The 72,089-nt window shown below is 36.1% G+C and overlaps 4 protein-coding genes across 5 annotated transcripts; 2 read left to right on the top strand and 2 right to left on the bottom strand.

Moving 5' to 3' along the window:
• Positions 1 to 47,488: 47,488 nt before the first annotated feature.
• Positions 47,489 to 48,925, bottom strand: LOC118276322 (protein D2-like). Its single transcript, XM_035594584.2, has 4 exons — positions 48,663 to 48,925; positions 48,422 to 48,514; positions 48,281 to 48,335; positions 47,489 to 48,136 (listed from the first exon to the last, which is right to left on the bottom strand). The coding sequence occupies exons 1-4, from the start codon at positions 48,888 to 48,890 to the stop codon at positions 47,943 to 47,945; spliced, it is 570 nt and encodes a 189-aa protein (XP_035450477.2). The 5' UTR covers positions 48,891 to 48,925; the 3' UTR covers positions 47,489 to 47,942.
• Positions 48,926 to 51,739: 2,814 nt separating this feature from the next.
• On the top strand, positions 51,740 to 53,793 carry LOC118276135 (nuclear receptor-binding factor 2). Of its 2 annotated transcripts, XM_050707209.1 has the most exons (3): positions 51,740 to 51,905; positions 51,987 to 52,224; positions 52,474 to 53,793. In XM_050707209.1, exons 1-3 carry the CDS (start codon positions 51,882 to 51,884, stop codon positions 52,731 to 52,733), a joined length of 522 nt encoding a protein of 173 aa, XP_050563166.1. In that variant the 5' UTR covers positions 51,740 to 51,881; the 3' UTR covers positions 52,734 to 53,793. The 2 variants fall into 2 exon arrangements, with proteins under 2 accessions (XP_050563166.1, XP_035450217.2); XM_035594324.2 differs by having other exon boundaries at positions 51,987 to 53,793.
• Positions 53,794 to 55,083: 1,290 nt separating this feature from the next.
• On the bottom strand, positions 55,084 to 58,652 carry LOC118276136 (transmembrane protein 127). The gene is made up of 4 exons (XM_035594325.2): positions 58,400 to 58,652; positions 57,610 to 57,861; positions 56,805 to 57,104; positions 55,084 to 55,609 (listed from the first exon to the last, which is right to left on the bottom strand). Exons 1-4 carry the CDS (start codon positions 58,422 to 58,424, stop codon positions 55,329 to 55,331), a joined length of 858 nt encoding a protein of 285 aa, XP_035450218.1. The 5' UTR covers positions 58,425 to 58,652; the 3' UTR covers positions 55,084 to 55,328.
• A 1,245-nt stretch (positions 58,653 to 59,897) lies between these two features.
• Positions 59,898 to 62,322, top strand: LOC118276319 (tyramine/octopamine receptor). The gene has a single exon (XM_035594581.2). It carries the CDS (start codon positions 60,375 to 60,377, stop codon positions 61,767 to 61,769), a length of 1,395 nt encoding a protein of 464 aa, XP_035450474.2. The 5' UTR covers positions 59,898 to 60,374; the 3' UTR covers positions 61,770 to 62,322.
• Positions 62,323 to 72,089: the final 9,767 nt, after the last annotated feature.

Here is a 72,089-nt window from a genome sequence, read left to right as displayed (position 1 = left end):
AGTTCTATCTAAATCTAGTTTTAATAATAATTATAATGTTTACCAGGTGTTCAAATTCTTTAAACTAGTCGAGCTAAATATGTAGAAACGCACAAATAATAAATCTTTTAAATGTCCAGTTTGTCATGTGTGACAATAAAATTGATTTTATCGCATAATTTTTTTTTTAAATCGCTGAAAGCTGCTACAAAATCTTTCTGATGCGATATAATAGAAATGTGCAGAGTCATTCACGTTTTTCTTTTTTCAGTCGATTATTTAAAACAATCAGAGTTTTCAAATTTTGACAAAAATCAAACAAATACATTGTTAAATTATCAAAGTGGCAATATATGGCTGCTACATTTTAATAATAAATCCAAAAGACTGATATTACGTAGCCAACTCAACACATACTTTCTTACTTTTCACTGACCACGAACTGTGCCATATTTTAAAACAATAACGTTTTCTATCGAATAGATTTATTCATTCTGAAGCTATTAATTGTAGCCAATAATTTACCACCATGTGTCAATATGAAGATATTTTATCTAAACAAATACTAGCATCGCTTTGTCTAATATCTCATTCACATCATATTCTATGCATGATAGATAAAAATCGTAAATGAATGTTAATTTCAATATTTAAGCTAGCGTAGGATCAACAAATCATCGCGATGGTATCTCGTGCGATCCGAAAAGAACCGTCCATTATCGACGTACGCCGGGCCCGACTGACCTCTAACACTGACTCGATATTTAGTGGTACGCATTGTTCAGTACAATGATAATTGTAGGTGGTGGCTAGAGTTTGTTTAAAATTGATTTCGGCTGTGATCGTCGGTTTGATACCGTCGTCGTACTTACATATTATTATAGGTTCGGCTCGCTCCGGGCGCCGCGCACCGACTGCACACCATCGCACACTATCTGATATCGGCACTGATACACTAAATGTGTCTCGTAGCAATTGCTACGTATATGTTTACATATACCGATTAAAATCTCATCAGGTGACCTAATCACAATACCAGCTGCACGGGACGGAGAAGAAAGTTTCGTTGAATCACAAACAGTAGTCTGAAATGAAATAATCTATAAAATACTTAATATTCATAGCCACGTTTCCTAGAGGTAGAGCTATAAAACGAATGTAGGTTATCAGGATTAACGGTACAAGGGCTGGTAAAATTAAATTTCAATTATACCTGTAAGCTTTAAGAGAAATTCTATTAAAACGCTTTGTTCAGTTCCGTTGTCATAATAAACCTTTAAAGCTCATTGTTTCTGTGAGAAATACTAGCAGCAGGTAGGCGACGGCGACGATCTGGAGAGGGATGTCAAGAGGCGCGGAGTGCCTCCTGCGATGTCGGATAAGAGCCGTCATAAGTCCGGCGCGTCGCAGCCGCCGCGTGCGCAAATAACGACAAATCGCGACTCGATCGCGAGCCCGCGCGACCGCCGCCGCGCCGCGCGCCGTGCCGCCGAACCCGCGCTCCTGTCACAATGCTGATGTTCCGCTCGATCGACGCTACCCGATGCGCGTGCGCCGTGTTTTATGCTTACTTTTCTACAATCCTTTACCGTATTGTCCCTCGACTACTGACAAGGGAAATATATGGGAAGCCAATGTGATTTTTGTCTAGTGGCGCTGCGTGGGGTACACATTCAATAAAATACTTTAGCGTTGTTACAGAGACATGGTATAAAATTGTCCAAGTAAAAAAGAGGTTAGAGTTAATTGATTGTTTATAGTTGAAGTCCAGAATTATTAATAGAAAATTCTAAGTTTCTTATAACTCCATAGTATTAAATAGAATTACCTTTTTAAATTAAATTAACCTGTCTCGATCAATGTTTATGCACAGGTTAAGCGGAAGAGCCCATATTCTTGCTCGGGGTCCATAACTCTTGCAACAATATGGCGCACAATTACAAGTCGCGGGTCTCTAGGTGACGATGATAAATGTGTTTCCTTGGGCAAGGGACACACGCGGCGCATTGTGCTCTCGCGCACATTTCCACGCTTCCACAGCACCAACGTAACTGGACCTTTAACTTTGCACATGCTTCACTAAATGGGTAATAACTATCGGAATTATACCCAAGTGTTACGGGTCCTCTTCAATGGTCGAGCTGCTCAGTATTGTCTCAGCCGCGCTCAGTTTATCATTGCCAATTATCTCCGAAAGCGATACAATGATGAATGAATCGTAATTGTATTAAGCATAATTTGCACCAGCTATAGGTGGTTAGGGCGAGCGTCGTTGTTAATGTCCACTAAGTCATTGGGGCTATTTCATATGTTGAATAGTAAGTAAATGTTTGGGTACATTGTTCTAGGACCGGTTGAGACGGAAACGCCGCGGTGGGCTGTAACATTACTTATACATGCGTCGACGCACTTTAGCAATCAGCATTAATCAACACGATATGCTCTCTTGTCTCCGCAGTCTCTCTATTGATTTGTATGTTTTCAAACTGGCAACACGGTTTGTCATCAAGCCAGAGACTAACATCCAGTTTCTGAGATCTATTGGCTGAACCAGTTAAGTAGTTAGAGCTTGTAAAGTATAGCACTAAACGAGGAGTTACGATTATTATGTTATGCTTATGCTATGTTTCATTATTTACTATCTGTGAGTTCGCAGTGGTAACACTGGAAACAGTCAAACAGTTCCCAATGGAAAGAAAATTGTTTTAAGGTCACGAAGGGTGAAAATGATGTTGGATTATGAAATGATATGACAGTTCAGTTTTCAATTTCATTCGTAGTATCATTTGTGTTCTAAGGAAATTGTGAGTGTCGGAGAATGTGTCTGTCACTGCATTGTCTGCATGTCGACATGCACACGTCGTGATGGCTTATCTCCAAAAACTCGAGGGCCATGTAAAGCACATTCGTTTATCTGGCGGTTACAAGGCGTACGGGAACATCTTGTCTCTCGCGTAAACCCGCCATGTTTTATTCTCTCGCATTCAGCGCCGATACCTTAATAAAACCCAACAAGATTGAGCAATAAAAAGTAATTTATTTGATTGTAATTTCAAAACACAAAGTGGGCCTCATTTTGTAATATATTTTTATCTTTGTGGTTTTGTGTTTCTCGCTCGCGGGCCACGTCCTGCCCCGACCTGGCCGCAGATGATTCGTTGCGAGCATTCAATAAATTTAAAGTGTATCTTAAACCCAATTGAATTTGGACGGTGATACCTAACGGTTGGAGCCATGAAAAAGACATTACGTACACCACAACACGTTACTTTACTTCGTATTACGAGTGAGTACATTGTGGTTCGCGGCTTATTTATTGTGATCGACTCTATTTGAGAGACAGGGCTTACAACCTTTCACCAGCACATTAAAATGTGCATATCTATTACAAGCAATAATCTCTCAGCATCTTTAAATTACATCTCTTAAAAGGTGTGAGAAGTGTAGCTGCATACGTAATCGATGGTAACGGAAGCTGATGCGCGATGTGTTAAAGGCTGTGCGGCGGCAGCTCATCGGCGCAGCGCGTCGGGCGTCGGGCACAATGCGCGCAACTCTGATATTATCACCAAACCAATCAATTTGATCCCTCATAAAAAGTTCTCGGTAGGCAGCTAGCGAGTATAATGCAGTCGCTGTATCGGACGCTCGATCCGTGGCTTGCTGGTAGCCGGAGTTTTCATATATTTTATGTGAAAAGGATATGGGCATTGTTGTGAGACGCCCTGCTGTGCGCGCGCTGGGTAAACACTTGAAATTACAAGTCAGCTTGGACGGACCCTCGGCTCGCGTCGCGCGGTACCCGGAAAAATGCGCTTCCAATGTTACGCTCGACGAAAATAAAAATATCGTGGACGCGATGTGTGGCACCTGGAGCTCGCCAGTTCACTGTCACATGCACACACCACATCTGGCAATTTAAAACAATCATTTATATTTTATTCCCACTTGATGCACGTACGTATGAGTATTAAATGACTCGGAATGGTCATTGTGTGGGATTAAATGTACTTACCTTATCTAGATAGTGATTAGTGCAATAACGTCATCTTCACAATTCACAATGCTCCATCATAATTTAGTAAAATGGTGTAAAGTCACATCAAAAATCCTCCACGGGAGATTTAAAAATTTAATATTTTCATTCAAATAAACAAGCCTCAGGGAAAATAAAAGTTAACAATTCAAATAAAGTAAAGATTTGCGAGACGGCAATAGCTGGTGTTGTTCAAATATTTTGCCAGTGATCGTAAAACGAAGTGAGATAAAGTAAATATTGTTGTGACTTTTGTGGTCTGATTATGTTTCGTATGGATGTCATAATAATATGAATAAAACTTCAAGCTTTTTATTAACATTTTCAATATCCGCTTGTAAGATTCTGAACCTTCTTATCTCCAAAAAGCTTTAAACAGATGGGACGCCTTTGCCCTGGAGTGGTACGATCATGGCTGAAGTCCAAGTCTCTTCTTATCTCCTTGAGGGCCCTGGATTGGCGTTGAAAAAGTTACTATAGGTATATTTTTATTGATTTTTAGGTCCACTTAATAATGTATGTCCCATTGCCCATAGTTTAATAGTGGACTGTCACAAGTAGGTATGTTAATTATGTTAATATGGATCCATTACATGTTAACTAAATCTCCAGTATAAGGTTGGAATAATATTTGTGATAATATTCAGATTTAGATTACGATTATGTTTAATCGGATGTTAAATGACCATGTTTGGGATAAGAGATATGTCTTGATGTCGATTAAACAGGATTTGGTAAGATTCGTAGGAGTTGGCGTTTGATTGTCCCTGCCTAACCCCATGGGAGACAGGCGTGAGGTTATGTATATGTGTATGTATGTAAAAAGGATTTTGTCTTTGCCCTTCTGTCATCTTAGCAATTGTCACTCAGTTATGCTTATTGGTTTTAATATATGTACTTATGAAAAAGAAGATATTTTCGTGTATCATTCCGAATCTACACTAGACCGAGAGGAGCCTCTCGAACTGCAACAAGTCTTATGAAAGATAATCTAATTATACTTTTGTTCTGGTTTAAGTTGCATAATATCTGCCATGATTTATTTATTTTAGTCGCATAGACCTAAAAGAATTATAATAACATTTAATAGATGATCGATTTAATCGACGGAGAAGGTATTTTTCTGACATTCTCCTGTCCACTCCATAAAATTACAAGTTTGAAGATACTTTGTTGAGCTGGCAAGGAGTGTAGTGAGTCGCGAGTGGCTGAGAGAGGTGCGAGATGTTACACGGCGGATATAAATAAAAGAAGATTGTCCCTGAGGAGCGCGGCCCATAATGTGCAGTGGACTCCACTATGCTCCTACTAAATACACCCTATTTTATTTTTGGTGTGACTTGTTGAATTTAAATAATATGTATTTTGGTTTAGTTTAGTTTATGTATGTTATATTTATTATGATTAAAATAAATAAAAACAATAATTGATATTTTTCTTTTCTTTTTACCACAGATAATTATAATAAAAAATAATGTGTTTTCAATTTATGAGGATAATATTATAAAAACAAACAACTTAATTCCCTATTTAGGTTATTAAATAGTTAATTAGGAATACATATATTTATAAAACGACTTTCAGAGATTATAGAACAAAATATTGCTTGATTTACATTGTAATCTTAAAAAATACAGGGAATAAATAAAGAACAAACTTCTATAAAAAAAAATCATTTTGCTGTGAAAACATGTCTACATCTTAGTGCATACAACTAAGAGGTATATTATTATCTTTATTAACATTTATTACGCTCTTTTATACCCCGAAGAGTAGTAGTTATACCTTAAACTTTACTTTAAAATATGTTCACCATTAATGCAGGTGCTATACTCGGGAGCGTAGCGGAACGCGCTAAAGCTCGCACGATTAGGCGCGCGCCCCGCTCCCCGCGCCCGCCACACGCGCGCCTCCAAATAAAAGTGCTGCGTTGTCGCGAGCCAGAATTACGACGCGATCGCCTTTTATTATCTCTCTTTTTTAATTCAATTTTACGATAAACTCGCGTACACTTCGACCATTGAATCTTGGTCAATTTCGAGGTGACAGGTAATGGAGTCAGGTATATTTAATGAATGATGTACTTAAGTAACAATAGGATTTTTAAGTAATAAATGAAAAAGTTTTACTGATTAACAATTTAAAAGAAAGTATGTAAGACACATTTTCATTTAATATCAAATAGATAAGCGTTGCCTAGTTAATACAGGTAAATGTAAACGAACGGTTTAACGTCACATGATTTTCCTTATAAACCTTATTCAAGGATGCAATTTCAAATTTTAATCTCAATTCCATTTGCATTTACAAGCAGTAACAAGACTTAAGTTTCAAGACTGTTTGAACTTTAAAACGAATACATTCATATGACAGTTAAATTGACCTGATCCCAATAAAAATAGGCCTTTCTTTGTTATTGCGGATGAAACTCCAGCGTATGAGTGTGTGCTAGTCGCCGGCCCGCGGCCCGCTCACTCTACCCTCATTTGCATACAAGCTACGATTTGTGTATTGTTAATTAGAGCAACACAAACAGGTTCCGAATAATGCAGCCTCACCAGGACCGGTCCACTATGCTTTCTTGTTGCGCTATTATTGTTGCATCTGTTATTTAAATGGCAATAGATTACACCCAGCCATCCAAACGTTAATAAACAATTGAACATAATTAACACTGTATGTTAATTTTGTCAATATTGATTTATTAGTACCAGCTCTTATTCACCACACGCAGCTCAGTCTTGATTATAATCTTTTGTATTCGAATATCGTTCGCCCTAAGAAAAGACTTCAACGCTTTTGTTTTGATACTTCAAATGGAACGGTCGTAATAAAACATTGGATATAAGTGGAGGGTTTAAGTTTATCAAACCTGTAATTTAGACTTTAAGGATGACTTTTTATTTTAAATATATTAAAATAAGTTATTGTTTGTTTGAATGAAAGTGCTGAAGAATTATGTAGTTGTATATGGTTCTAAGCTGAGATAAGGTAGTGGAGCAGCACTTAGACAGAGTATCAGTGGTGTTAGCGTGATGCAGCATGTTGAGGCGCTCGTAAATTCATCGGAACAGCGAAGGAGGCGGGCGCGGGCGCGCGGCGGGTCGCGCTCTCCACGACGCTTTTTATTGTCAAAACCCATAGCGTCGCTGCCTTCCCTGATAACTTTATTGTTATTTACATCACTGAATTATCATTCCGATAGCCGTTGTTTTACATTTGTGTAACGTCGTGTGATCGTGTCAGAACCGGGCCTCGTATCTAAATTGCTTAATTGGAAAGTCTCGGAGAGAGGACGCTCGGATAACAGATATGAATATGTGTATTAGCTGAGTCTGACCTTTCAATTGAGTCAACACAAATTATAGTCGCCGACGGCTATTACACGATTTTATCTGTAATATAGAAAAGTCAAATAAACTAATGTTGTTTATATCTTGTTCTCAACATGGCGAAGTAATTTAACCTGTTGTAATTGATATCGTTCGATGTTAAAGTTTCTTCTAATATCTTCCGACCGATGACAACGAAATATTCCGAATTGATTAAATTATTATTTTGAATTTTAATTTATCGCCTTGTAATATAAATATCTTTTCTTTTTATTCACTGTAGGTAAATGGTTTTGGTGTGCATTCATAAATATACAAGGAAATGTGGTTTCGATTTCAATTCATTGACCGGATGCGTGTCGAATATGACTACCATCAAATGGCAATAAAAGATGAATCGATTACCAGCTTCGGCAGAAAGAGCAAACGAGTGAAGCATGCAAACCGCGCGCGGTGGGTGCCCTCGCCGCGCCTTCTAGGGTATGCACCCCTTAATCCGACACTTTATGCAACAATGATCGGATTCTGTCGTGAAAGAAGATATGTCGCCCTGTATCCGCTTTTGCGGACAATTCCCATTTACGTCTCATTTCTGGGCTCGAGTCGACAGTAATTTTATAATTTTAAAACTTCGGAACTCGACCGAGTGGGCCATGCCGAGCTGAATAAGACTTTACGAATTTTTAAACGCGAATAAAGTCTTAATAAACACTTTTTATGGTCGCCTTGTAATTTTATTTGCATTCGAAATAGGGCTCGTGGCGCGTGTTAGGCTAATAAGGAACGGATGGCCGCTCTTTAACGATACCTTACGTCGATAATATTCGCCGTCGTGTGGCAAATGAAATCACGTTTTATTGCCCCGAGCGTCATAAGTTGTTACCAAAAAAGTCAGGGCATGAGTGTGGTCACTGGTTACCTACCTACCTCATTCAATTACTCGCAGCCTGCTCGGTAGATACGTGACATTATTACTCAGCAGAAACACGAAATAAAAGAAAAGTTAGGGTTCATTTTCGTAATATTGCTTCAATAAAATGGATACGAATAGAACAAGTATCGATGTTTTTTCGAATCGAAAATGGCTCTATAAATACTGAAACGACTGTTCGAATTGTTCCCGACGCATAAAAAATAATATCTGCGCGTCGCATCTGTGGTGCTAATAAAATCCACACAACATGTGGCTTTGCAAATGCGATCTATTTAGACTTGGATATCGTCGCAAAGAGAATAATGTTATCCCGGCACACCTCAGCCGTGTCACTCGCAAGGGCGTGTCGGAGATAAGTTTACATATTCTGTATGCATTATGCAAATTGAAGTTTTATGTTAAGCCTGCGAGGGGAGACTAGGGGCGGTGGGGCGACAAAGTGCTCCGCGCATGCGTTTGCGACATTTCTCGCCACTGACACGCGTCAATCTTGACTTTGACACTCGTGCGCACCACACATTTAGATACGCCGTAATTAATGCGCAAAGACACACTGACGTATCGGACACAGTACTGCACTCAGATAATTATGTTAAAACCAACACAATTAAGGCGACATCTTACTTTCTCTATTTGATTTATATTAATAATCAATTTGGCTAGATACTACTTTTGGCTAATTTGTAATAACTATTAATTTAACCACCCACGACACACAATACGGGCGAATAATTCGTATTCGACATATCTACGCGATATATTATGCTGAAACGCCTTTTGTAATCAAATCTATTAATAACTTTGATATCATTATATTTATTACGTTTCATAAAATATGTATAATGAGGTGTATTGCATTTAATTTGCGAGAAATATTTCCATTCCACCAACTTACAAGTAATGCATTGTAAACTTTTCGTTGTGTTTCAAAATTCAGGGGTTGCTAAGCACTTTGTATTCATTACTAATATATTTTTATTTAAATTTTCCAGGCCATTAACATACATGTCAAACATCTAGAATTGTGGGTGTCAATGATCCATCTGCTATTTGGCCTCTATCCCATAAAAAACAATCAAGTATTTATTGCATCCATAATGTACACAGGTAGTGAAAATACAATTCACAATTACGGGCACAGCCAATTTTAAAATTAATAAGATCATACATAGGGTTTAAACAGAGAGGAGTGGAAGAAGGGTAGAAAGGCCTTTGCCCTGCAGTGGGACGATCATGGCTGAAATTTAAATCTAAATTTAATATATCTAACCAACAAGTCATTGATTCATATTTCTACCTTTACTTAAATGGATGACGAAATCAATCTACCAACAGCTAATTGATATTATTATGGCGAATATTAAACAAATTAATCGGTTTAAACGTAATTTAAATGCCGTGCAATTATACTCGATGTTCTTATCTTAGTTAACTTGTTGCTGATACGAGTATAAGTCATAAACTGTTGTTGGTTGAATGGTTGCGTTGATTTTATTAATGTTCTTGATGCTTGAAGTTATACTGATTGCATGTAATAAGTATCAAGTTAATAAAACTTTCTTGCAAAAAGAATGTTGAATAGTTGCAAAAATCTTGCAAGGAGAATTTTATCCAGCTTTACATACATTTTCATTTCAAAGAAAATTGTTAACCCAACCCATGCTGTCTCAATTTTAACGTAATAATATCAAAAAAGTCATATTAATTTCATTCTATCCATTAAATACCCAAACCATCATCGTTTAGTCACAGAAATGTGAACTTTAAAATGAAGTGCAATGTACCATTATCATTTGATCTCAATATCAACATAAGTACAGTTGCGGGAGTGAGGTAAGGCGAGCGGGGAGCGGCGGTTCATTCATCAAGCCTTCATAAGGCTCTAAACCTAATTCGACACAAGCAGCCTCGCAACATCCGCTCTTGCAAAACGTTATTTCATTCATAACTTTAGCACGTGCCGCGTTTACACCGAGCACAAAACAATACTTATAATTAATTACCGCTTGTAAAATGCAACATAAAAGTTAACGAGTACCTGTAGTTACGCTTTGTAAGTTGTAACACAATGGAACTTTGTAATATTAATTTTCAAGAGGATTTTTTTGAAATGCTACATAAGAATGCTGAGATTTTCCCAAAGATATTTTTGGTAAAAACAGATTTTGCGGACAAACCTAGACACTCAAACATGTGCTACCTAGACACAAAAACGAATGCCCAGTGAATGGCAGTGATGAGAAATAAAATTCGTATTACAAAAGCGTAATAAAAAGATAATGTGCAAAATAAGGTTTTGTGGGTTTGGTATGACCACAGCCGATAGTGTTTGCCGCACCCACGCGACGCCAAGCGACGGAAAATAACATTTAAGTTGAGCCGATGACATCAGCGCTTGCGCCGCGCCGCGCCCGCTACCGCGCAGCTGCACTCGGCGCACGCGCACGCAATCACCATCTTATAAAAATGTAAGTATATTCTCAATAAAGATGACAATAATGATTTTATTGAGGAAATTATATTGGGCTTAATGAGTTTCATACATGTTATGTGCAGTATGATGTGTTTTTGCCATGTAGTAGGTGTAATGTAGGTGCCTATATTAGCACTTCCTTTGTTATACGTATGTAAGTAACTGTTTTACTTAAACTTTATCACATTCTAATCAAATGTAATTCCTGAAATAGAACTCCGTCGAAGTAAATAGAAACTAATCAGTATCTTCCCTAAAATTTATGTACGGCAGTAATAATAAATTAAAACATAATAAAGGGACTGAGTGTAAACGTACGTCTCGGCTGCCATAGACAAAACGGCTCGCTCGATCTGGGGTAAGACAATCTGTGCGATGAAAGCAGCCTCGCTCTTCCTAAATCAACGTCAAATTACCACCTTTTAATCTTTTGTAAGCGATTCGGTTACACACACGTGTTCTAAGCGCAACTAAATAGTCGCAGCGACTGAAATACTGACGGAGATTGTCGTATAAATCTGACGTTTGAGAAATTTTACACGTCTTTGTTACAAATACATGTCTGCCGGCGAGCAGCTATATTATTTTACTATTAGCTCGTGAATGGAGCGCGATGTCGTAAATGACCCATTCTTTTGTGGTAAGTTTCGGGTTAAAATTTATTGTAGCACTATGTTTGAAATAGCCATTTAAGATAGAATCGGTATAAAATTGGGTAATGTTACTCTTTGTACACTAAAGTATTATGTAATAAGAATCGGGCGATGTCACTCAGAGATCATCGACACTTAAGGCTTTATAGACAATAAAGCAGACAAGTGTAATGGGATCTCACGTGCCAGCCGGCCTATAAGACGGGTCGGAGGGCATTCCGTTAGGACTCATTGTGAAAGAGGCTCTGGACTCAACGACCCGACTGTTGTAAAAGAACAGCGAGCACATAAGGAAATGAAATCGCGAGATGTCGCGGAAAACGAATTCCACGGCTCTTAACGATTCAAATTGAATAGATATAAATACTACGCGACAGATTCAAGTCTTTGCAGTTTCTGTGAATACATTGTACCTGTAGCGCTGTTGACGACGTTTGAATGCTTGGGGTCTGGTTTCATTCATTCATTTTATTCTATTTTCATTGAGCAGATTAGTTTCCGACTTTTGATTCTGTGTAAATGGAGATTAAGTGCGTATTCGATGTCGATTGGATCATTGGTTGTATTTATTTACGAATCAGTTTAAGTTAAATATTCGAATTATCGCATTTTCGGTTTTCTTTAAGAAACGTCTGTGGTGTTGAATGACCACACTATACCATAAATGACATTGTGGGGTGTCATAAATGACAAAGATAAAATCGTTCGATAAAAGTCCTAAAACTGTTTCACTGTCTAATTTTCCTTATTGCCAAGCGATGCAAGTTGAACATAACTCAATAGAACTTAAGAATGCTTATTCAATTTAAGTTAAAGGATTCTATATTCATGTTCTGGAAATTGAATTATAATTCGGTTAAGTCGACTGATAGTAATTTCGAATGATAGGCCTTGTAATTTCACAGACGTAGATTACTAGTGAAGATAATTGTCTTGAGTTAATGTTGGCTAAACAAAGTGCGTATGTTGTATGAATGACGGGCGCGCGGTTTGTGCCTCGGGCAAGTGGCACTAGCAAATCGTATGGGAAACCTTCGGACATGTGCTTTAAATGCTTTTACCATGGTCTGCACTCATCTTTGAAAGATATTGAACGACAATGTACCTAGATAACATTTTATATACAACAAAACAATTTTGTCTTAAAATTGTACTAGTAGTGGTTCTCTCTGTTTGTCTCTCGTTTACCAAATTACGTAGTTACTTACAATAAGACAATTTGTCAAAATTTTTTGAGATATAATTATTTAGCTATCGAATGAGAAATAAGGTCAATCATTATTATTCACATCTGCAAATATGTACCTATTATTATAAATTCTTCAACAATGTAAATATTCAGTTTTTAACACCGAAATAATCTACCAAAACACACACCAATTAAATCCCTTAGCTGAATGGTCCATAAAAATGCACGATTAGTTGTCCAGAGCCAGCCCTCAGTGATATGGGCCAACACAATGGCCTGCACACACGTGCATCGATCCATTACACGGGATAAGTGCGGCTAATTCCCACTCTTGAAGGCTACGTTCACGCGTTAGAATATCCAACGCAGCGCAGGCTGTACAAATAGGCATAAACTTGTATAGTTCTCATTTAAAATTCTTTTAGCGACAATTGTTGCTATGTATTAAAAGTTATTGTCTTGATGAATTGCGTAAAGTATCATAGGTATTTTGAGATGAATATACCAAATCGATGTTTGATGTGCTTAAGAGAAGTAAAAGTAGACGTTTCTTGATGTTTGCCATCTACAAAAAGATTATATTATATTTCTTTTTTCTATTCAGCTGTTAATCTGACCGGCTCACTCGTCTATGGCAGTTGTTTGAATGTAAATCTCTCAAGTTGCCAGTAATGTTCGCGTACAATCACTTGCTCTATGTATGAGGTGCTTACTCATTTGTGCGTCGCAGTCGGCTCGTTAGCAATTGGACATGCCCGTTGCACGAAATATTTCAGCGATTGAAGCGGCGGTAAATTGCGCTCAACAATAGCACGCGTCCGCGGCATGCGCCTGCGCCGCTACGAGACCCTATTTACTACAAGAGTTTTACGATTCACTCGTTATCTTTAAATTATGTTTACTGGTTTAGAACAAAATTATATACCTCGGTCCCCATGATACAGTTGGCACTCGCATTCATTACACATAAGTTACTCGTCTGATAATTGTTTCTATTCCTTATTCGAAAGCAATAAATAACCGGCTTTTGACATTGTACAGTATTACCTTACAGAGTGGAAAACGACATAAAGTAACAGCGATTCCCATAGGCCGTACCGCTCGTATTAATTACAGCGCACTGATCCGAGCGGAGCGACGTCGCACGCGCATCCATCACACGCGTCAGATAGCGTGTTATGAACGACGCACAGATTTGTATTCGTAATTTGTACCACTGTCATCACATTTCAAAGACAAATATAAAGGATTGAGGACCGGAATGACAAGTGTCAACGGGCTCATTCGGTTGGTATTTTAAGAGAGGTTTTATTTAACACGAGCAACAAGAGGTGGATTGATCGAGACAGGTTTCAAGTGCCGTTCGATGGCCAGGTAACGTCGCGTCGCCGAGTCCTTTAGTGTCTCGCCCAGCGTTCTGAGAAATGTCCTTACCTAACCCTTCACATTTAACCAACAACAATCATACGACTTTGCTTATGTTTCTGTCTTTCACATTTTATTCACACACTTACATTGCTGGATTTTGTTCAATTTTTTTTCAGAGTGTATATCCAGCTGCAGGTCAAGTGTTAAAGACCAACAGATTGAGTTGATCTGAGGAATGAATTTCATAAATAAAATTGACCTGGTAAAATAAATTTAGGCTAACAGTAATTTCTAGGCTTTAGACCATAATATTTCTTACACATATACGCGAAAAAGAGCCAAAAAGACCATTAAAGAAGGCAAACTTAAAATGCTGCGTAATTGCCGGTAAAGGCTATAATTTTGCACCTAAAACGTGCGCAGTGTGTCGAATATTAATTGAACGAGTATGGAACCTGTCGTCGGTTTACAATTACACGCACCGATGGTATCGGATGCTCCTGCGCCGGCGGCAGCGCGCATGCGTCAAAATTTAATTACCCGCGAATTCGCCACTCACTCACGCGGGATCACCGAGATCGGTATCTTTCGAGCTCGCATTCACAACATCCGCTCGCATTAACACGCCGCTGATGGACCGTTCCCCAAATACCAACCATTATTGATTGGCATTCGTTTGTACAAGCTTATCTAATTATAATTCATTATTATGATTAATTATTGAACATTTTTTTCTATAGCATGAGTAACAGTTTTCAGTAATGTGACTAACGTGTAGAATAATAGCTTATGTTATTTTGCAATTATTTTTAGTCACGTCTAGCGAAACTAATTTGTTTAATGACTATTTCAAAACCTTCAATCTATATGAATAAGTTAACAGGAAAAGGGTTAAACAACATAACAGTTCAATTCCTGGTATTTCTTTCAATGATTCGACCATCGTGAGTAAGGGAGTAATTATCAACAATCGAAGAAAATTAGTGGTCATCCGTGGAACATTCATAGTTCATTTGTTACCAATCATCTTGGTATTGCCAAGTCATCGAATATTAATTAACATCTGTGAGCACTCGCGATATCATCTCGATCTCGCTTGGTGTGTCGCCTCGTACATATTTATCACAAACATTGTTCAGTATTATGCTGGCTTCACTTGCATTATGTTGTTTATGAGTTTCGATAGTCATAGGTACTTGCTTTGCCACCTTCGAGCTTCGAGCGTAGATTTAAAGATACAAGTAAGTCGTCACGGGTGTGGTTCTGATTCACTAGTGATTCTAATTTCGTAGAAGATAGTATTGTGATTTTTTAATATGTATTCTTAAATAATAGCTTAATTGATGGTCGATGATTCATGGTGAACGTGGCCCGCCATGATTTGTTAGTTGTCGATGTTTGAGTTTTTAATTACACCAAGTTAAAGATGTGTTATTAGAGAGGCGGGGTGCAATGTTTTCGTCACGGCTATCTCTCAACGACTGTGATGATCAGTTAGACAGGCGTATTAACGATGGGGTTTACACTTTTGAAATGCACTCTTCATATGAATCTAATGATGCAACTACCATAATGAGTGTTTTTGTTTTCGTGTTACTAACGAGTAAGCTTTCTTCCTGCCATTCGTTGTCAGCCTCGACATATTTTACCAATGGATTGATAGTACTCAACAAGAAAAACATTTGCTCTAACAAATTATGTATAGGAGATCCATGCTTCGTACGAATGGGCTGGCTTAACCGGAGTGATACCACGGCCTCACAGAAAATCGATGTGAAACAACGCTTGCGTTGTGTGATTAAGGTTACCGGAGGCCCAATTACCAATCTTCCCAATCCATAATTCCCCAATAACGTTAATTCCTAACTCCCAAAAGGTCGGCAACGCACTTGTAACGCCTTTGGTATTTCGGGTGTCCATGGGCAGCGGTGATTGCTTACCATCAGGTGATCGGTACTTAGTTACTGGAACCAAAATAAATATTATTTTCCTTAATTTATTCTAAAATCTTTTCCGGTCATCCATCCATAATGGTGTCCTTAAATATGGACAAGAATCACAAGACATTACTCACAATTACACTTGTATACAGGTACGAAGCTTAATAAACAATGAAATCAGAAAGATGAATAAATATTAAATGAACTGTTGACAATGCGAAGGCTCATCAATCTTACATTATATTCTGATACGAGTACACGTAATATATTCACGACTTACTTGATTTGTTAGGTACCTTTGCGGACAAAATAAAACTTATTTTCCACGTTTATATTTTTCTTTAACACTTACAAATGAACAGTTGAAAAATGTCAAATTAGAATCATCGTAGAAACTTTCAAAATTTAGTCACTCAGTAAAAGAGATGTCAAATCCCAGCTTGCAAGCAAAATTTTAGCTTTCCGACTTCAAAATTCTCCGTATTGAAATGGGTTGTATAAGATTGGCCGTTATTTGGTTTCATCTAGATTAATAAATAAAATACTGTTTTACAGTTTTTGTCTATCTTTATGTCTGTCTGTTTGTTCTCTCTAATCTATGAAATGGATGGACAAATATTGACGGGATTTTTATTGGCAGGTAGCTGATGTACTAAGGAGTAACTTAAGGCTACTTTTATTTGGCACAAAGTCGGTAAACACGCGAGCGAAGGCACAAGCATCAGCTAGTGATAAATATCAATGTGTTTGGAGGTTACAACTTTACCTACCCTTTCAGAGAACAACAGGCGTGATTTTATGTTAAAATTGTCTGATTCAGACGTGGTCTATAAAACAATGAAGTTCAAATGTCATAGTGATCTACATGTATAGCCAGGTATGGACAGCATTATGTAGTCGAGGCGCAGGCGCGCCCTGCTGCGCAGTGACATGTCAGCGGTCGTCCAGCCCTCAGCTAAGACAAAAGACAAATTAATTTTGTACACAAGGCATTTAATTTGAATGTGAATAGCATGAAGTGCGACGAATGGCCGCGAAGAACAATGGCCGGCGCCGACGGTCCCGCCTTTTTGTTTTACACTCAATGAAAGTAAAAAGTATAAAATCTAAACGTTCAACAGACAATTCCGTATTATGATATGGACACAGTAATGGAGGGCTGGCGAGGCGCCTAATAGCTTATAATATTAAATGTACGTGATGGACCAGAGCGGAGTGCGGCTATGGGCTCACGGGTCAATGCGGCCGGAAATAATCGTTAAGTGTAAAATTTTTGATCATAATGCGATGTATTATCCCGGAATGGTGGCGGCTCAAATTGCTTAAACACAATTCGAAGTTCTTCACCATGAATGGGGCGCTATAGTATTGTTTTTGTTAGTTCTTTTGGAATTTGATTTTAACATTTTATTAAACGTTTAAGATAATAATAATGTGTTGTCAGCTACAGTGTAGACTGTAATAAAGCTTTAAATGTATTGATGTTTCGATAGATTGAAAGCAAGTTTTGATTAAAACCGTTCGGTCCGCAACAAATGTTGAGTGATGGGAGTAAGTCAGCTCGGGGCGACGGATGCTACACACCTAACGACGCGACCGCGTGTTTACTTTATATCATTAGTCCATCAATCAAGATCTGTTGAATCGTAACTGTTAGTTAAACACTAACAATCATTGGATCCGTGGCTCGGCCGCCCATCAATCAGCGGCTGTTGACGCGGCCGCGGTGCCTTCGGGTGTCGCGTCATGTGCGCCCGCGCCGCGCCGCCGCTGACCGCTGCCCGCTCCGCAACGCCCTCTAATGACAGCCCTCGCGCCGACCCGACATATCCAATTCACATGTTAAATGGAATTCCCTTTGCGCTTCGAAATTATGAACGTCCGTGTTATTAAAGTGTTTGTTTCTTAGACGTTTTTTGTTTAGATGTTTTATCCAATTAGTGCTACCGTGTCGAAAGGATAATGTTGTGATGAACGAATAAAACGTTTAGCGCGTTAAAAGCGGAGCCTTGTCGGTGCGATAACAAAGCACCAACGAGGACATGCGCCTGTTCTATAAGAATAAACATTAATGTTCCCTTTTTACCTATTTGAAATGTGTTAGATAGTATCAAGTTTATTGATTTATATATTTTATTTGCTGACGTTATGTTCCGAAGAAACATTTGTACTATTATTGAGATGCGCCGTGACTCGCATAATGAGAGGATCGATCGGTTGGAGGAACCGTCACAATGACAATTGATCGATGTTTACAATCACAGATTGAAGGCTGTGATGTAAAACTACTTACTCGTACTGTATTCATTTTATTATTAACATACTCTATGACCAGTGTATGCAATGCAGGTATGGTAGGTAAATACAAACTTACACACCTAATATTGGCTTTCGTTTTATGGATAGTAGACGTCAAACACTTATTTTTTTATCATTTACATGAGTAAATCATAAAAAGGCAGCAATGATGCTGCTTGCCTACTAAAGCGTATTATAGGTAATGCATAGTGGTAAACTACTGTTAGATACTTTGTATTAAACAAATCTAAAGTACGTGTACAGTTTTGTGAATTATTTTGTCGTTTTGTCAATTTGAAAGTGGAAGAAAAATATGCTGTCAAGTGGCCACTTTACTTATAAGTACTCTAAACCGTTCAAGGAAAGAATAGTTAGAAATGGATTGTCCATTTCCCATATGTATTTTTGAGTATTTGAAATAATATCTTCGTTTACAAAACTGCTTATTGAAATGAGAAGAAAATTATTCGTGACACTTATAACAGGTTTTTGTGGTATTTATAAAAATATAAATTGACAGATCGAGTACAAGGTATATAGATTTTAAGATGTACTTGTTTGACTTGACATTAAGTATTGAAAAAAATAACACAGAATCTTCATAAATTAGATAAGATATCTACACGAACCGCTAGTTTTGTTAAAGAAGTCCCTTACTTTCTAATGAGAGTAAAAATTTAAATATTTAATTTAATTACTATTTCGCCCGCAGCATGCCATAACTATAAATGCTCTTACACTTACAACGATTGAACTTCGAAATGTTGTAAGTACATAACGTAATATAACAGGTATCCACTTACCGGGGCAAGTATGTAATTAATTCAGATACAATAATAAATAACACATATGCATCAAAATCGGGCGTATCTAGTGCGGCGGCTGTCATCGACGGTTCGGTTTAATTTAATTGACTGAGCTACGTGCCGATGATAAATGTAAGCGGGGTTAAGCATATGCGCGGGGCTCATGAATAAATCGCCCCTCGGTGAGACGAGCTGATTTGCGATAAGCGTGTATTTATTGCGTTATTTGTGCGCGCCACCTGATGGAGACGGCGAGTAGCCGCCGCCGCGGGAGGCGCTCTATTGCCTTCCAAGGATCCGCCTGATCGTTCCTGACCGGCGAGTTGGTAACAGCGGAAAATGCTCTGCTTTAGCTGAATAGTCTCTAATAGCCCGCTTGTGATGATACTAGACTTTTTGAATACTTAATGCTCTGCTTTATCTGAATAGTCTCTAATAGCCCGCTTGTGATGTAAGCACTAGTTGTATTAAGTAGAATACTTAAGTCAATGTATGCATGAAGTTGCTATATACCTACATACTTACAACAGTTCACCTTAATGTCAATCCGATCTTGGTTAGTATTGAACCTTTGCAATTCCGCCTCGTGCGCAAAAAAAAGTTCTATATGAGTCAATAGCGTGATGACGATGACAATAGCTGATGGTGTCAACAGTTTATCTAAGACAAGCAATCACAATGGTAGGTCAGTTCTCGTAGACTCGCTACCGCGCCCGCTACTCCAGCAGAGTGACCAAAGCCTAGCGCCGCGGCATCCCTCGCGGGAACAAGCGTGCGGAACGCGCCCCTCACCACATAAATCACTGCGGACATAACAGCATTAACTGTTGATGGATTTCGCCCATTCAATGCTCAGCGTTGATATCTCGACAAATTGCCTCCTTGCCTCTCATTGTTTTCGATTTATACGAATTGAAAAATGTTTGGATTGTTCTATGGACTTCCTTGCTGAAAGTATGAAGGTATGTTTATGAATATAATTATTGTCTCTTTTAATTGTTCCAAATATGATTGTTGCAGTGTCTTGGTCGGCTATAGTCATTGGGCTTTCAACTATCGAACATTCTCAATGATGTACGAAATCTTTTCGAAATTATGATCAGTGTATGACAAAATACTCATATTTGGCATTCAGCATAAATGGAAAAATGTAAGTAATAATTCTGTCTAGGAGAAGAGATGTTGGTCCGGATTGCTGAAAAATGAAGGTACGTTTTAAAAAGAGATCGTTAAAAGAGATCGAAAGTTTGCAATGCTCGATCAATGAAGCGTACAGAAGCAATTCTTGACTCAGTGACATTTAGAGCTGGCAACCTAATTATATTAAACGATATTCAGTTGCGCAACGATGAGTGCCGCGATATATTCTCGTGTAGGCAGATATTAGAGGACAAGACGAGTAATTGGACTGCGCCGGAGCACGGCAGCGATCAATTATGTTTATGTGAATAGTAATTATTTTATTATGCAAGTTGATTGAATGGATCTTATTTGTGTTCGCTTTATATAACGGTCGACCGTTTCTCATAATTAGAATATATTTTATGATTATTTTGTTGTTCTTAATTGTTTGTAACAAGACAGAGGTCATACATTAATCAATTACTAGTAAAATAAACTCCAAATAAAGATAGAAACATTAATAGATAATTAAGCGTAATACATGAACAGGGAAACGGTTAATGGTTAACGTTTCGAAAACGATTCCAATCGTAATCAACGTAAGTTAGTCAATACTGAGCGCAAACAAGCATAAGTTAGTGTGGACGTCGAAAATAAATTTATGTTCGTGTAATGATATTCCGAAAGCGATACACTCGGTACAAGTTGGTACGAACACTACGAGCTGAGCGCGTACAAAGTGAGCAACAGGCGCACGTCCCGCGGCCGCAGGCGCCGATACACGTCGCAAACTAAAAATGTGTATAAATTATGAAGATTACATGAAAAAGAGAAATGTGTTACATTTAATTTTATTACATACGATAACTTATGGGCTAGGCACGGCACTCGCTTGAAAAACACGTTGCTCCCATTACATATACTAACAAAAGCGTAGAACACTATTTAATCACAAGTAAAAATGATTTCTAAGACATTTAAAACAAGTTTCAATTTAGTACTAAAATTAAATCTACTATAAGACGTTTTTCTCTTTAAAACATTTCATAGTTACATACAGATCATTTGTGACATTAAAATATCAATTATTTATGGTGTTGAGATAGAAACAGCTTTTCGAGAAGAAGTTATCCTTTAGTTTATCTATGCAAAATTGTTAATATTATAAACGAGGTACGAGCCTGCAAACTAGATATTATTAGACGTTATGCAATCAGAATGTCTTCAGTTTGTTTAATAAAGTTTTATTATATTCGCATTTTAAATAACTTAGCTAGATTGTTGTACAGCCATTCCTATTGTACCTGTTATGGTACAATATTATTATCTTAGGAATTTTCTTCCCTAATCCGAAAGCAAGCAAGTTGCGTGACTTTTATCTTGATGGCCTTGTAAAACACAAAACATGATAATAACTTGGTCGAAACATAATTTCATGTTTATTTATTGGCTGTTTACGCTCAAGTTTCTTTATAGCGGCGGTGTGTATTATCAACGGTATAACTTACCTATAGATACTGCGTTATCTGGGGGACATAAAATTGGTACAAACCTAAGACCCCGCAATCTAGTATTAATGCGATATGGTGACATTTGAGGACGTTTTCCGCATGATCGTCGATATCGTCTTAGGACATAAAAGGTTCTATTAATTTAAGTGCAGATATTGCAGGGATTGGAGGCTCGGGAGATGATATCTCACGTAATTTGTATCGAGGGGGCTAATCAAAATATTTGTACATGAAGGAGTGTGAGCGATCGCGATGCGTATCGTTGGCCATAATGTCCGCGTGGCGGTCGATAGCTTATCTGTAAAGCCGCGGCTTGTCACTTAAACATAGCTCGGATACTCTTCGCAACTTTATAGCCTTTTGTGAATGTTAAGTTCCGGTGAGCAACAGGTAGCGGCTTCTCTTGATGTTTATGTAAATCAATTTTATTTGCTTGTAGCTGCATCACTGAGTTAGATAGAGAATGTGTGTAGGTATTGGGAACGTAAAACTAAATTATGCCGACAACAAAGAAAACATTTTAGATCAATATGCATCAGAATCTGAAATATTTTAACGAGCTACTAAATATCGTGTCAATCTAAGGACCAGTTCAAGAAAGTCGAGCAGCATTGGAATGCTAGAACAACAAACAAGGAAGTCGAAACTAACAATAAAAGGTGATCATTGGAGAACAAAAAATATTTGTCCGAGTCTGCTAATGTGTAACTAAGACCAGCGGAGAGTGACACGGAAACTCTCTTCACACACGTCTGACCTCCAACAAAGGAGTTATGTTTGACTTGTGTCGCTACTAAAATATTGAAACGAGTGCCGAGTGCGTGCGCGCCTCTGTCACAGCGCTTGTTCATAATAGGCCGGTTTAACAGCTAAAGATTATTACGTTATGCGTATGATATAATTATACACTTGCTATGACTTTTTACGTCAAAATTAGATGAAGTTACGATATGATCCGTTCTTCTTATATGTAGAAAGGTAAATTGGGAAGTGAAAACTGGTGTCATTGCACTGGTAACAGGATTATCTAACTCTTAAATTGTTGTTAGGATAAATAACATAACATATAACCATGAGAATCTTACAATTACAAAAAATATTAATATTTGTGTTACTATTGCCGCTTGCGAGAAGTTGTAGCAGCTTATCAAATAAAATTATGGGAAAGTATTTTTGGCGATGTTGTTGTAGCCGTAGACCGAAGCGCTACGGTGATTTGCTACGTTGCTATCTGCTACGTAATTACGTAGACGATAGTATTTAAACTTTTCGTGGTTATGCTGTCTTGGTACTCGCTACGCCACGCGTAGTAGTGTGCACAGTCCTACGGTGGACAGTCTCACGCGCATGTTTGTTCTCGCGACAACGGATGGTACGGTTCACTGGTGCGCAGTGTCCGGTAAAGTTCACTACATGCTCACCGCGAAATCATCAGCTCTCCGACGGGTTTTTGTTTACTCAGTATAATATTCCAGCTCACCACTTCTAAGATTATCGATTTGACACACTATTGCGTATAGGCAAACAATCTAAATCTATTTTAAGTCTTCCTCAATATGTGCTGATATGGTATTACATCAGGATTACTTCAGAAACATTTGTAAACAATGTTACAAGACCAGTGTGTTGTCTAATTCGTACCACAATTACGTATGTTTAGGATTATTGGTTTATGCAGAACCACCGTCTTAAACAAACTACCAACTTCCTGGTACTTAAACACGAGGCAAGGTATGGGAACTTCCAATATCTTTGTTTGCGCTGTAAGGAGGTGTGTGTGTGTAGAGATTCGTATGCAGTCTCCGCTAGAATAAACCTCAAGCGTCCAATCATGGGGACACAAAGAATAAATATAATTCGAAAGCATAATTTATTCTGGACTCTCAATAGATAAAGGTAACGAAGTCATGCACGGTCGTGTTTTGTTCAATATTGGACGATTTTGTCTCAATAATTCCAGCGCAGGCCGGTGTCACGCGAACATTCGCCAGCACCAATTAGTTGGCGCCTTGCTTCGAACACTGCACAATAAATCAATAATTAAACAGTTCATCTACTGGCAAATGCTGATTTATTCGCCCCTTCTGGCCACGCTCGCGACTGTCGCCCGACTTATTACTGCCTACCTATTGCTGATTGCGGTGTTAAATAAACTATACACATTACTGTTACATGTACCGAGCTATTTTCGTACTACACGGTGTGATCGCCGGATGGGGACATGTAATAAATAAGTAATATTATCATCGCAACTTTGCAACACTATTACAGGAAAATTCTAATACAGAGTAAATTACTTGTTGATGTCGAATGGTGCAATACAAATGTTTCCACTTAAACTTGTAAACTGATACGTGCAACTATGAGAACGTAAGCCTCTGACATTCAAATATATTGTAAATATTTATTTTATTAGTGTCCACTAGTGATGTTTGCCCAACCCCAAGTTGTGATAGTGTCAGGGTCAAGAGCGAGTGACTACCGCAGCACGGTGTGCCGGTCAACAAAGTTCAAGCGCTAAAGATGATTTCTGTGTGAACACTAGTCACACGGCACACTGACACCAATTATTAGCCGTCTCTATCTTATTATTAGATTCTCGCAATCAGCAAAGGAACTCGCTAATACGTTGAGCATAGCCTGTGTTTGAGTAACATTTCTTTGTTAATTTCTCTCTAAGCGGCACAAAGTGAAAGATTAAGTGTAGTTTACTTTGTGCATTAACAAGTGTGTCCGATCTGAACAGGGCTGAGTTTTCACACACGCACTGCTCATGTTTGTACAGGGCATTAGTGGCCGAGCGTAACTGTCGCGGATGACGACAACACGCCAACTCGGTAATGAAGTCCACCTCACGGACTCCACTATACGTACAACTAAGTACCACGCTTGCATATACCATGCCTGTGTAAAGCATTCGTTGAAGTACACGCTTTTTGTTGTAAACGTTGAAGATTAACAAGCATAAACAACACCTGGCGTGCGTCACTGACTAACCATCACTGTGCTGAGAACCCTTGAAAGTGCGCTTGTAATCTTAAACATTTCAAATTAAAGTAAATTAAAGGCTTGGGACAGGTACGTTACGCGACGTCGTGTAGTGGCGTCGGGCGTCAGGCGTCAGGCCCGGCTCGGCGTCGCCGACAGCTCTCCGTCACCACGAGGGCTCTTCGCGAGGCCACCGAGTGTTTTCATACACACACAACGCGCGGACGTGTTAATTCGTAGACACTTGGCTTTTTTACCGCGGTGATCGACGACTGTGGGAACGTTTTTGGGTGCCTTCGTTAGAAGTACCTACTCCACGGTAACGAGCAAACAGCCGGAATAACTCCGAGTATCGCTCCTGCGTTAAGTGGCCCTGCGCTGTCGGAATTTACGACATTTCACGTGTAGGTAATAGGTGATCGAGTTCAAGCTAACGTCTTTGGTTGCGTAGACAAAGTTATAAAAATCATTTTGGTTTCCAATTTGAACGTTATTGTCTGAGACGAGAAAGTTGTCGATGGCGCCGACACCAATAAAACTTGCGGCAATAGTGCGCACGCGTGGCCTACCGAGCGACGAGCGAAGTTCTGTGTGCGATAACTCACACAAATTCTCAGGCCACTCAGATGGGACTATCGTTTTTAATGCTGATATGAATGCGAGAAATGCATCGAGATGATATCGGGCTGCAAGGATCATACATTACAGTGACAGGACAACAATAAAGCTGGTTACCTGTTAGCGCCGATGTTCGGAAAGAGCGTGCTGACAAATGAATGCAACGCGATCTCTGACCTAAACTCGTCATTTCACCTGCGTCTTTGGATTGCGCCTATATATTATTTTCTGTATATTTATTAGCAAGATTTGGATATCTTTTCGTTCCATTTAAAATTTTAAACCAATTCTTTGTCTGAAACATTTATAGCTGTATAGAGTGCACCTTCTATATTCAAATGTAGAAGACCCTATTGGCATTGAAGTGCCTATTTTAAATTTGAAGATAAAAAGAAAAATAAAGTTGTTTTTAATGGGTTATTTTTTATATGCGTTTTCTAATAGCAATTTTGCAAAAAAATGTTTTTAGCTACAGAACCGTTGATATGATAATAAAGTTTAGTTTCTACTACAGTCTAGTCCAGTAATGGTAGCTCACCTTCAGCTCCAAACAAATCATATCGAGCGAGCAAACCCTTGCTAGTTGACAGGTTGTTGACGAGAATCACTTTGTCTCACAGTTACTAATATCCGTTCATGAATACATTACAATAGACAAATTGAATTCTCAAAGAGATTTACATAAATAGTGTGCAATAGCAGTGCTATTATAACGCGTTGTAAGACAATGGGTGCACAGGCCCGTCCCACCTCCCACGTGAGACGCTGCGCGCTGCTAGACGCGGAGCGAGCGCGGTGCGCGCGGGCGCATGCTAATCGCCTCTAATCACGGCTCGATCGAGAGCTGATTCATCTCAGCCTTACGATCCTTTATTCTGTTTATTTACCAATCAGTGTAGTTAATACCAGCCGCGACCATAAAAGGCGATATATTTGTCTAGTGTCGCTCTCAATTAGTAGGTGGCGGCGAATCGACGCCATATGTGGTCGTAGTTAGCGTCGACTTTTAAAGAATATTTTTTGTTAATGTAAAATGTAAATGAAGGAAAATCATTAATGTTTGCCCCTTCAATTTCGTATGATTACCTTTTATGGTAGCAAGTTCGGTTTAGTGGTTCGGCCCGATAAGCTGAGCTGCCGATTCGGAGCGGTTGTTAAATTAACAAAGGTGTGTAAGCTTCTGGCTTTCTTCACAAGAAAGTTTACATATGTTAGGTAGATATTCTTTTGATATTTTATTCATTAGTTTAATTACATGCTATCGTGGTTATTCGATTTATGGCATGGTGTCTTTTTGTTACAACATTATTTACCTTAATATTGGAGTGTGAGGTTCGTATCATTTGTTCTTCTTTATTGTCTTCGAACATAGTTTTTTTACCTTCAGATGTCACTCTCATTCTCTGATTTATCTTTCATTTAATGATTTTGTCATGTAATATTTTGTGATTTTAGCGAGAGTACTTTATCTTGATTACAAAATACATTATCTACATGCACCACAAAAGACCTTCTTATTCCTATTTCAACTGGGAATTTCTGCTATCTTGTGCATTAACTAGCTGTGGCTTTTGTTCCTTTTAATTTATGTGTTAGGACATTTCCTATTTCGCACAAGAGCTGAAGGTAAGGCATTGTAAACAATAATTCGATTCCAAGTACATTTAATATTTATTTTTATCATGTTCTGTAAATATGCAGTTTCTTTATGTTTACATTAACCGTTAACTCGCAGCTTGCAGATTATTCCGTCACGTAGCCAATGTCGAAAGTTTACATATTTAATCGGACGCATCACCAATTCTTTATATCGTATGGCGCCAGGCGTTTGGTCGTCACGCCACGTTACCTCTCGCTATTCAATTTGGTGTTGATTGCGAAAATGTGCCCATGCGCAGGTGCGGGCGAGGGTGGGGGAGGGGCGGGGAGGTGGCGCCCGGTGGCAGGTCCGCCCAACTCTTTGTTTACGTAACGCCCCCGCTTATTACATGAACAGTTCTTCGATTACATGTCATCAGTGGCGCCAACCACTAATTTATTGTATCGCCAATTAATTATACTATACGCCCCTTTGTTAATTTCAACACAAGGTTTACAATAATCAAATTTCTATCTACCATGAAGCCTAGGTTCTAAGATACATCCTGTGAATACTTACTCCAGGCAAGTAGGTAACATAGTACCTAAAACAGGGGGGACCGTAATGTCTTTTCTTTGAGACGCTGACTCTCAGCGTCTAAAAGCCGTTAAGCCACTAAACTAAAGATCCATTGCCGCCAGGCACACTAAAGCAGCTTATTAAATGATTTAACAATTTTCTTAGGATTTGTCAGTGTAAAGCTGGTGCGAGAGGTTCCAACAAAGAGCTGGTATAAAGCTAGCATCTAAGTTAGTGTAACCTATATTCATAATCGGCCATTATCGTGTACAATGTACGGTTGATGGGTTCATCTGCGACGGAGCCAGTGTGGGCGCCGGCCATATATCAACAACACACGGCCGACACACGGATTGATTTCATGTTGTTGCGTCATGCGATATACGGAACTGAATACAGTAGCACTTTATTGTATCGCTGCGGTTGCGCAAGATATGTCAAACGATTTGATACTAATAAAACTGTTGGAGATATCATAGTTTACATGTCTACTGAACATTGTTTTGGTTTTGGGATAGGTAACCTTGAGGCAAAAGAATAATATGGCGTTTAAGTAATCGATGGGAAAATTAAAGATCTGATAGAAAAATTTGCTGCTTTCGTAGAGTACTGTCATCATTGGCATAATGCAGATAAGAAGGCAGGAGGAAATACTAGAAATTTAGGAACGTATTAAAGTTATGGTTGTGAAAGCAGATCTACATAGATATTAGTTAACTATGCGTTCTATGCAAGTAGGTTCTATGCAAGACTCAATGCTTGTGAGTAGAATAGATGTGTATGTATAATAATTAAGTTTCTGATTCTGTAATATTCTTAATTAATGGAAATAGAGCACAAAACCATGTAGTATTATGAGTCACATTATTCTGTTTCAACCACTATCTATTCCAGTAAGAGCCCATTACTTACTAAATGGGTCATTGTTTTAACCCAGATATATTACTGATTGTTTTCTAAACGCATCCTGCTGCGTTTAATAACAGCAGGGTAGTCCGTAGGTCCTACAAATCTGACATCGGACCATTGCATCGTCCCGACGTGCCGACTGCTCGGAACGGTATAGCACACACCGTAGAGTAACGACTGGCGCCACGCGTTCCCGTTAACCGCCCACAACGCGCGATGAGCCTCGTCCAACTACTCGACCCTTCAAATCTGCTATACAAATTACTTGTTTGTTTTAGTAATATTAAAAGCTGCTGTCAAAAGTAGCAGTGAATGAGGCGAATGATTGAAACTCGTAGATGGCCTCATAGAACCACTCACAATGAACTGGCGCCTGCTTCAATTGACTTCACACTTTTAATGCGCATTTTTCTTGACTACACAAGTACTGAATAGAGTGAAAGTTTTATATGTTATTTTAATTCAACTCATTTTATAAATGGGTTGTTTACGGAAAAGTTCGAAAACTCATTTCAATCATTTTGAATGTTAGCCGTAATGATGGAGCACCGGTCAAGGTGAGAGATCTCAAATAAATAACGTATCTAGTGGGTTATATCTATATGCAGAGTGTGAATCAACGTGTACATAATAAATTCTAATAAACAAGCAATGTCTGCTGGTTATTGGGAACATGCATCGGTCGAACGCATATTTCGATAACGAAATCAATTACGATTGGATACTGCGATTAAGTCCATTTCCCCGTCAGTATAGTTTGCATAAATACATAATAAAACAGGTATAAATACATTTTATGTCGAATTTAACCTACTAATGATGGAAACGAAAATACTGGGATGGTTTACTGTCCGACGTTGGCGCCGGCGCAGCCGCCCGAGTGACCGGTACAAGCATATCTTGTAGAGGCGAACACATAGTGACAGGCGACACAATACCGAAACACATTTACATAATTAACTATGTCCACTGTCCAGCCGGTGCATTTCTAGCAAACATCGGTTTATGTTAAGAATGTATTTTCGACATTTGACCGCTTCAAATATTAATATATTAAGCAATTCCTCGATAATTTTAGCTATTGCACATCTATTGCGCTAAGAGATAAATTGACTTAGTGCAGACATACCTACTCACATATTTTATTCGACAGGACACAAATAAGGATTTCTTAAGTAGTGTGTGTAACACCTTGTGGTAATAAACCACAAGGTGATTAGGAAGAACTACTCAGTGTGTCTGATAATTTGAATAATTAAGCACAGTGTTAGGTACTTTTCCAGCCACAAATATCAACGAGGTCATTTTTTCTAATATAAAGTAGATTCACGAAACCAGAATTCTTCATAGAAAAATCAAAATTAGAATTAATCTTCCACACCTACTCGATTCCATCTAGATAAGCAGCGAGAGCGATTTATCTCGATTAGCAACATTATAAAAATCGACGAGAATCAGTAAATTCAATTGAAGGTGGTTCTGTCAGTTTACATTATTAACACTTGCTTAGACAAAGTCAAAGTGTGGGCGAAAAAAAATAATTATCACCCACATAACAATAATAGGGATGAGGCCGAGGATTGTGAAAGAAGACATTACGAACTTCGATCCGCCAACACGAAGAAGCATATGGCAACCTTGTTTTGTACGTGAGTCAGTGTTTATGAAAGTGACGATTATTTATTAGCAACGATTCTTCTCTGTTGCAACACTGAAGTTGCGCGCGCGGCGACAACAGCCTTAGCGCCGGTCGCGCCGGAAATGACTCGTGCCTTGCTCATCAAAAGCCCTTGAATCGAGCACGCGATCATCCATTGAGCTGAGCTTTAACTATCTGCGTGTCTCCATTGTCTTCGTCTTATATTGAAAGCCGTATTAATTGGCTGTCTATTGATTTTGTTATCGAAAATGTTTGAGTAACGATTTCCGTTGATCGTAAGTGAAGTTTATTAAAATTGATATACACTTTGTATAATTTTTTATCGATAATATCTCTCGTTTGTTAGTTTCAAAGAGGTTGGTGTTAAATTAAAAATTCTGCTTTCATCTCATCTTAATCAATGACAATACAAAACTTAGGTCGACTTTTCTGTCATTCTGGAAATTTCGAACCCGTGGTTTTGAGCTTTTTTTAGTTTTTCGCTTAAGAAGTAGGCTCAAAACAACGACCTCTTATTCGACAGTTGCCAACATAGTCACTGATCTCCTGCCAGTTACAAAATCTTCAAAAAGCCTTTCTTATTACCAATCACCGACAATAGTAGCCAACATATGTATATGGTACCAAGTGGCAAGTATTGAAGTTGCCATACCGCATTCGCTATAAATCATGCTAACTAGGCGCTTGTGGTACATCCTTTGTGGTGAATGAATACAATGCTTGCCTCGCGATATCGTCCCTAATGACTGCCTAACGAACTATTAAAGATGCCTACTTAACTTCCTCATACACGGTGGAAAGTTGTAATTCAATTTCTATCAGATTTGCATGTTATACTTTCTTTGTGTTTACTTTACCTATCTACTATGTGTAGTTTCCATTTTTTAAGTTCTGAGGTAGATTTTATGAATGTCACACCCAGATGCGGAACAATATGGTGGTGTGTGACTAATTAAAACATGATGAATTTAAGTATGAATAGGTAAAACTATTTGATAACTGGTACACATACAACTAATTTGATCAAGCTCTTTTCAATGTTTGTAACATGACATTGCTTCAGGTCGAATAGAATATGGATAAACTGGACATATACTTAGATCAAAGATTGAATATAAGGTATATTCTAAAGAATACTGAGAAAAATATTAGGTTAATCCGATAGATTAATACATAAAACCCATCCACCGAGGATGAGTTTCACAGTAAATTCTTAGAAGATAAAATCTAGTTAGTAAATATAACATTTTGTTAGTAACAATAATGAATTGTCGGCTCACGAGGCGGGAGCTGCGAGACTTCCTGAAACCGTTGCCGCGCTGCCTCAAACACGCACCCGGAACGAGATCGGTTTGCAAACATTGAAAGATCTCATTTCCTGGGTGCATTATAAACTGTTGACTTTCAAATATCATTTACATTTAAAATTAACTTCTCGAATATTGAAGAGGTAACTGTGCTTGAGAGGAACACGTGGCTCGCCCGAGCCAGTATGCAAATCCGCGCGTGTATGTGTGAACGTGCATGCCACACGGCCGCACACCCACACACCTGCATCGGTCTCCATTCATAAAACCATGGCACTATCTAACTATGAATTAATCGCAACATTTGAATATGTTTACTCTCACAAAGGAAGCGACCATTCAGAAAAACTTGCTAGAAAACTGGTTTGGCACGTGTCAATGAACGACGGGAATATTTTAGACGCCATAGACGAGGCAGAGTTGTCGGGTTACATGATTTAAACCGTTTAATAGACCCTCGTTTGAATAGTAGGTTTATATCAATTTATATTATAACGATTTCTGGCGACAGCCGATCGGACATATTTTGTTTCTGTCATATTCCAATCGAAACTGTTATTATATTAATAATCATAAAAGTTATTAAAGTAGGCTAATACATAATTTCTTATAACAAAGGATTGCAGCTAGATATAATTGGATATAACAGTTATTTTTCTACAGAGAATAATGAATAGACTTTCTAGTGATAAATATGCTTAAATTGTTTAACCATTTGAATTAGCACGTTTTCTTTTTGTGCTGCTTCAAGTTTTGTACTTAACTAAGTATACTTTACAGCTAAGGTGTTAAAATATGCACTCAAATAGCTATAAAATATTGACAATAATATTAATTATTGGTTTTCAAAGCAGTGAGAGATTAGAAATGTAAGAAATAACAGCTCAATGAGGTTGTAATATTTCTTTCTTAGTGTCAAATCTGACTATGTAAACTTTAGATCGCATGGGGACGGGAAGTCATAAAGTTCGATACATTCATATTGTACCTACATGGCATTACATCAGGTGAAGAAAATGTTGCGTAACATTTATTACCTCAGTTACTAAAGTTGCGATTAGATTGCAGATTTTTCACGTTGCAAATGTGACCGTCGTGCCTATGAATGAAAGTTGGCGACCTCGGAGCGCACGTAGGCGAATGCTGTTGCAAGCGATGCAGAGCAGCACGGCTCGGGCTCTGCTGCCGACGATCCATTCACAAATCCAACGGACCGACGGTGGGCGTACGCAACACCCGTTTTATAACAATTCATGCAACAACCACTGACACACTTTTCATTCAAATGGACTTGGAATGTTACGCGACTGTTGCCTAATGTCGTCAGCATTACAAAAATAGCAAATATTTGATGCGCCATACATGCGCAAACAAACATACAGACGTGTTTGTAAACACTTAACGCGAAGTCATTCATTGCATCGTTGGCATTGGTTACTTACTGCTTACTGTGGGAAATAAGTAAGATTACATACAAATTACACTGGATATGGGTTTAATTAGACGACATTTTCAAATAATTCAAGTCTTTTTTCAAAGTTGAGGTCATCGTGTTTTATACGAATGCACCGATATACATCGGTTGGAGCAGCTTTTAGTTGTATTTCTGGACCAACTGGTGGTACGGCAGTACCTACACTCACAATAATTTGCATTAAAATACGTAAATAAGAAGAAATTCTATTAGATGGTACAGTTTAACGCGATACTTCGCGACACAGCGACAGCTAGTTAGTTGATACCATCGCTTGGAGAAGCGAGTTCTTTACGGCTCCTTACGGTGTACACCAGATGTAAGATATGCGTTAAACCAATTTAGACTAGTTGGTCATTTTAAAATGCCAACAAGGAACTGCGTGGAGCCGTGGGCAATAATGTGATGTAAATTATGGATGTTTATTGCGTGGCTAGCCTTCATAGCGATCGTGACCGAAAACAGATATGAACTTGGCCATCGGAGCCCAGAGGTTACGGTATGTAAACTGCCATCGCTTGCGCACGTTTTTAAATTAAACTTAACATAATGTTTGGCAAAGTTAACGGTTTTTACAAGGAAACTCAGCTTTAGTAAGTTGTGTCATTAATATTGTATGAATTCTTAAATTATGAACGGTTGTTCATTATCTCATTTTTTTCTATAAATAAGTTTTAAGTTGCGTTATATTTAAGAGACTACATATAAATATAAAAATGTCTACATGAGTCACCTTAATTAGGTTTGCAAATCGTGACATCTCTGGCAGGACATACAGGACATTGGCAATGAAATATCTGCACAAGTTTTTCTAGAATCTAGAGCAACATTGTGCGTATATTTATTAAGTTACAAGTCCGTCTACTTTGAAGTGCTAAAGTAATCTTGATTAAGTTTCTATCCTTATAAGGTCCCATAATTTTCTTTGTGTAGTATCATTTTGTCAAGCAATTGGTAGTAAATAAGCCCAGATAATTCACGCACTGCTCTAATCGGATCTTGTTTACATTGCAAACGACTGCAAGTGTTTAGTGGCCCTTATCTGCCGACAACTTAAACTGTAAATACATTGAAAACGCCTTTTCAACTATTTATTGTTTACCTATTGCTAACTAAATGCTATACATGCCCTTGTTAGGATCACTCCTGTACAACATTTCCCATTTGTATGGTGTGTGATTGTTTTCCATGCAAATTGGACATTGTAAATATATCGGCGTATGGTCACATATCTGATACCATTTCCATTTATTGTCACACTTGTGAACTTTTATGGAATCACTAGTTGTTTATTGTGTAATATATTTTACTTGTATGTCGCTGCCATTACGTGCTAAAACAGGACTTGTTCATTGAATTGAGATTACAGAACAATGAAGTATTAAATAGGTAGGGGAATCGATTATCCTATAATTGCGTGTTAGTCGATACTAAAGAGATGTTGACTCGGATTTACAAATAATTACATGATTATGATATTACGCCTTACGTTTACCGATTCTTGAGAAAATTACTTAATTATTATTAAAATCATCCAATTCCGAGTTAAAGTATACTTATCTACTATACTTGGCAACTGGCAACAGTCAATCATTCATTATATTATTGGCATATACAAATTATCCACCGTTTCCTTGTTTACATAAGGAGTCAGAAATACGTTGCTAATTTATTACGAATGAAAAACTAAAACGCATTAATCACACTAACCACACCACACTGAAGATATCCAAGAGCGAGATAACGTTGGAACAGGAAAACAAATATTATAAATAAAATAGTCTGTAACAATACAATACAAATGCAAGTCCAAACTATAATTCATGCGAGTTCTTTATGTCCAGCATTGAACTTTTTCAATAGCGTCTCACATGAGGTCCGTAACCATAATTTTCGTTAGGTAACTTTAAATGTGGACTTGGAGCCATTATACAAAATTAATAGCCCGTTCACCAAACAATTACCCGTCCTGTTAAATGCTATCAGCAAATCTATGGGTTGAAATCTCATAACCTTTTGCCTTCGACTCAAGCCAACCTACCTACTTATACGTATATACCTACGAGCCTGCAGGCTCACTGGGGACTGTTTACACTTAGTGCGAAATAATTTTCCTAAATAATGTTCAATACGCCTAATATGCAAGTAAGTAATGATTTGATCATGTAATTAGCATGAACCTTCGCTAAGTTATTGGGAATCCTAAATAGGGAGTCATAAATTAGCTGTCGGTGTTTATGATTCTTTGATGTTTATTGATCCACACGAGGTGAATATTTTCGATATTTACTCACTAATGCAAAAATGGTTGCAGAATATAATAAAAGCTATAATAGAGACAGTTTTAGTGCTGGTAATAATTTTTAGTCAATGGCACATTCAGAAGATGCCTAGGTACAAACAATGTTTCTTAGAACACTATTGTGTAAAATTAATCGCGTGACAACATTCAACGACACAACGTGATGAGGCATTTATTTTAGAATAGATTCATTAATTCGCAAACGAAATGCAGCATAGCATAAAGTGGCATTGAATTGATTTTCGTGGCGTGTGATGCGCGCGCGTCGGTTATGAATGGGCCGCAGTGAATCACGCGCGTCCATTCATGCTGCGCCGCCTCCGCGCGCCGCACGCGCCTAACTAAACAAACGCATTATTTGCCAATACAGTCGTATTGTCTTTCATTTGCACCATCAACCTCTCACTTCCTGCCAGCGATATCGCTTATTATTTACTCCTACCTCACCATCATTACTGTCTTAGCCAGATACCGAGCTCTAATACGTTTTAATTCCACACTCTGCGACTATACTATTGCATTAAATGTCGATTTCCCGTTTGTATCTTGAATCGTGAAATTTAAAATGAGACGTTAAAGTTCGGTTAACGATCGCCTCTAACTTTAATGTAGTATAGTTAGTGCATAACCCTGAGCGGCGCGGTGGCCCCGACAACAATCACTTCATATTGAAACAGTATATCAACAAAACGGTGCCTTGACCTCTTCTAGTGGTGACTCCGCGCGAACTTGTGAGTGGAGTCGTGACACTTGAGGCGACACTGAGCTTCATATCGCCGCATATTCATCGACAGTTTGAGGGCATCGCAACACAGAAGGAAATCCATCATCGCCTACAGTCTATAAAAATTCTATCGAAACATCTGACATCTTTTTGTAAATGAGCATACTTGATTATGCCCCGGGTCATTTGCCATTCTCTTCAACATAAAACCAAGAATTAATGCTGAAATACTTTTATATGAGCTAATTTAAATAATTCAATGCAAATTCGACATAAAAATTAATGGTTCGACTTAAGTGGAATCTAATTCCTGATTAGGCACGGTGGGATTATTAGTTTATAAGTATTATATGTATACCCTAAAGAGAAAATACCACAATATTTGTCCGAGCTACTTGTAGTCGGATTTGTATAATTAATGGTAATTACTGTGGGTAATCATAATTTATCGTATTGGGTGGCTATAGTTTCCATAATAACTTTACAAAAATGCTTAAATACCTAAAAACAAAATATGTTTAAATAATCATAGGGTATATAATGTTTTCTGAATACGCAGCCTGTTTACAATTTCTCGGACAATTAAAATAATACGAAGTGCAAATGTGATTATAAAAATACTTATATGCAGATTTTGCTATGATACCATTTATGGCGTTGTAAACTATAATGTAATTAATGTATTTAGATGCAGAGCAATGAGATCTGTGGTACCGCGTCCCACAACATAATTAGGTTCGGCTACTTAGGCACTGGTGGGACCACTTAGCGTGTCGTTTATTGAATGTGTATCGGCCGAGGAAAGTTTTAATGCTTTTTAATGAATTTAAATGTATTCTTAATTACAAACTGGTTCAGGTGCGTTAACCTGCATTTAGGGTCGTAGTTGTCGCTCACTCTACTTACCGTTTTTCAAATTTACTTTGCATACGGTCAATTAATTTGAAAACGCGGCCGAAGCGGTAGCGGTGCTGTCAGTTCAAGTACGTAAAGCATGAGAATTGTGATGAGAGAACTTTGCGACGTCTTAAGTAGTTAATTGAAAATGCGGATAATATAAATATATGTAAAAAGTGGGTGTTATGTGCGAAGATAATAGGATAGAAAAATAGAGAGAGAATTCTTAATTAGAAAACTAATATCAACACCTGCGCTTGACAAAATTTAAGAAGCAGATACGCCTATTTTTCAATCCATAAATTAATCAACTTCAACATTAAATAAATAAAAGAAACAATATGCAGAAGAATAGTATAATAATAAAGATATCGGATTTCCCAATTTTAATTTCGGCATCGGAATAATCTATTAAGTTCTGTGATAGCTATCAAGATGTATTTTTGCATACCTACCGCTTAAAACATGCCTCGTAAAATTTATTTTTATTATACAGACTTCCGCTGCTGATAAATACTTAACAATAAATAATAGAATGATAAATAACGAAGAACAAAAAATATTTATGTTTTAATATCTGCATAAAAATAATTTTAGTAACTTAGCATATATAATGTACCTAATTAGGTATTTATCTACGCACTAATTATAATAACATTATGTTGCAGATACTTGCTGTTTTAAAACTTTGAATAAGTTGAAACTCGTAAGTCGACACTTTGAAAAGCTTTGAGAATTTTAAAAGCCGTTGTTCCCTATCATTTGAAGACTGTGAACACCTAGGTGCTTCGGAGAAAATTCTCGTAAAATTGTCAACTGCCGCAGTTGCTATTAAACAAGAGCCTGAATGTCTGTATAACGGGTCTGACTAAAAACAAATTTCTGGTAACGGGCGGGCTTTTAATACTTGCACTAACGCAATTAGGCCCATTAATAACAATCCCTGGACCGAATTTTGTGTGTACCTATTGTACCTATACAGGGTGTCCCTGAAATTGACGTCCAACGGGCACTAGATGATCAGCAAGGTTCCAACTGTTATCAGATAAAATATAAAAAAAAATCTAAGTCCTACAGTTTTTATATTACAGTAACTTATGTGTTATCCACGAAAAAGTACACCAGTGCCAGTCTTTTGACTCTTGTTTAGCTTAGAATTTATCGTAAGCAAAAAAATCAAAATTTGAAGCAACATGAGTCAAAAGACTGGCACAAGTTAAACTTTTTCGTGGATAACACATAAGTCACAGCGACTTAAAAACTGAAAGAATTAAAAACTGTAGGAGTATTTTTTTTACATTTTTCTAATGACATTTGCAACATTACCGATCATCTGGTGCCATTTGGACGATCAGGGACACTCTGTATATGTGTAGTAGTTGTTTTTCAAAACACGAGTAAGCCTGTTCTAAAAGTGAACGTGTTATGGTAGGTGACATTATAACATCATGATTTCATTATACCTACATCCATTCCCTGGAAATCACACAGTCAAATGTATAAGTAACATGATTAAAGCGAATTTGATTTGATCTGAAGATTGTATTTCAATTTTAAGATATATTGAAAGAGTATTGGTGTGAGAACGTAGAGTCAGGTTACATAACAATACAGTTGAGGTCCAATAGTGATCCGGAGCTGCGGAAAACGTAACTGGAGAACGGGATGGTTTTTAGTCAATAAGAGTCTGATATTCCCTCTCGCCTCACCCAAAACAGGGTTATTATGTGGAATATCACAATACAAGCTTGTTCTCGTCTTGTTACCGAAACATTTTCAAGAACATTTTTAGAGAGCTAATATTTTCTAAGGTTCATTCGTTATTCATTTCAAACACATAATACTGCAGCAGTGAAGCTTATTGTAATAAAATATACCGAGTATCATATTCGCCAGAGCGATCCTAGTAAGCCGGACTCTGGATTATTTATTAAAAGTGCATGTAAACGGCATAAGTTCGACATCAATTAATATTCCCCACATAACTCTCGCTGACGTTAAGGTGATAGCGAAGTGACTCGTACGAGTATACTCTAAGTGATATAATATTACGATATGTAAATCGATAATCTCAATTCAGATTCCCTTCACCCTTTTATAGCTCTACTTAATGTTTGCGATGTAAAATCGTCGTTAAAATCGAGCTTATGTTATACCCGATACCTTTTGATATTCAACTTAGCTATTAGATCTTTATGGCAATGGCTTATGAGGTTTACGGCTACTTAAGAAAACTCCAAATGTTAAGTTTGTTAGAATACGGATTAGATGTAGCTAAGACGCATGAAATCATGTCGTTATCTTTTGGTAATCTCCTACCTATTACATTAGATAAAATGTCTCGCGGAAAAATAATGCTGTTCACGTAAGGAAGTAGGATAGATTCGGGATTTACAAGAAGCTACGAAATCCAACTGGAGAGATCGGCTACGTTCATGGCGCTCAATATTTTATAAAAACTAACTAGCTTTCGATAACTTATAGTAGCGATCACGGTCACTTACAGTCAACTAAATAAAAATACAAACACAGCCAACTAAAAGAGTATATTTGTGAATGAACATTACGGAACACGAGACGTTAGAATTCACGTCTCTGGCGAAATAGTGACAAGCGTTGCGGAAGGCTGTTAGTGCTTCGAATGAAGGTTCTACCGGGGGTGAGGTGGCGAGGTGCGGGGGGGAGGTGGAGGGCCACGCGTGTGGCTTGCGCAACCAGCGGCGCCAGTGAATGGAGTCTCCGCGACGCGAGTGGGCGTCGGTTTTTATCAATGAACGGCGAATTTGTGGCGTACGCACGACGGCACCGCGCGTGTCACGGACGCCAGCCACGCCGCGCCACGCCGCGCTATGCCGCGTGAACCGCGTCCTACCGATGCGATGCACAATTAACCTTGCTAATGGAAAATGTCAACACACGCTCACATACTCACATACTGTTGCGTTATAAGTGCGTTAGTTCGCTACCTTTCATTAATGCTGTTCAGAATTCCACGCAATTCCAGTATCTAGAAACCTTATGAATTGCGAAGTGTATGTCAATCAACGACGATTGATATTCACCTAGATATTAGTTAGCTGCTGAATGCTGGCGCTGATGCAAATGCCAATTCTAAGACTTTAAGAGCAACAGGTGACAGTTTTTGCTTAGGTACATTTTTGCTTTACCCACACAGTAGGATTACATTCATCACAGAGGTTTTTGAAGTTAGTTTTCTTCGAAAATTAAACATAAAGGTTACAAGGCTTATCTTTGAGAGGCTACGACAATAATACCTTGCCTGGATTACGGGAAAAGACCCCTGCTTTTGTCCGTCGCGACGTAGGCTGGTAGGTCAGGTGGCTCTTGAAACCCACGGGAAAGATTATATACAGCCAACAAGAAAACTATATTGGGCCAGTACCTACTTAAGTGCTAAATCAAAAAAGTAAGAAGAAAAATTGTTCCATTTATTTGGAACAAAACTCCCACGTGTATTATTTATTTAACTTTAAGAGTACATTATTGCCACACTTGTCTATAATAAATCGACATTAATTGATTACGACTTCAAAATTACGCATAATATCTCGTGTGTAATTGATTACCGGTACAAATAATAAATTAAATGGATTCATTTAAAAGCGAGCGTCTCATCTCGTACCTCTCCGTACGTCGTGCTTACATTTTCATATTTATTGATGTATTCAAGCGAATTTGAAAGGAAATAATTAATTAATTTAATTGCTTCGGCACCGCTAACGCCTCCAGTTAGCCTTCGTTCAGATTTAACCATGACGTCGCGCGCGCAGCTATCTCGGCCATTGAGAAACGGGCCGCGCATGCGCTGTATTTGGCGATGACTACATTAGAAACTCTCTTAATGTAACTTTATCTAACGCACTTGGCCTTATTTATTTAACAATAAAGCACGCGTAGATAATGTTTACTTGATTATTTTCAAGTTATTTGATATTGTATTGTCTGTTATCAGGCGGTGCCCATATTCGTAAGCAGCTTTCGGTCAATAGGCAGCTACTATGTTCTGTAAGTTATTAAGTATAGATACTACTTTATTGTAATGATTTATAGTCAGTTTGTTACCATTGTCTGTTTATGGATCAAATGCTACTTACAATACATTGTTTAGAGGAACTCACGTTATCGTAGTTACGTTAAGAGTTTAAGTTTCAGTTGGATCGAATAACACCTATAATATATTACTTAATTCACATTTGACGATTGAATTCAGAATCTAATTCACGGTAGATATTACTAGTAAACCTCGAAAGAGAAAAGCTCATCCTACAAAATGTTACTTCTAAAATAACTTAACTGAAATTAATTGTAACATATTTAGTTGTAATATTAATTAATAATTTCCGCCCGTCTAGCGTGTGGGCTGAAAAGCAACAACCAAGGATTTACTCTACTTCCTGATTTGCGTGAAAATATACGTTCCTATTGAGACTATTAGGTACTGTATAATATGACTGGCTATTGCTATATGAGTTGTTTACAAATTCTATACCAACTGTTGAACAATATGTGTTTCACGTGCACCTCTTCTTACCTTTAGATTATAAAAACAGCTCTAAATATATATTTTCTGAGTAGTCGGAAAACATTCGTCTTTACATATTATGTTCGTAACCCTTGTACCAGACCAAGATAATAATAAATAAAGGACCAAGGACCAAGGTAACCTTTTTTTCCGGAAAACTGTTTACCTTATTTCTATTTCTATCAGTTCTGTTCACTTAGGTTTGAAATCCTTTGAATGTTTGTTAGTAAACGTGTCCAATTCTCACAAGGATTTGAATACGTGGGTCTAGAAAGGAACCTGAAAAATATACTTATGGAGAAATGTTTACTTGGGACATCTGTTAAAAATAAAATAACGGCGCAAAAAGACTATTTTTTGTCTAGTTTATAGGACATCTTATTATGTTAGATTTAATTTTTTTACCTCAGTACGGTGAATTAACAGTACTATGTAATGTTTAATTTAACCCACCCATGGAAGGTGTAACAGATTCTTTAGACTGTAAAATACATAAAGTTTAACCAAAAATACCGATTCAAACGAAATGTAATCGATATTTCTAAGTAAATTATAAGCTTATAAGCTCTTGTGTTGTAAAAAATGGTCTTACAAGAAACTGAGCGCTAAACTAGATATAAAAATCTTGCTCCGTTGACTTATATAGAACAAGAACTATATACATAATTAGAATATGTATGTTTATGTAGATACTAGGTACATACCTAAGCATATATACATATATAGGGCCAGTTTCAAATGTCTAGATACCCGTTATGCACAAGATTTTAAATTAAGAATGTAATTTGTATGTACGATCTGTCTGTCACATAAATTCATCAGGTACTTAGTCTATATGAAAGTGGCGAAACAGGCGCTTACTCTTTTATCTTTTTTTAAGGGAAATCATACAATGACTTCTCCCACCTTGGGCGAGGCGAGGGAGACTCAGACTTTTACTGATTAAAAACCACTCCGTCCCTATTCCTGCTTTTCGAGCTGGAGCCCCGGTAAACCCGCTAGTTAGTCCGCAGCTCGGGATATCTAGGTATCTGGGTTGAAGTATAGAATAAGTACCTTATTGTCAATATGCTCAACAATGATTAATGTGAAGCAAACAGGTCCAAATGTCCATAATGAAGTCGAAAACCTTTATGTTGCAAGTATTGCAAGCAGAAGTAGATTTAGCCGAATTGATTGATATTATACCTAGGCGTGGGCGATGGCCACGCGTGGGCAGACCGTGGGCGACCGGAAGGAAGCCATAGCTTTTGACTTTTCACATATAACAGCACTTGCGACACGTGTCCAAACGATAAACAAAATAAAATTTTATGCTGCGATTTGGCCTAAGAAGCAGGTAGAGGTGTAGGATGCAAGTAATCGCCAACAAACTGTAATACAGTTTGGCGATTTTTGATGTAAAAGTTAATACTAAAGTAAGTGTTTTAGTGAGTAAATGTTTAAAAAAAAGTATCGGTGTAGGTAGTGTTGTTTGAGAATATAGTCGTGTCGAGGGGTGAGCTGTTTGCTGCAACCTTATACTAGTCTTGCATCAAGCACTGAGCAGTCTGAGTTGTTCTTTTTATTTTACGAAAACACGAAAATGAATATGTATGAGTTAGTTATTATTGTTTTTATGTACTCTAGTGTTATAAGTCTGTCAGTCTTCCTAATAGATATAAATAAATTACAAAGGTAGTAGTACTCTCAATCGATTTTTTTTATTCGAGTACATAAAACCCTATGTAATTGAAAAACAATCTCTAATAGCAACGTTTAAAATTAATGTAGACATACGTATACGTTATAATTCTTGATAATTGATATAATCTTAATGTGATTATGTCCTCAAGTCAAACTACGAAAAGTATAATGGTTTTATTAAGTCAATTACATGTTTAACAAATGTATGTAATTCAATAACCAAACGTTTTGGCTATAGGATGTAATCATAGGTAATAAGGAAAATAGCCGGTAATGCCAATCAACGCTGTTCGACTAGCCATAGCCTGCAGCCTGACTCGCTCGGTCAAGTTTATCGGTCAACAGGCATATTTTTTACCGTCAGTTTTAGAATTTAAACGAGAAATATTGTAACCACATATTTTTATTCTTGTTATTGAGATTTTTGTATAAATATTTTAGGTTTTTAGTTATGGGGTGTTGTATTAAACTTTTTGTTTTATTTTCGGGAACAATACCGTATCGCAATGAACGCTATGTAATATTTGGCGTGTACAAATGCTTACAGTATAGTATTACTTCTGCTACACCGTGACTGCGGCGCGATTACGGCGCGGCTACGGCGCGACTACGGCACGGCTACGGTGGGTTAAGCAACCATTAAATGACTCTGAATACGGGCGGCCATTGATATCATAAATGTAACCTAAGAGGTTAGACATCAATGTAAACAAAACAATAATACAAATAATAAAGTACTCGAGAGTATTTTTATAACGCAGAAAGCTTTTCGGGTAATTTACCTAAAAAAATCGCAGTAATTGATATTTTTAAATTAATAGGTACTTACTTACGTACTTAGTACGTAAATATACGGCAGAAATAAATAATTTTATAAAACAATAATATTTCTTATAATTGTTTACAAGCCAGAATGTTTTTGAGAAAATTACACGGAAAGGATACTTTATGTGCTTATTATTTTATTTTTTGCAATAACAAGATTCCGAAGAATCGTAAATCTCCTTTGATTGATGGGTTTCAAAAATAAGTGTAGATATTTTCAATTCTACCTACGTTAAAAATGTAGCTACACTTTTAAACAACACGTTAGAATATTATGTGAAAAAATTCATTAATGCAAGTCAAAAATTTCAATAATATGTGGAACATTGACGACGGTGACGGTTTCGAACCCTCTATGAGTTCGAAATCATGCAACGTAATGTTCTTCATTTGAATATTAAGAAAAACGTGGCGAGTTTCTCTATGGGTGTTGCGTCGCAAGTATTTCCGGCGGGTCAGCGGCCGAGCACATGCCAAACCGGTTCAGTAATTTGGTGTTTCTGGAGAGCCATGTCGATTAATTTACGATAGACGAGCTTCCTGTCAAAAAAGATGCGACATTCAACTCCATGATATGACAACTCAACCATTAGATATCTATCAGTTTCGTTTCGTTTTTACCTTTCAACGAAATTGTTAATTAGGCTAGCTTGAACGAACCTTCACTAAGCGGTGATGTCATCTTCGAGTCAAATCTAAGCGTTTATAATAATTATAATATATCTGAAGCGTGCGTTAAGTAATTTTAATATTTATGTTATTTAATTTCTGATTGGCTTACCGATACCGATACCGATACCTATGTCGTATATTTTATCTAATAGTAAGTAAGTAGGTACGTGACTATCCGTATTTGCATACACATTAATACACATAGTTGATACAAATATTGTTTACTCTATCGATTTCAAATAAATGCATAATAAAAATACATGCTTTTTGATAGTTTTTTTAATATGTAGATACGTGAGCCAAAGTTTTATTGGATTTCTTGAAGTAAGTATCCAACGTCACACCTTTTATCCCCGAAGGAATAGGCAAAGGTCCATCTGCACATTACAGCACTTATGTGCAATGTACACCCACTAGTCACCATGTTAAAATTGTAACCGTGTTATAAGTTTCATGTAATAAGGGGTGAGCCTATTGCCATATACTAGGCACAATTCCAGACTTCATGCTACTACTGACATTTTTTTTTATATGCAAATGGATTATTTAAAATTGTGCGTTGTCTATGCATAGGTAATAGTACCCTATCCCTATATAGAACTTCTCTTAGTTTACCAATTAAATATGTTTACTTAGATATCGTAAGTATAATAATTTACAGTTGATTTTGGTATCTATATTAATTAAGTGTCGTGGTGACCGCGATCGAAACTAAGCCAAGACCTTCAAAATACTACCTCTTACTCTAAAAGGATAAAAATAGAGTTGGAACAAATATCTTCCGAGAAAACGTGCACTGATCACTCCCTGTGTCATTTTGTGGTTAACCAGGATTAATCATTCATTCAACATTCAAATCATTACGGGATTATTCTTAGAATTACGTTTGTTTGTTACAAGTGTGTTTAATTAAATCATAACGAAAATATCGGTGCATTTATGTAAGTAAATTATTTGTTTTTGAGTGAATCAAGTTTAGTACGTAAGTATTTGGTAGGTATTTTAATAATGTCATTACTACAGGTTCTTAGGTAGAATTATAGTTTTTGAATAAGTCTTGATTAGTAAATAAAACTTTGTTTTATTTGAATAAACTACATATGTTTTATTCAAGTTTTTCAGTATTTAGTATTCTGATTTGTACGTTATTGTAGGTAGGTAAATGTCAATTTATCCTCCGCTAATTAAAGATATTGTTTCATAAACATTAGCCAGACGTGACGCATTTCAGTAGGTTGATAATGTTATTGAAAGCTTCATTTGCCCTTCATATTCCTTAAGAACTGTATTTTTATAGACAAAATTTTAATACATTTTCCTGAAGCAATTTATTCTTATAGGGGATTATTTTATATAAGACCCAATTAAAATTGTTTTTCTTTGATATAAATAGATCTATACGATCATGTTAAGTAGGATCCAAGGTTTGTTTTTAGTCTGAAAGTATTTTTTCACGTTAAAGTAGGTACTTGATACCTAGAATACTTAAAGTAATCAGTTGTCTAGACTGCAAAGCAATACATCTCATTTTAATTTTTGAAACTCAAGTATTTCTTATATTGAAAGCTAATTTTGAACATTGAGTTATAAAGAAATACATTTCAATAAATGAATATGAAACTCAATAAGTACCTACCTGTTGATTTCAGTGGAACTTTGGATGGGATTCTGAAGTATTTATGACAAAAGAAAATTACTGTAAGTACAGAAAATTACAGTAAAATTAGTGTAAAAAGTACAGTGCATTTATGCCTATTTCAATAAATGGATTTGTCATACCTGCAGTTATTGACTAGGTTACTTGTTACCATTGGTTTAATTGTTGCTGTTAGTCAAATACTTAGAAATTCGATTCATAAGGTAAGGACTGTGAGTCTCACTAGATTACTTACATCTCTACCATTTTTTTAGGGGGTAAATCATCCAATGACTTCTCTCGCCAGGGCAAGGCGAGAGGGAGTGTCAGATTCTAACTGACTAAATACCACCCCGTTCCTACTCCTGTTTGTCGAGCCGGAGCCCCAGTAAACTCTCTTAGGTAGTCCGCAACTCCGGATTAGGCATCAGCCCTACTGAGTTCTATCTGTGATGGTCTGATGACACATCTCTACCATAAAAGCAAACATATCATAAGTTATAGGTAAAGTTGATAACAGTAAAACGTAGAAGGAACGGGTAAAATATTACTTAATCGTACCAATAAGTACCAATAATAAAACCGTAATCGTACAACCCTTACAAATTGAAAACATAACAAAACAAGCCCACAATAAACTTTAGAGGTCGAAAACATTTTTTACTCGAGTTCAAAACGACACGAACGAAATTGAATTAACTTTTATAAACACAATTAAACCTTGTGATACTTTATAAAAGTGTCCGAAAACAACGGCGGCTATAATACATTGACATATTAAGTACCACTATAAAACTGCAAGGGACCACCCGGGTCATGGACCATGGTGCTTATTCCGAGAACTGTCACACCACGTGACATTCGCATTATTTTTGTACACAACACTCGCTCGCGAAAATTACCTAAATATAAAAATTGTATAATATTAGTTCGTCAACAATAAATCACTTGGGATAAAACCAGTAGTTAGAGATGAGAAAATAATTTGTTGATATAAATTAGGCGCGGTGCACGGTGGTGGCGCGTGGGCCGCGAGGTGAGAGGGAAGTGTCGCGTGCGCGTGCGCAGCCTACGCTCAGCTCGTGCCGCCATTATTTTTCAACTTGTCCGTTGAAATGAAACAAAAGAAGTGTGTTTAGCACACGAAGAGTATACGAGTTGTTTTAATTAACCCTTACTATTTGCCTACAGTGTTGTACCTACGAATACATTTAGACATATTTATTTCTTTTAATCATTTACTGGCTTCATTGTAATGAATAAATAGTTCAAGTATTGAGACTAATCTAATGGAAGATATTAAACTATCACCTCAAGACGTTTTATGATATTTACTTATGAAAAAGCGTAAAAATGTCCACTTAAAGTTTTGTAAAGCTTATTATGATTTTATTACGTCTTCGAAGATTGTTTCCCAAATTTCATTATTTTTTTAAATCTACAACCTGTGAAAGCGGAATAAACGTGTTCTTTATTCGAATATTTAATTACTCTTAAAACGTTACAGTTCGGAGTTAACAATTTATTTGACACTTTAATAATTTTATTCACACAACTCATTTGTTTTTAATTTCGAAGCGTTTTTAATATACATTTATGATTTCAAATGATACCATTTTAAACATGGGAACTATAAATAAATTGGTACTAAAATATAATTTATTTCATCTTGTTTGATAAACAAAATTCTTGTGTCTTATTTTATATAGGTACGGTATCTACCTACTATATTCTAGACTTTTGGAAATACATCTAGGTTTACCACTCAGCACTGCAGAACAATTTAATATGTGAATAAAATCATACATACATAATACATTTAATTCAAAAGATAAAATATATCAATCACTTATTTCGTCAGTACAATTGAAACACAATCTCAATCATGACTACTAACGCCATCTAGTATTCAGTCTTGAATTCCATTCCTGCGATAGGTCCACAGATGTTTTTACCGACGAGCCACTTGGCGAGTGAGAATCTGTGGCGTGTCGACGGAACGGACGGTAGGAAACTGTTGCCGTCAGCCTGTTCGTATAGTAGGATGACGTAGCGGTGCTGGCCTGATCCGCGAGGTGGCATTGGTGGCTTGTACCCTAAAAAATTAAGTTGTTTATAGTGCCCGTTATTGATTAATTCAATACTTCTATTACTTATACGTATAACACTTCTATTACCTACAATACTTCTATTACTTAAAGTAGGGTAAATAATAGAAAGGCAAGAAAATAAAGACTTACCTCTGTAATCTATACCAACTGTTTTGCTACTTTCCTTGGCTTTCAATGCCAGGCCCTGAAAATTGAAGATATACATTTGTGTTTTTTTGTTCGCAATCACTTTTTAATACAATTTTTAATATAGAATTACGAATTGCTTACCGGTATATTAGATTTTACCATATGAAGATAAAACTCGCCATCTATCTGGGGTGGGGCATCTGGGTCAACCATGATCAAAGTGTAAAACTTTTTCTGAAACACAAAAAAGATTTTTGTTAGATGAAACTTCGATACTACTGACTATAAGTTATGTAGTACTTATAACGCATTTATGTTATGTATAGTTTGTATAAAAATACTTAAATCATCCTCTATAAAAAAAGTTTGATCATCAAATTACTGAATCAGCCAAAGAGTACTGGAACAGTGGCTCCTCCATGAACACTTGTTTCGGGAGCACGACATCGCAGTTGTGATCATTGACCATGGTACCGCCGACGGTAGTTATATTCAACCCTGTAAGCCGGTCACAACCCTCGAGCAGACTCTTTACTTCAGTCACAGAACACTGGGGAACGCAGAACGCCACCCTCCACAAAAATACAATCCACAAACATTGTTTTATCATCCTCAAAGTCTTAAAGGTAACTGATTTTTAACCGTTAGAACTGCAACAGCTCACATGTTGCTAAACTGATGGTTATTTTTAAACAAAACGGTAACAATGGTTGCGATAACATTGAAACTAGAAGGGATGTTGTTACCTCATTATGTAATGAAGTAATAGCATGCAGCAGGTAGGTCTCAGCACAAGTGTATGTAAACCTACTTTCGAAAGGTTGGCTCTCAATCATCGCATCTAGCCCGTCTAGGCTAAGTAGCTACATCTTTCTTAGATGTTAGAATGAAAAAAGTTGTTTTCCAGAACGGTTAGAAGTAACATATTATTAATGTTCAACGTTTAGGTACCTAAGTAGGTGTCTATAGTTACACCTAACTTTTTGGTTAAGACCTTATTATGCGCTTATGTCAGATTAACAACTTAGATACCTAACTGCCATTTTTGGTCAAATTACAAAATATCTGTTGCAAGTGCTAATAAAACAACTTTAATTTAGACAAAACCATGAACGTACCGAGGTAACCAGTGCTTTGCGTTTTATATGCGATGCAAAATCTTTATGAGCAGAACAGATTAGGAATACCTCAGTTAACAAGAGAGCAGATGGCCCTTGAAATAACAGAACGACTGAGATGTGCCAAGTTGTGGCGCGACCGATTCCGGAAGATATTATGCAACCGCCGGCTATCGTGGCGAGCTAAGTTTCAGCTATACAAACTCTTCGTTAGACCTATTCTCACATACGGTTGCGAGGTTTGGAACTTAGACAATTGTAATTCTAGAAAACTACTGCAGTTTGAAATCAGACTTCTATGCAAAATATATAAATCGAATTTTTCTCGCAGTGATCCTAACAGAGTTAGGCTTAGTATCAGGACTGTGTATAATGTTTACCAAACAAGCGACGTTTTGGAACATGTGAAGAATGAAAGATTACGTTGGGACGCGTTGTTAAAGAACGAAGAAAGAGCATTGAGTAGACGATGCCGGAGGTCACGCCGGTCAGTGCGGTTTTGGAACGACAGCGAGCCTCAAGAACCGAGATGAACATTAAAATTTTGGAAATGAACTTTGCTAGCCATGGTACTCCAAGAAATTGACATAAGAATGTGAGTTCTCTAGGAGCTAAAACCATGAATGACTTCTCAGGATGAGCTATTTAGGTACCACAATTTAACTGATACCTACTAGATAAACTTCCTGCGGTAACAAATAAACTTTGATTTCCAGTTGAAGAATGGGGTAAATAATTTTCATCGTGTGTTGTGTGGATCCTCATAATGATTGATGATAAAGGGCTTTACTTTTTATATAATGACTGTTAAGTGAAAAACCAGAATAAAAAATCAATGAAATCTTTTTGTTTTTTTGGTGTCTCTAATCGAGTAGTCGGATATAGCCCATGGCTCTTTTAGAAGCAAAGGTATTATTCACCGTCTTTTTTCTCACAAACGTCTAAGTAACTAGGCTTATTTTATGATACCTACTGATATACACAATAATTATTATTAACTTGCAATTTAGGTACAGTAAAGTGAGCAACATTTAATCAGATACCTAGGTCCTAATCAGGTACCTATGTCGGATTTGTGAGACCCTTTAGCAGCATGTAAAAAGAGATGAGCCCAAATAGTCATATCTATAGGTACTTGTAACAACAATATGTATAAAATAAAAAGATGTGTGTATTTTATGGCATCTTTATTGCAAATATCCACATTTTTTATAGTAAATTCGTTTTACATTCGCTATTACACGTGACCTTCTATCGAGTTTTCTTGAAGAATCAGAATAAATGCTATTAGTCAGACGTCGAGAACAATAGGAACGATGTCGGCAGTAAATTCTCCTATCACTGGCTCTGGTGAAATAAAGCGTTGGATCAGCTACAGTTTCTGATACTGCGTGTAGCATTTGTCTAAGAATATTGAAAGGAGATCTTGTTGCTCGATTCCACTGTATTGCTTGCAAATTCAAATGTTCAGTTACATCCAAGTCCGTATAGCGTTTATACAGACACTTCTCTCTACTTGCAAAAAATATGCGTTTTAGGGCATGTACTTCTAAAGATTTTAATTCAAACTTACATCCCTCGAACCAATTGTAAATCAACAGTGGTCTCATGAATATCTTGTATGCAAGAATCTTCTTGGACAGCGACAAGTGAGGACATTTTAAAATTTGATTCGTTTTAGCAATCCAGAATCTTTTTAAGTTGCGATTGTTGGTTGACATGTTAGCGTTTTTAACTAAGGAATAATTTTTTATTGATCTATCATCATTTAAATTTACAAAATAAAATTAAAATAACCGCAAAATGGTGTCAAATTAACAAACTCAAATGATATAGTTTGCATTCTTTCATTTAGCGCAGTGCACTAAAAGTACATTCATGTTTTCTTCAAAAAGTATTTATTATAACCACGGCAGTTTTTATTCTTTTCTCTCGTTTTACCCGAGTTTTACTGAATAAAGAGTAGATATTTTAAATAACAAAAATTTAAAATAATAATATGCGTTTCATTAGTGTAGATTGAATGTAGGACTGCGGGAATGTCTGATTTTCCGACAAATACTCAAAATGGATAAATACCGAGTAAATACTGAGTATTTATCCAGTTTTACTCGAACATTCATCCAAAGAATCTCCTTTATCCATTTTGAGTATTTATCTGAAAATTTACTTAAATACCAAACCTAATATACCTATACCATATAAATGCTAAACCCCACATGTGGGAGATTATTTTAAATAAATATTGTATCTTTTTTATAATAATAAATAAATATATACGGACTGAAAAGATTAGTGTCCAAAAATTTAAAAAGTAATCTCTCATTTGACAGTGACAGTCACACAATTGTCAAACGTCAAATGTCGCGGAGTCGCGGACATGGAGACTTTTTTTGACAACACTATAAAGTAGAATAATAAACAATAACTTCAATCTGTAATACATTATTATACTTTCATTAAGTAAAAATAACCACATCAAAATGGATTTACATCCACTTAATTTGGTAACGACTAATTTATATTAGGTAAATAATGCTTTTGATTTAATTTCACTTGACTGAAATATTGTATAACTTTGTCACCAGGCTCATCAACAACACCGTCGTGCTGAGGCGCATCTCATCAACAATAGATACGATGAAGCAATGCAGTGCCATCACAATGCTGCGGAATTATTATTGGACGCTATGAAATCCACGACGTCATCAGTCGCGCTAGAATCCATCACACTACAACACAGTTACCACCTAAAACAAAAGGATCTCATCAAAAGCAAGAAAGAACAATACGAAAGAGTGAAAAAGGCCATGGATCACATCAAAGGTTTGAGCAAAGATCCAAACTATAATATCTTAAGTAATGATAGTTCAAAAGTCCAAGTTGCTATATATAGAACAATAAATGAAGCTGATTCTTTGTTATATCAATTAAAAAACCCAAATTCTGAACAAGGCCATCTGAAAGACGCAATTGCTAAAGTGGATGTAGTGGATGGAAAGAAGATAGAAAAAGGAAAGGAAACTGTTATAGAAGAATTACAGATATTGAATCAAAATTTACATTCCCTTGTAGAACAATTGGTGTTGCAAGCTGAAGTACTTAAGGATGAAAATATGACATTAAAAGAAAGAGTGAGTTACCTGGAAAAAGAGAGAGTCAAGTATTTGAATCTTCCAACTCAAAGTGATTTATTACAACGAAACTTTTCAAATATTAGTGGAAATGAAGGTTTGACAAATGAGTTTATCCAGAAGATGCCGATTGCAAAGGAACCACAACACAGACCAGTTGTTCAACCTCATTTTGATTTAAGTGCGCTGAAGGACTTATAGTTAAATAATGGACTTTTCAAGCTAAGATTTTAACTTACGTGACCATTTAGACACCTATAGATAATATCAATGGTTGAGAGGCTAATTGATCTAACTGACATTTTTTGCATATTCAATGGAGAAAAATTTGGTTCCAAAATAAATTAATATCACCAAAAAATTCTGCTTAGATCAATTAGCTTTTCAAGCATAAGATTATATGTATATCCAAATCTAACTCATGGTATTGTATTTTAACTAGTTATAAAGCAATTGATACAATGCTGGACGAATTGTATAAGCTGCTTTGTTCTCTATTCATAGATTGTGATTCCTCATCATTAAATTAAATATTTTTTCATTACTTTTGTTTTTATAACAGTATTTGTAGTAATAATGTTGAACCATGACATACATGACAAGATCATTAATGAATGGAGGTGAATTAAAGCAAAATAATTATTATGTTTTACAGCAAAACATTAAGATTTGTTTACTTTTTTATTAGTGTCATGTATATGATGTATATTTTTTGTCATGGTAGAAGAGCCTTTTCATGTTGTGGTATTTTTTTTATTTGATTTGTAAAAGCGGTTATTTTGAACCAGAGATGTGCTATACTACATTGGTGTGATGCATTTGGCTTCCACCAATCATATTCATTGGTACACATAGCTAAAGATTAGTGGAATCGGACTTAGCTACACTGTGTTTTTTATATGGAATGATGCATGCTATGGATTGCATCCCTACTATCGATACATCTCATACTTAAACCCTCCTCATACAGCTACTAAGTGTTGCAATCTTTATAGTACAGCTACATCGCATAGTATCAGTGGAAACGGTCACATAGTTTTACAGTTTAGCTATTAACCTTAGTAGCAAAGCTAAGTAGCACATCTCTGGTGCAAAAGTACAATAATTCAAGTTTAGGTTGTATTATGTACTTTGTTTGTGTGTAATTTGTATATTTAATTTTTTTATTACATCTGTAATAATCGTTATGTAAAATGTATGTGTATATTATTATGTAGTAAAAGGATGCTACAAATAAAAACCCGATTTTTTCTTTTGTAGATATGTATTGCATATTGGTCTTACACAAAAATAAAATTTTACTCTTGTTTTAATGTAAAAATAAACTTCCCAGTTGATATACCGGGAATAACTATTCTTACTTCTATAAGGAGTCTATACATTAACAAACAATAAAACTAATAACATGCCTATATTTTTGGTAACATGAATATTATACAGGGGGTGCTACCAGTACTAATCTATTATTCATACATAGATTTTAATTTAGGTACATTTTTCTAGTTCATTTTCCTTATGTTCCAAAACCACAAATTGTTACTTCTAGATTCTAAAAAGCTCATTTTATTGTTTCTTTTAATGAAACAGATCTCTCATGTTATAATATGTTTGTTACAATAATTACATTGGACTCATTGCCCTTAGATAACAGTTGTGGCTTTAGTCTGTTGTTAAATTCTCGCAACACATTAATTTCATTAGTATAATATCATCTAATTTAACAGTATTTCTTTACTAAAGTACAATGGTTTAATACCATTTCTATAACATTAAAGGCATTTAGTGATGGATTGCTTTCATTTTATATTGGAAAAGGTTAAGTAGATTAGACATGTACACATGAAACAACAAAATTATTGAGAAACATCGTTTTTCTTTATAGCACAAGCGTCAAGAGAGCAATAAAGATCAAATTAGTGACAAAATGAGGTTAAGTTTAGTAGTGTTCTAATACTTCTAGTGTTGAATTCATTAAAAATGATGAATTAAAGCATGTGCCAATAGTATTGTGAAGATAATCTTAAAATAATGATAAGATTATAATATCTTATTATAAATAGGTAGGTATACATTGGGGATTTAACAATATGTATATTTATTTCATTTGGCATTTCGTAATCTGTATATTTATGTAAGAGATATACATAGAAGAATCTTGGTATTTAACAATTTCTTCTTCTATCGCTCAACAGACTACTATGTATTTATCTGTTACGAATAGTGCTACTCGATCCTTAAACCTACAAAATAACCACCTATTTAGGCATAAATAATAAACAGAACTTCAATTACTTTATCTTAAAGCATTTCGAGAAACACGACATGAATAGGCACTAAAATGGCAAATCACATGTTAGAAGTGAACAGTAGTCATTAATTAACTCACAACCACAATATATACATACATAAACCAATAATTCCATTAATATTTTAGGCGTTTTTGAGTTTCATTAGATTAAATTAAAGTTACTTATTAATATGCATTAATTTAACTCAGCCCTATAAAACATTCATCACATGTAACATAAAAACACAAAATACGAAGAATTCATTCATTATCTGCAGAAAACGCAAGTTGTTCACTGTGTGTTAACAGAAAACTTGAGATTACTTCCTTTCTTATCTGACTTTCATCAAAGATGTGTCAAATGTCTCATTCACAAGCCTTAATTATCTAGCCTTCAGCGTTGGACTTATTAAGCTGTAATAATTAAAATAATAAATACTGTAGATTACAACTAAAAATACATCAATATTTGGGAGATTTGAGAAGAAAACTGGATAAGTTTTAGAGACTCAAGGGGTGTATGGAGGAGGAGGTGGAAGTACTGAGAGGTCATCGAAGGGGAAGTATTGTTGTGAGCCGAGAACTGGTGGCGCGTAGGCGGGGTGTATGGTGGGCACGTACTCTGCGCTCGGCGTGTACGGGGGCAGGGTAGGCACGGCAGGCGTAGGGCCCACGCTGTGAGCCTCATATCCATCCCAGTCTTCCATTAAGTTCCGTCTCTGAACATCCTCGTCGCTTGACAGTGGAGCTCCCCACAGATTTGCAGCAGATGCTAACAAGGCCAATGCACCTGTAATGTTTAAATTATAAAATTAGATTTCAATTTTACACATCACTGATTTTCCGGCTACACGCGGTATTTAGTTACATATGTATAAACTATTTATATTATAAATATTAAACAATAACTTCCTCAAGAATCTCACTCTATTCATTTTCAAGTAGTAAATTAATATAGAATACTCCACCAAAATAAAAATACGTTCAGCAATTTTTACTGTTTAAACTTCACAACTTAGTCAACATATGGCTTGGTTGTTGTATCATACACACTATTACAATAACTATTGTACAGCAAAAAAGGAATGAACAATGGATTTTTCATTTTACACCATGTAGCATTTGTGAAGTTATGATGTGTAGTGTGTAAAACTTTGTTTTCCTTGAGATCTCATAACTTATTTACAATGCAAGTCTGATCAATATAAATAAATACTTTTGTAAATTAATTATTTCTTTATATCTCATGTTGACCATACAAAAAAGTGTAGTAGTTAGCATAAACATGTTACAATATTTATTACCCTAAATTATGACTATTAGATACCTAAATATGCTGTTTCATTAGTTTAATTATACTTAAGTGACTAGTTGCGTCACAAAGTTAGTCAACATAGTTGAACTCAAAATGAGTATTACTGTCATATTATACAATTTAATTATAATAACAAAAACTTGAATGCTGTAATTAATGATAACATTAACATTTAAGTAAGATCCATTATCCAATTAGTTGGTATTATAACAGGAAATCAAAATTTTAATAGCTTGGTCAGCATTAGTGAATTTGACAAACAAATAGTAGTTAGTTAGTAGTATTCGCTAAATTTGTTCACAGCATGGTAGTTTTTCCATAAATGGAATAACTATACAATGCTTGATAAATGTTTCCTTAAATTGACATTATACCCAAGGGTTTTTCACATGGAAAAATACCCAAACAGGAACTCTCCATAATAATTTTGTAGTCATGATAACATGAAAACAAAACCTTCTACTTAATTAATAGAACAAACCTTATCTGCATAAACAAGATTAATTTACCTAATTTACTTTCCCATTAAACTATTTCTATTACAAAGTAATATATAGAACTCGTAAAAATAGGTTCACAACATTACTTATAATTGCTTATGCCATTAAAATTTAATGACACAAGCAATAGCTTATTCTTTTTTATTATAAACTATAAGTATGTCACTCACCTGCTCCTGTTATTGTATAAAATCCATATTCATAATCCACTTGGATGGTATTTGGGTCACTGTTGTTTGCATTACCCAGTACAACAGTAGTATAGTAACACACACCGACAATAGCTATGACCCAAAATACACACATTATGCTCGGAATAGCATTCCTTCTTAACATCTTTATAGCTCGGCTGTTAAGGCTTGTAAGGTTAATCAGGGTCCCAATACAGGAACAAAGTAGCACCATAAAGCATAATAGTATAAGGATCCTCATTAGAGTTATTGTCTCCGGCGTTGTGCAAGGAGGTAAACCTGTAAAAAGATTTTAAATTGTTTTAAAGACTATAAGGACATTTTCAAGTCAAAATATTTGTTTAACAATTAGAATATTTAGTGGATATGTTTGCAGTCTTGTCATTTGAATGTCATTGTCTTTGCTTTGCATTTTTTAAAGTATTTGTGTCACAAAATTTGTAATTTTTATAAATTAGAATTTATTGGAAAAAAAAATTACTTTAAATGCAGCATATTTATCATCATAGCTCATCACATTTTTTACTTGATTATCTACCTATATTATTGATGGTTACAGACAATGTTACAGGCATGACTGAACACAAGGTTTATTGGTTACTTCCTGGAGTACACCAAATATAATTTGACTGAATATGATTATTTTCATGTAATGGAGAAAGCAATAAAGTTAACTACCTCTTTGATACAAACATTTTGCACAACTTTCCTTCTGCTAAACTGCAGTTGTGTGTTATTTATTTTTACTAAAAAGTAGGAGTTTCTTTAAGAAGTTGAAACTTACCATTGTAGTCATGTACACTTTGTAGTGGTTCAAATTCACTCTGTCTTATTGTAAGCTGTTCCTCATCATCATCATCATTGTCAAAGGAAAAAAATTGTGCTAAGGACAAGCTCTGTGTACAGTGCAATCCTTTGATCCTGAACCAACTGGGCTGAACTAGGGCAGCGCATGTCAGGAGAAACGTAGAAACATTGAAAAGCGCCGCAATTTTATTCAGTTCCTTATCTTTAAAAGGAAACGGCATTTTTAACCCTGAAAAACACATAGTAACATGTTATACTACATATGGAACATACTACATAAGGAAAATTGTACAACAGACACTAACTACTTTGATATTTTTACAACAGTTAAGGAAATAACTGTGTAAAATCATTACTTCTTACATAGTTACAGCACCTGACTACCTGATAAACGATGATTGACACATCTCTGCTCGTAAGAATGAGACAGTTATGTTTATGCTATAAATAGTTTCACACCTCTGGGGAGGCGTATCTTCGAGGGAGGTCGACAAGCCACTATTAACTTAGGTAATGCTATTCTACGCCAAATATGTTGACTGTGTAATCGGTACCATGTCGTAATGCAAATACGTACGCAGCCTTTTAATAACATTAACTCAAGGAAAAGGTCATACGCACGATGTATCGTAGAAAAACATGATAAGCATAGTTATAGCAAACTCATTTATGAAATATCAGTCAATTGTAACTGAAGTAGTCGTTAACTTAATTGAATGGAAATAATACAGAATAAGTAAAATAATCAACAAGATTGAACGTCATACCTCGGATCCACGATAAACACCCCATTATGTTGCACTTATCATTTGTACAAGACACCAAAGTAAACAATAGGCACGTTTGTATATTGTTATTACTGATTATAATGTTTAGAAACCACGATTTACATGCGATAATACACAAAACCGTAGGCTTTTAGCCTCCGCAAAATATTTTGACAGCTGGTGCTAAAGATGTAGAATATATCAAACAAAATGATGTCACATGAGAATCAAAATAATCGGACTTCTCTTGTACTCTCACGCAAATCGTATTGCACACCAGCGCCACTTGTTGCTAAAACCGTTTGACAGCTAGCAACAACATTCCGTTCTATGCAGGCTGCTATAGTTTCATACTACATGGAACAACGAAATGAAAAAAAAAAGATTTTATCAAATATATTATTATTTACATAATAATTCAGAGAATGTATTGTAATTATAATAAATATTTTGAATTTTATGAAACGATACTCTCCTCTTGTTAATTATTATTCATACAATGATCGATAGATGGCGGTGATAGCTAGAAATGGGTACAGCCAAGCTAGACGAACCATGAACCATTTTTGGTAAATAAGACTTCTTTGCTCACACGTACAACATTAGATTTAAGAAGATTTCCACTGCATCTATTTGTCTATCGGATATACCTAATTATAAGTAAAACTGTAGCCATTTGTGTGTGTCTGTGGAATGTTTCACGGGTTCAATTCCCGGGCAATACAGCTCCAGACCCGGAAACAATATGCGGATTTGAACATGAATTTGTGTTATGAATATGAAATATGTTTGTAAATGCAGCCATGACACTGTGATAAAGGAGAAAATTGTAATGTGTGGAGCCACGTTTAAAAAAATACTAATAAAGGTAAGTACCTATCTACTTTTAAAAGCTCTAATTTTAATTATTTAGTGTGTTATTAATTACTAATTACTCATTTAAAAAAGGGTAATTTTGTTATTTAGTATATACCTGAATACTTAACGTGGAGAGAACCCGAACCTCCTATGTACGACGCGAAGTTGAAGTAGATGGGTAGTATTACATACCTATACTGCCTATATGTACTTGAAAACCTTGTCACGAGTGATTTGTCTCCTCGAGAATATGCGCGTTGTTCCTATTAGGAGGGTAAGTCAATTAATGACCCTATAAACTTGTAATTGAGATCCAATTATCCAGTGTTGTTGAGTAGGGAGGCCTTGGTACTTATGTGAGAATGACATACTATACCTACTAAATTTTGTAGTCAAGGAAGTAATTTCAGGATGCTAAATAAGAATAAGAATAAATTTATTAATGATCTGCACAATCATGGTCTTATACTATAATTATCACAATTTGTTTAATTTTGGTGTTGTCATCAAGTGTATCGTTAGCCCCCAAACTAGGATAATCCTGTATCTTGGGGACTTGAGTTGAGATATCTTGAGTACCTTACTAAGTAGGACTAAATGTTTTGTATAATTTAAGTAGAAAAAACAGCTTCCAAGAGTAAGACATTCATAGGTAGTAAGTTCTAAGATGGTTGTACAAAAATAGACGGAAAGCTCTCACACTGCCCCAGGCGTCCGCGACGGTGACATCGCTACACACAAAGAATGTGTATCTTTGTCGTTGGAACAAACGTTATACACGGTTAACTATGCATATAGTTTATTTACAAGTATCTCGGCTATGTGGGTCGGCTTTAAAATGTTTCCTGAGCCCCCAGTCTGCCACGAGCCGTTTGCTCGCAAAGAATATTTGTATTCCGGAAAATATTGCCAGTCTAACACAACAAAAAGTGATAAATTAAATTTGAAAATTGTATTACCCAATTAATTACGGACAAAAAGGAACAATTAACTTTTGTGTAATTCATGAAAAATGTGGGTCCACAATGTTCTGGTTAGCGAGTGACGTGAAAGGGAAATTAATTAGAGATAGGCAGTACTCTTGCTAAACAATATTTTCGTGAGCTATAACAGCGCTATGAATGACGATTTGATTAATGTGGACTATTATTACATCTACAATATAAGTGTAAATAGCAATAATGATTCCTTACACAATACTTCGTTCGAGGACACAATTTGTTATTCAATCAATTTCCTTTACAACTCAAGTGTCGGGATCGAAATAGCAGTACCAGAATGGGAAGCGTTAACTACTATTGTAATGCTGTTCATTGTCATCACTGGAACCATATTTGGGAATATTCTGGTCATACTTGGAGTTTTCACGTATAAACCTTTAAGGATAGTGCAAAACTTTTTCATTGTGTCTTTGGCCGCTGCTGACTTGGCAGTTGCAGTGTTGGTGATGCCTCTCAACGTGGCCTACATGACGTTGGGTCGCTGGTTGTGGGGTAAACAGCTATGCAAGATGTGGCTCACCTGTGATATTATGTCCTGCACTTCATCCATCCTGAACTTGTGCGCTATAGCACTCGACAGATATTGGGCGATAACAGACCCTATAAACTATGCTAATAAGAGAACTTTGAAAAGAGTCGTGTATCAAATCATTGGAGTATGGATTTTATCCATGATTATAAGTTCACCACCCCTTCTCGGTTGGAATGATTGGCCGGATGAGTTTACAGCGGATACTCCCTGTCAGCTTACTTCAGAACCTGGTTATGTTGTGTATTCCTCACTCGGCTCATTTTTCATACCACTCGTAATTATGACTATGGTATACATAAAAATCTACATAGCTGCGCGACAAAGATTAAGAAAACGAGTACTTGTTACACGTATCCAGAATAAAAATCCAGTGTTGGTAGTACAGAGTGGGGAAGAGAGTCAAGAAAATAGAGAAGATTCAGAGAATGAATCTGACAGTGGAGGAAGTATAAAACGGTGTCAGAGGAAAGCATTCATAGACATAAAGAAAAACTTCTTTGTGCCATTTCTGTTGCTGAATGATCCAGTGTCGCGGCAGACGATTGAAGCAAATATGAACCAGATACAAGCGGATGTATCACCGGGTAGCTGCGGGAGCTACAAGACTAAAGTCGTTGGTTCGCTAAAGAAAATGAGCCACAAAAATAAGAAGCAAGGCAAACCGTTGTTGGCGAGTGTTAATAAAAGCGGGGACGTAGTAAACCAGTTCATTGAGCAGAAGCAAAAGATCTCGCTGTCTAAGGAAAGGCGCGCTGCCAGAACTCTGGGCATCATAATGGGTGTGTTCGTTATCTGTTGGCTACCATTTTTCCTTATGTACCTCATACTACCCTTTTGCTCTTCCTGTTGTCCTAGCATGAGACTCATAAATGTTATCACATGGTTAGGGTACGCTAATTCTACAGTCAATCCATTAATCTATACCATTTTCAATATTGAATTTAGGAAAGCGTTTAAGAAATTACTGGGTTTTAAATAAGTAGATTGTTTTGTAGTTACGTGACTAACAATTTTAATGTCAGCTTTGATCTCAATATATTTTGTACTTGCTAAAATATTTAAGTACCGTATGTGGTTTTATATTAGCTACGTTTTGTAGAAAAAAATGTGGTTCAGAATTCAAAAACAACGCTGAAAAATAGCCATGACTAGGCCATATTAAAAATACACGTAATACCTGAAATACCACGTTAAAATGTTTTGTTACTAAAATACAAACAATACAACTCTGACACAGGCCATTGTTCTAATTTATATTTAAAATTAAATGGAGCTGAACAAAACAAGCTGTTGTGAGGTCGAGACTTGACAGAACATAAGCCTTGTTAACAATCCGGATGGTCCTTAACAACTGGCTTGAATTGAGTCAAGTGGTACGCTTCCTATGTAAATAACATAACATCATCACTCCTCTATTCTTCGAAGTCACACGTGTAAGGAATACTTACTTAGATATCAATTTTATCTGTTTGAAATGTAGCCTTTTTACTTACGTTTTAGTGTAGAGTTTACACTGTAGATATATTTTTAGATAGTGTATGTTTTACATATACTTAAGTCGCTTTAATTACGGTACATATAAAATTATTATTAGTTTAAATAACTAAGTATGTTTTACGTAATTTGAAATACATAAGTACCTATTTATATGACATAAACAAATAATTAATTGCAGGTCTTAAAAACCTACGCAAGTTAATTTTAGTAGTAGCACCTACGTGTGCCAAAATTGTAGCAGATACTTTGTCTATTTTCATTTTAAGACATTTCACTAAAAGGCTAATAATGCCTAATATTTTTTATGTATGAGTGTTCTATACTTAAATTGTTTAGACACCTCTCACTTAAGTGTATTAGTTACTTACTTAATATGTTTCTAATTGAAGTTATGAGATAGGTAAGATAATTATGTAAAATACAACTGTGATCTTGTGGAGTAATTAACGCTATCAATCATGTAACCTATTCTGGCGCATCACTTGCCAGAGACATTCGCTTGATGAATTGCCCTTGATTCAATACTCTGTGGTAATTATTTATGATTCCAGCCAGAGAATTGTTGTCTGTGGAACTTTTTTATTCTGTACGTAAGTAAGGAGTCTAGTGTATCTAAATAAATCATAGCTCTGTATTAGGTTATGAATGATATTAATTTTGTTTAATTTATTACGATTACGAACATAGATATATTATTCTGCTCACTTGGCTACAGCATATTGAAATAGTGATTGTTTTAATAAATACCTAACTTATTTACACTGTAAAGTTCATTTTATTTATCTTATGTTTCTATTTACTTTTGTATACGTGGTAAAACGTTGTGTGTAGACTTTGCAGTAAGTCGTATATATTTAAGAAAATACCACGTTGGGCGACATTTAATTTTGTACGACAAGAATATAATCAGTACTTACTTAATTTAATACGCAAGAAAACGAGTCTTGTTTCTAAGAAAATTACTTTGATTGTAAAAACCACACAGTTGCTTCTCTCGAGATAAGATGCTTGTGGTTTCTGTCTACCCTTATGTCTCATGAGAAAAAGGGAACTATGTATGTATTACCTATGTATATGTATAAGTACGTTTATGTATAATATGTAATGCAGGGAATTTCTGAGAATATTACTTTGAGTAATTATACCGTAACGCAACAGGAAATGTTTAATGTTTATCATTATTGTAAATACATCATTAACATCTGTATTAATTAAAATTAAATAGTTTTATTCACTGTTATTATAATTTATATACTAACCACGATTACATACAAACTGTAAGTAAAGTAAATAATATTGATGTTAAAATAAAGTAAATATTTGTTTATTGAATTTTTATTCTGCCATTCCGCTCCAATAGTTAAAAATTTTATTTTAGGATTCATAAAAGTGGGTTTACATGTGACTGGAAAACTAAATCGCGTGGAAACGCAAATCTTACTTTGTAGTCCTTTACAGTATATGATTGGAGATTGACTGTACAATGGGTACTGTTTAGCTCTGAAATAAACCATTTTTTTGATCTTAAAGTGGAAAAACGTATCGAATAAGTACGTGACTGCTGACAGACAGACTTTTACTGACTAAAAACCACCACATTGGTGTCACGTTTCACTACCTGGTGTCATCAATCAACAACATACGTCTTGACCAAAATGATTGAACAGACTATTACAGTTCAGTCAGAACAGGTAATGCCTATAATGGATACGAGTCTTCATAGGTATTACTATAAATAACAGTGCTACCTCACAGTTGTTTGTGTGCACCTAGGGGCAGATGTTTCTGGTGTCGAATGCATACTAATGTCCCGTCGGGATTGCATTGGGATTGGGCGGTAACCAGACCCTATATCTTATGCACTAGCTTATGTAGTTGGCACAGAGTTCTGCCTGTTTAGTGTTACTGAATTAAAATAGGTTTTTGTTCTCTTTGTGGGTCTCTTCTATATTCGAATTTATCTATTGTTGTCAATGCGAAATTAGAACACTTTTTGCTTTGTCAATATTACGAGCACTATGTAGATCAACTAAAATAATTTTAATTTGTTTTCTTTTGGTTGTCTTAAATAACGAACTAAAGGTATTTATAAAGTATTTAAACTACTAAAATATTAAATTACTCAAATACCTACTTGAAAACAAAATACCTATTTATCAGACACTTCATAGAATTCAAAGAATGTTTGTTGGAAATCGTTTATAGTTACAATAAACGCTTATTTTACGTAAAAGGGCATTTAATCTTAAACCGTATTATAAAATGGGTTATACCTAAATATCTATTAACACAATCTCCCTTAATCCTTTCATTACTGTTATTATTTCTCGGTTAACAGACTAGACGGCTAATTACTTAATTGTTTTGAAGACTTCGTTTCATGAAAACTGTTTAAATCCTACTTATGTTAATCCTCAACTAACATAAGTCTCTGGTGAGCTGCGAGCGTTTAAGGTACTAAACACCTAATTAAAATAAAGCTCGTACTTTTAAGTCTCAAATTAGTACTTAACTTATTTTTTAACGTTCTTATAAAAGGACGTACATTTTTTTTGAGGGGGGAAAATCATCCAATGACTTCTCTCGCCTTAGGTGAGGCGAGAGGGAGTGTCAGACTTTTACTGACTAAAAACCACCCCGTTCCTACTCCTGCTTTTCGAACCGGAACTCCGGTAAACCTGCTATGTAGTCCGCAGCTCCGGATCAGGCATCAGCCCTACTGGGTCCAAAAGGACGTAAGGTAAGCTAACCAAATAAGGCCTACCTTATTTTTATTACCGCCTAGCTCGTAGGTTCAAAATGACAATGGGCTGATAATTTCAAAATCTTATATTTATTTATTAAACTTTGTAATAATGGAATCAAAATGGCTTTAGAAACAAAAATTACAATTTTATAAACACAAATAACTAAAGTGTCACTTTGGCCTTATTGGGAACCCTATGTCTTAATAAGGCCTCAATAAAAACTAGTAAGTATTCAACTTCTTAATTATAACAAAACTTTGTCAATGCTTATAATAAATGTAATGAGATCTTATTAATTAATTTTGGTCATTATACATCAGGCTAAACGAGTTTCTCATCATGTAATACCCAAGTAACATATTTGAAGTCATCGGTACCCCAGCATCAGTCAAACGAATGAGAATAACTTCTTGTTCTGTAGCCAATTTAGCGACCGACCTAGCTTTCGTGTAGTGGAAACCACTCTTTAGATGATGCGTACTTCTTTGGAAGTTATATCTGGCTGCAGCAGCCTACCGGGTAAAACAGGGTGCATAAAATTCGAAGGGTGAATAGATACTATGAAGAATTTCCCGATATCCATTCACCCCTTTTCTGTATCTATTCACCCCGTTTACCCCATTCTACCATTTTAACAGCGTTTTCCATCTTTTGCAAAATCCATTGGCTTTCTTTTTGACAGAAGCTGGTGATCCGTTTTCTATGAAATTACTGAAAAACAACTATGCCGTAATAAGGCCTACACGTTTTTTTTGTAGGCTTTATTAGGACATGGCACATAGGTAAACAAAACAACTATTATATGAAATACACCGATATTATAGCTATTTCACTAATGTGAGGAGATGGCTAAATGTATAATTGTCATACAGACAAAACACGGCACGTCGTATACTGATAAATATAAAAATACTAACAGTTTACGCTACTCGAATTTTATAAAAACTAAAGTGCGCTCCACGTCGTGATTGTTTTCGTCTGTAGGTTCCAACATAATCGTGGCACGGGTTGCTTGCTGTGCTCAAATTATTTAAGTAATGTGCATGCACACTTCTACAAACTTTGGCGACCATTTGACATCGAGAAGAGGGAAATTTTCAAAATAGGCTTATTGCGGCATAGGCCTTATTTGGTTAGGTTACTATACATAGGTTTAATTCGTTGTCAACAGCATGAAGTTTAACGACTCTAGTTTCTTGCTAATTCTTCTGCATTCAAAGCTACATTTTGGAACGAGCACCTAGCTTCACTGACAGATAGACTGGCAGACTATTGTATATTTCTTTCTTTGCTAACGTTTCAAAAGTACCTTAGTAAATGGTTTAATTGGAATAAATGATTTGACTTTGACTTTGACCTTAACATGTGAGAGTTCAATGTTGGACTGACCTTCTCTACACGTTTGTTCCATAATGTCATTACTAGCGACTGGCCATAACGTACCTAACTGGCGAAAAGTGGTTGTCACATCTAATAAGAACACCGTCCCACCTCTTGGGAACATAAAAGGTGCTTCATGTGAGTAAATTCGCTAGTGGAGCACATCATTTCCACTTAGAGGAACTCTTTCTATCATAAAAAGTAACTTATTCTGATTTATTAGGTATTCTCAAGGCTCTAAGTTAGTTTCCGAGCCCTTCCTTCTACGTGGTATATTAATGTCAGCATGAGATTTGAAGTTGACGGCTCCCGTGACGGAACTTAACCTTGTTTAGGGCATTGACCTATACCACTACCATAAATAAACTATCGTGGTAATTATGTTGGTGGTTTGATTAAGTTTTTATTAGTCTGTAAGTGGGTTCGCAAGGATGCATTTTATTCCTTGGAAAAATACCTGAACTACTTTCTAATTTGAAATCTATAATGGATTTATCTTCTAGATTTATACCTAAGTTTGCCTCGTTGCAAGTACGACAGCCAGGCAAGGATACGAAACCCGCGTCGGGTAAAGTACTGCTGAGCTTTTCATTAATTTCTCAGTTGTAGTACGGAGTCTGGAGTTGTGCCCAGTATACGGCAATACGCTCACCCCCTATTACACGGGACGTATAACACAAGTGGTGAAAAGTGGGTGTACCTACATACATTGAACAGTGACACTAATGCCGTAATGTGCACCTCTGCTGCCTCTACCCGAAGGGGTAGCCTTCGGGGATAAAAAGGCATGACATAGCTACCTAAGTTAGAAATTATCAAAGCACTAAGCTAGAGTGGTGATTGGAGAAGATTTTACTCAATTACTCAGCAGTGGGCACTTGGTGATGATGATGATGCATGATGATAATTGATAAGTACGCTGTCGATGACACATTACATAAATTTGTTCTCTATTCGCCCTTTCGTCCTACAAAAGACATTCTGTAGAAATTTTCATATTACATAATGTTTCTACAATAATTTGAAGTATTAATTTAGAACAGATCTAACAAGTTTGTTCTAGAAATTATTTCATTTTACATCTCTGTTTGAATTTCGAACTATTTTAGGTACGAAAACTGGTGCGAAGACATTTCAGTATTAGTACAGAACTCTTGTTCGTTATAATAATATTTAGTTTTAAAATACTTACCTATCTATGCTAAATTTAAGATCCTTTAACTATGCGGACTAGCCCGTATTCTGTCGACTGTGCCTTGGCACGTCGACAGGATGTCAAGTGAAAAATAAGATAAAGTATAAAAATATGTAATGAATGGTCATTAGTTCATAATATATATCCATCCCTCTAAATAAGTGCAACAGATTTTTAAAACCATCAAATATTTTAGCTACTTTAGAAGTGCATATTATATTTTTGTATATTACTACTACTTATTTGTCCAATCAGGGAATCTAAACCCGAGACGTATTCCTAATCCGAATTAGACTAGTATAGTAAACAAAAATATCAGAATATACTATTTAAAAAGTAACTATATAATTTATTTAAGCTCTATCAACTCCATTTTGTCTTACGGTCATGTTTTATTTACCTACTCATGAACCACATGCCGCATGAACGGAAAATATATACCGCAGCAGCTGCAATTCATTTCACAGTATGTGGTTCTAATAACGGTTGCCTAAGAGAAATTGCTCTCATAGCATCGGAGATTCTTCGACACAGTTGCTAGAAAATACGTTTATTTTTGGTGTTGAAATCCTCTATCGTTATCAGTCAAAAGGGTATTGGCAATGCTCTGCTTTGATTGGCGGGATATAAATGTTTATAAGTTGCGATTTTTATTTTTGAAATTGTCATTTATACTTACAGTATATAAGTATGTATATAAAAAATGGGTGAATTTATGAATCTCTTCTTACACTCATTTGGGAATAGTAGGGATTATCTGATCAATTACACGTGTATTACAAATTTAGTATTGTATTTAGGAAAACAGTGATTGGTAATGATAATGCCTTCCAGGTAATGTATCAATTAGGTTTCTAGAAATGTCAAAAATAAACAAGACGTATCGTTTTATTAAATAAAAGGAACATGTAGACAATAGTCATTAGGCCTTCTAAGTAATCCGATTTCATATATCAGATACACGAATTTTGTAGCCATTTCTGTTTCGTTACTGTCTAATGGAGTCTACAATAATGCTTGTTACCTCTTACAACAGCTTCCAGGCAAACCATTAAATGTTATAATAATATTGTTTTTCGATTTTCATAGATAGACATTGTTCTAACAATGAAAATACGTATTACTTTTTGACTTAAACGAATATAATGGGAGAAGCTGAGATCACAGTTTTCGTATAGAGATCTGAAAAAATACCGTATTTATTCTATCTACTCTTAACATTATATTTTATTTGGGAAAAAAACTATGTAAAAAATTATATACAGTAAAGTATACAAAATCAAATCAATGTAAAGGCCGGCCTCGTACGCAACGGATTTTAGTTTGCCTTGTATAATATAGAAAGTATAGAAACCCATAGTACTGCGTCCAATCATCCGCGCCGTACGGACCGCATCATCGGCAATGCCTACATGCGATGCGTACGATGCGGGCCTGTGGACGCTTACCTTTATATTAATAGATCACTGCTGCACTGTTGCAAATACTTTTAATTAAAACTTTATATTTAACTTTTTGGAAGTAAATGCTACTCTCTATTCTGTGCTAATTAAATTTTCAATTAGATACGAAGCCACTAAAGAGCAAAATTTCAGTTTCATGTATGTTTGTTGGAAAGCAGGCAGCGTAATTTCTGGGTGAGCTGTGATTAATGCTTGCAGTTCCGGCGCACAACGACTGAGGTCACGGGCTACTGGCTCTATGCAAATCCTGTTTGTGGACATTGTTCGCGCCACAACCATTTGATACTTACCATCATATTAAATGCTTGCAAATTTTCCACTAAAAGCTACAAATTAAAATGGGATTAAGTTAATTTATTCACCGCACCCCACGAGGCCGCGGCCTCTAATTTCATTGAATGTTCATAAAATATTCCGACATTATCTGCTGAATGTATCAAAAATTTGTGATTAATTTTGAAACTGTCCGATAGGGATGCGAGGGACGGTCCGCATTCTTTCTTTGCAAAGTTTTATTATCATCCGCGAACCGAATCAATCAACTCTTGAATGATAGCTATTCGACTTTCGACTCATCTTCTAGCTACAGTTATTTGGAGACTAGCGGAATTATATTTTCCTCGACAAAGAGTAATAAAAATTCACCGCGTTTCACTACGAAAGAGCAGCTGGAAAGATATTCAATAAATATTAAACTGAGTTTACCAATAATATTTTTTTAGTTGAGAGTTTCTTGCTCGTTCAATTAATACTGGTGGGGTGTGTTCTTGTTTAGTAGTTTCGTTTGCCCCGTCTAAACTAATGAACAGTTTTTTTTTAATTTATTAAAAGACTTTACCTCTCAGTAAACTTCCTCCAGTGTCATAATCTTATAAAAAAAATGCTGTTCGCTATTCTCGCTATAACTCGAGAACGACTGGACCGATTTGGCTAATTTTGGTCTTGAATTATTTGCAGAAGTTCAGGGAAGGTTTCAAAGGAGAAAAACATGTATGAGAAGGTACAAAGTTTGCCGGGTCAGCTATTAACTTATAAAAAATAAAACTAAATACAATAAGACACTAATGGGAAAAACGTATGGTCTACACATCAATTTGTATAAAATTTTATATCACGAATTGGGAAAGCAAGAAAACTGTCCACATTTCTACTATTATAGAGTCGAATGAACAGCTTTATTTACACAGTTGTTTAAAATTCGTCTAAAATTTATACTTGCGCATGTAAAATAGAGACATAAAACGGAACGAGGAAAGTTGAAAATGTTAAAACTAAAAGCAAAAAATGATAGTGTGTGACACAAAGTCCCTGGAAATTAGTATGTCAGTGTTGCAAGTTGATAAATTAATTGTAATGTTTTTTGCTTGCATATTATGCGGCGTGACCTATTTATGTAACATATTATTTAAGTTTACAAACCATTGTGTGCCCAGCTTTACGAATAAAAATCCGTATTTTTTGTTTATTTTCGAGAAAAAAATTTAGTCTTTATAGAAAAATAGAAACGATTTTATATTTTCATGCACCTTTAAAGCTGTATGTATAGAGACCACATTTCGACGTTATTATACGCTTCAAGAATTTTCAAGAGTCGAAGAGAAATGCAGACCATTTACTTAGGTATCCTAAATTGCAATTTTTGAAGGAAAATCTAGCATAAAAAGTGAAACAGTTGGTAAAATAGAATTTTAAGCAATTCACGTTTTAATCAAATGAATAAGTACTTAACTACCGATATCTACTTAATCTTTTATCGACCATTGCACTAGTAGCTGCCACACAATTTTAATGAGAAAATATAATTTTATTTATTTTAATGAGGAAAATCTGTCAAACTAAACCATCAATTTTGCAAGCTTGCTTTTAAACCTCATACAATATTCGTGGTAGCAACATAGGTTTTGTCCGAGGTTATCGACCCCTTTATGATTACTCAATCATGCGTTGTAACATACAATGCAATGCTTCCAAGCGCAAGCAAGCAGTGAGTTGAAATGATGCATCATACACCAAAGTACCTACTTATTTTGTAGTATCTATTTGCTTGAGTCTCGAGATCTTCATCGCGTTCAGAGATCGTCGTTGTCGTCGAACGTCTACGGATCCCGGCTTAACTTGAAACTAGTCATCCCTATAACAGAAAATGTTACCATATTTTATTTTATTATCACTCAATATCAATTTTCCTGAATTTTCCTGGTTGTAAATAAAGACTGATAGAATAGAAGTACATAGGTACTCCTATTCCATTCCATGGAAAGCAGTTCAATCAAAATAATAGGTACCTTGTAATAATATGTCTTATGATACTGATAACATAAAATCTAAAACAAATAAGTACCTTTTTTAAAAAAAATCAATGAAAATACGTTATTATTTTTCGAATTTATGTGAAGATTAGCTTCTGTCAGCGGCTTTACCCACATTCCCGTTAGGATTTTAAGAACAGGACTTCAGGATTTCTATAGGATTAAAATACGTGCCCCTAGGATAATTACAGGACCACATTTTGCTACTTGGGTAATCTACCCTTGTTTCAAAATTCATCCCGATCCCTTCAGCCGTTAGCTTCACAAACAAACATACAAACTTTTGCATTTATAATATAAGTAGGATAGAATTTATGTGTCAACGTAAATCTAATAAATTTTCATAAATGAATGAGTTTGTTTAAAATTGAATTCCTTTTCATCAACTTTAACTTTTAGAAGGGATTAAGTACTTAGATATTATCCATTCTATCCTTTATACGATATTTAACATTACACGTTTCCTGGTCCCTCACTTTACCTTACAGTGCCCTTTTCATACTTTGCCATTCAATATTAGGTATGTTTTTATGAAGCAACACAGTATCATCGTACCTACCTTTAATTTCTTAAAGAGGTATCGAGAAGGTTGACTTACCGTTTTCCCATACGGGACAACAACCCATAAGTCAACTATTGGTCCTGATATATTTTTATGGTATAAGCCGATAAACGAGCTGACGCATCATCTGATGGTAAGCAATCGCC

This window comes from Spodoptera frugiperda, chromosome 31, assembly GCF_023101765.2.
Source record: "Spodoptera frugiperda isolate SF20-4 chromosome 31, AGI-APGP_CSIRO_Sfru_2.0, whole genome shotgun sequence".
In the NCBI taxonomy this organism is placed as follows: Eukaryota; Metazoa; Arthropoda; class Insecta; order Lepidoptera; family Noctuidae; genus Spodoptera; species Spodoptera frugiperda.
The sequence above is the reverse complement of the archived record's forward strand: the minus strand, read 5'-3'. Positions and strand labels throughout refer to the sequence as shown.

Bases quoted from the DNA above. Each gene is read 5' to 3' on its own strand.
- LOC118276135 (XM_035594324.2), top strand. From the start codon at position 51,882: ATGGATTTACATCCACTTAATTTG. The intron at 51,906-51,986 runs GTAACGACTAAT...CTTTGTCACCAG, and splicing joins ATTTACATCCACTTAATTTG to GCTCATCAACAACACCGTCG.
- LOC118276319 (XM_035594581.2), top strand. From the start codon at position 60,375: ATGAATGACGATTTGATTAATGTGGACTATTATTACATCTACAATATA.
- LOC118276136 (XM_035594325.2), bottom strand. From the start codon at position 58,424: ATGGGGTGTTTATCGTGGATCCGAG. The intron at 57,105-57,609 runs GTAAGTTTCAAC...ATCTTTTTACAG, and splicing joins AAGTGTACATGACTACAATG to GTTTACCTCCTTGCACAACG. The intron at 55,610-56,804 runs GTGAGTGACATA...TAAACATTACAG, and splicing joins TTATACAATAACAGGAGCAG to GTGCATTGGCCTTGTTAGCA.
- LOC118276322 (XM_035594584.2), bottom strand. From the start codon at position 48,890: ATGATAAAACAATGTTTGTGGATTGTATTTTTGTGGAGGGTGGCGTTC. The intron at 48,515-48,662 runs GTAATTTGATGA...TTTGTGTTTCAG, and splicing joins AGTACTCTTTGGCTGATTCA to AAAAAGTTTTACACTTTGAT. The intron at 48,137-48,280 runs GTAAGTCTTTAT...TTAATTTTTTAG, and splicing joins AGTTGGTATAGATTACAGAG to GGTACAAGCCACCAATGCCA.